The 69,338-nt window shown below is 29.8% G+C and overlaps 1 protein-coding gene and 1 long non-coding RNA gene across 2 annotated transcripts in view; one reads left to right on the forward strand and one right to left on the reverse strand.

Annotated features, from left to right (window-relative positions):
* Window positions 1–838, reverse strand: part of LOC123269435 — a 1,145-nt gene extending 307 nt beyond the window's left edge. Inside the window, exons 1-2 of the mRNA XM_044735139.1 lie at window positions 654–838; window positions 1–155 (exon numbers count right to left, since the gene is read on the reverse strand). The exon at window positions 1–155 is cut by the window's left edge and continues 307 nt beyond it. Of these exons, the coding sequence (XP_044591074.1) occupies window positions 1–155; window positions 654–659 (161 nt within the window). The 5' untranslated portion in view covers window positions 660–838. The remainder of the gene's footprint in view (window positions 156–653) is intronic.
* A 38,410-nt stretch (window positions 839–39,248) lies between these two features.
* Window positions 39,249–60,474, forward strand: LOC123268867. The gene is made up of 3 exons (XR_006510315.1): window positions 39,249–39,390; window positions 55,236–55,244; window positions 60,463–60,474. It is a non-coding gene; the product is annotated as an uncharacterized LOC123268867 (long non-coding RNA).
* Window positions 60,475–69,338: the final 8,864 nt, after the last annotated feature.

Here is a 69,338-nt window from a genome sequence, read left to right on the forward strand (position 1 = left end):
TACCGATCTCCCGGTTTGCTATTATACTCGTTCGAGTGCAATCGATTGTTTTGATGCAGCGAAAAGGATGGTCCTGATGGCCGCCAACCTCTCGGATTGTAGAACTCTCCTGACACGGTTCCAATCAACATCAACGTCCCAATCACCACCAGTAGCTTCATATCAGAGGCAGTCAAATTTATGAAAAAAAAAAAAAAATAAATAAATTAGACTTAAATTAAAAAAAATTTTTTTTTTATTAAAAATGGATTTTTTTTTAATTTTTTTGCTGTAAAAATTATAAATTTATCAAAATTATTAAATTTTATTAATTTTTTTTTTAATTTTTAATTTTCATAATCAGAAATTTTTAAAGAAAATTTTTCTTGTACAATTTTTTGCATTAAAAAAATTTTTTTTTTTTTAAATAAAAACAAAATTGTCTAAAAAAAGTTTTATTTCTCAATTTTCCGGTAAATTTTCACATTTCTGACATTTATAGAATTATTGGAGCAGAAAAATATTTTTTTTATACCCGACATTTTATTAATAAACCCGAAAAAATAAAAACTACTGAAATTGAAAGAACTTTTTTACTTTTTTGAAATTCTATAAGATTCAATTACTTGATAAATAAATAAATAGCGAAATAAATAAATGTAGTGCACACATACTTGCATTCTGAATACCGTCGACGTGCTCCAGTGAATAAAAACCCAGGTACTAAGTCTGAGAAAGCCTAATGGCCTTATATATATTATCTCAAACACATGTGACACGAAATTTCGGGTGGCATCCGGTGAATACAAATCACATTGGAGTAAGAGTAGAGCCACAACTCATGATTTCGATCGGACATAATATTTCCTTCGGCTGAAACTAAACAGCATATGTTTCACCTACATTACGCAATTATTACGAGTACAAGGTACATGTTCAAACGAACGTCTCGAATATTCGGTATTTGGTAATCATTATAATTATATATTCTTCTTCTTCTTTATTCTTATTCTTTGCCATTACCATTAGCAAATTAGAGGGAGCGCAAGAGGAAATTGGGAAATTTTTTGCGCCTGACCTCTGCTATTTTATTAGGCCATTCATTAGACATTTATTTTTTTCGAAACTTCTGTCCCAATTCAATATTATTTTTTTTTTATTTATTTTTTTCATCAATCACCTTTTAATTTAATTAATTACTAAAAATCAAATTAAAAATCACACTTTTTGTTCAATCAAATGTAAATGTATTTAAAAAGAAATTTTTATTTACCTAAAAGGATATAGGTCGAACCCTTTAGTTCAAAATACGGTCCAATAGAACGCGACTCTATCAATTTCGAAGAGAAAATTTCAAGATAAAATACCGACAGTCGGCTTAATAAAAAAAATTTATTTATTTTCTGTGGATAGATAGAGTTAACAGCTTCCTTACCGACTTTAGATTCTGTCCAGAGCTTTCGAGCTTTTTGTCTTAGCATAAAAAAACCCGATAGATGTCTCCACTGGCTTAATAATAATTAAGCTTCTTATTAATTAAGTCTTAATCGGTTTTTTATAAAAAATTAAGTGGATTCAAGAGAAGAATTTTTAAATCAAGTAAATTTTTTAAATTTGTTCAAAATTTTTCTTACTTAACAGGCGAGACCATCTTTTTCTCGGTTTGCTCTCACGGAGTTCAACAGAACTATCTCTGTTGCACTCCCAACAGCAGAGCAATTGCAGTTTCGATTGGTTTCACGAAACGAATAAAATTTTTGAAAAAAACGCTTTGTGGTGAAATAGTTTATTAAATTATCTATTATCTCTAAAAACGTTTTTTCAAAATTTCCATTCGCTTCGCTAAGCCGATTGAAACTGCAATCACTGGTCTCGGCTGTTAACAGCCGAAATTAAGACGAAATTTTTATTAAAAAAAAAGAAGAAAAAATTTTTCAATTAAAAATTTCTACAAGATTAAATTAAATCTTAAAATAATAAATAAATTTTTCCTGAAATTAAAGTAAAAAAAGAATTTTATAAGTTCAAAAAATTATTCAACATTAAATTCTGAAACTTAAAAAAAAATCTTTATATTTCTTACAATAAAAAAATATTTATAAATTGTTAATAATTTTTTTTCTATAAATGCTTCATTAAATACTAATAAATATTAATAAAATAATCTGCTAGAAAATTATTAAACAATTGATAAATCATCTAAAATAAAATATTAAAAAATTTTTTTATCAGTATAAATCTCACCCGAAATTTCTTTTTAAAATAATTTTCTTGATCCAAGATTTTTTCTCTGGAATCTCGTTAATTTTCTCCAGTATACTTTTTTTCGTTCGAACGCGCTCTCGTTTGCTCTTATTTGAGCTCGCTCCATCTCTATCGATGAACTTTTCTCCGAGTTATCCAATTAAATAACAAGATTTACTTTAGATTTTGGTAATCCAATTACAGTTTCTGATCGTTTCTGTTTATTATTTCTCCTTTTTTGTATATCGCGGTAACTTTTGAACTCGGTCCATACCCAAACCCACACACTGCTCATACAATGCCAGTAAATTTTATTTTTGATCCACCAACCAACCAACTTCATCTCATCTGTCGAAGCAATTACTCCGCGGATGATAAACGATCAATTAAAAATGATGGCCCCTGAAAGGAATAGCTCCAAAAATGAATTCTCCTGAGCGGATCTACGGCCAGGATTATGCACAGTAGTGGGAATTAATTAACTCGCGACAGTGGGAGTGGAAGCATTTTCGTGTTTAGGAGAAATTGCTCCCCGTCGTGACATTTTAACTTGCAGCAGTCCCATTCCATGCCGACGTTTTCACACCGGACTATAATGACGCTAATACTGGACTTGCGGTACTTTTGGGATGTCCTCGCTCGGAGGAATGCGTCCGTTCGGCTAAATGAATACGTCTCAGAGCTCGGGGAATCTAGAAAATCATTTAACTACGGATAATAATTATATAATATAACAAAACACCTCGACAAACTGTGTACGAGCTAGCAGACACAATGAATTTAAATTATTTGTTATCAGAGTACGCCAACTAGTTTCTACAGCTTCAAATGTTTGATTATTTAATGATAACTTTCGAGCATGTCGATGGAAATTAACTTAAAAAATATATTCTTCGTAAGTTTAACTGTTTTGAAGTTACGGGTTTTAAAATTGAATTTTGTAACAACACAGTAAAAAATTTTGCGTCATTGCGTCAAAAAATTTTGTGTTAAAAATTTTTGTGTTAAATATTTAACACTTTTTTGTGTAAATTTAACATTTCTTGTGTTAAATTAACACAGAAAAATGTTAAATTAACACAAAAAAGTGTTAAATATTTAACAAAAAAATTTTTAACACAAAATTTTTTGACGCAATGACGCAAAATTTTTTACTGTGAAGTTAAGTAACATTTTAGTATTCAAAATTTTCGGGATTGCGGTGGGTGGAAAATTTTAACAAAGTTTGTGGTGGATAACTTCAGATATTAATCAATCTTGCTTTGCAACTCTGCCAAATCAAGAAATAATATAAGTTTATAAATTTGGATGAAAAAAAAATTTTTGAAGACTTTTAATTGAATAAAATTTCAGACGAGAAAATTAAAATATTTTTTTGAATAATAAAAATTTGATTTTAAATGACAAATTTTTTTTTTGTCAGAAAAACTTTTAAAAATTATTAAGAAAAAAAATAAATGACTTCTTAATTAATGTAATTATTATTTTTAATTGGCTTCTGATAGCAATAATTATTTTTTTTTTATACATGTGATGCATTTAAAATTTTGTTCATATAAATTCTTGACTTAAGCAAGTACACTGAAAAAATAAAATTAATTTGATTCAAGAGAAAAATATTTGAACCAAGAAAATAATTTTAAAGAAGGTAATTGTCTTGAATCAAGACAAAAATTTATTAGTTCAAGAATTTTTCTACTCAAACCAAAAAGATTAAGTTCTTCAAAATTATATACTTGATTCAAGAACATTTTTTTTTCTGTGTAAAAATTTTAATGAAGATTAAAACCTTGAAAGATTTTGTCATTTGAGTAACATCTTCTCTATCAGGATTAATCTCAAATAAATCCATCAACTTCTCCATTTGTTGCACAGCATTAAATCTAATAGTTTAACATGCCGGTAATCTATAAAGTATTGAAATCCGCTGACAGTATATAACCACAGAGCGATAAAGGTATATGTTTCACTGGCGAATACAGAGAAACAGAGATCTGAAGCTCAGAAGCAGATTCGGATGCATTGGAAATTGGAATTGGTCTATTGGGGAGACCTCGAATGGGAATTCACGGGCAGCATCAAAGTGGAAAGTGGTTAGCCAACGGAAACGTCAGACATTGATGCTGCGGTCGCGTCTTTCACTTGCTAGCTTTACCCGCCAGCTCAGCGAAATTTTGATCCGGGAAAAGTAACCACTATTTTACAGCCGAGTATGCAAGTGAAAATAACCTTGATTAAATTAAACCGAGGCTAATAAATTCAGCTGTACTGCATATGTGCTTCCGTAAAGGCTAAGGATACTTTTGGGAGCCTCACAATTGGAGAGCTTCAGTATTAGACATTTCGCGGTCGAGAATGAAGTACCTGAATGTTGGGTGATATTTACATCCTTACCCTTTATACTTGTACTCAATTTCATCTGTGAGTATTTATTCCTGTGGTTTAATGTGAGCTAATCTGGTCATATGTGGGAGTAAAAAATAAATTTTCTATTTACTATATATTATTTTTTCTTTAAAATGTCTGTGTCAATTATGTCATGTAAGATAAAAAATTGGTTTCAAAATTGATTAGACTGAAAATCAATGTGAGATAAGCTTCTTAAAATATTTATTTTTTATTTTTTAAGTACTTTAATGATATTATTATGTGATAATATTTTATTTTATACATTTTTTTTTTAAATATAATACTTTTTTATTATTATTGCACTTCATGTATTCACCTTATAGCATTTTAATTATATTTTATATAAATTAAATAACTTTATTTGCTTAAATATTTAATTGTTCTTATAAAAAATAATTTATATTATTTTAAAGAGAAAATATTTGATAAAAACATCTAAAGATTAAATTTATCCTTAAAAAAAGAATTTTTTTTTTCTTCAAACTTATATCCTCAAACTTAACTGTCTTACAGCGAGACAATTTAGCGATCATGCGCCACCTGTCGGAATTTTCAGTACTAATTTTAATCAAAAATTTATTTATCGTCATATGTGACAATACAAGGCTCAATAAGGACACATAGAGTCTTATTAAGACATAACAAGCTAGATATGGTCTAATATGGACACATTTCTTATCACGACATTAAAAAAATAAATTAGTGAACATATTAGACCCTATCAGTCGCATAAAAAATTTTTCTTCGTGGACAATTATCGAAGAAGGTAGTTATTAGAAAAATTAGATATTGAAACCCTGGCTCATGTCTAAGAGGGAGGTGTAACGATTCCATCCTGCGTTTGGCTACCGCTCACTTCGGAGTCGCTCGAAATATTTACACTCGTGAGGATATTTGAATATTCCACTTAGGTTATTAGAACATCTAATGCTTCACACATCTAATACCGAGTGTATAACACAGAAGAGAAGTCTAATACTGATTGAGTGTATATTATTCTAAGCACAGGACCAACTAACGCACTTTGTTGCTCTGAAGAACATTGTACCGGTGTTGTAGCCGGTTAGTTTCTGTGTAATGTGTAATCACCGCAAACTGAAAATGTAGGTCGGTGCCGAATCTGTACATACATAATATAGAATACATCTACCTATACAAATACACAGATTTAAATTCACGGAATGTTATATGTGACAATCTCTGGGAAAGCCCAGACTTCACTCAACAATTCAGCGTGTTTGTAATCTATGTTTGCACATTAAATATTGAATTAACGGTCGCAAGTTTGACTCACCGGCGTTCGTCGCTCTAATTTATCATCGGCTAGTTGCCGGTATTGATGATCTGTTAATTAAATATAAATATAAATATTAATTTCTGCCGGTTAAAATTCTGCTTGCACTGCAAAATATTTTTTTTATTTGTAGCTATAAAATGATTTTATTTAATTTGATAAAAATTCAACCCGTAGATTGTTGAATGTCGATTGCCGATTGCGAAAACAATGATAAAATAAATTGTTTATTTTTTGTATCGTACGGGCTTTTATTTTTGTTGAATTGAATTGATAAAGTCAATTATTTTGAGATTATTGATTTATAAATAAAAATAAAAATAAAATAGATTGTAGTGTGTTTGATTCGAACCGGAGATTAATTGGGATTACGTATTCATGAGAGTTATTAGTGGGTGTGTGACATGTGTGAGAGTCCGAGGCTCGAGTTTAGAGCGAGTGGAATGTTTCCACGGGGGGGGGGGGGCAGCACTGGGTAAATCCCAGGGTTTCGCCTTTCACATGATGAACAGTGTTTATTCGTCATAATTAGTCCTGTTAACACATGGTACACTCGTGGATTGTAAGAGTAGAGTGGAGTAACTTCCTACGCCGAGGTGGTAAGTGATAATGATTATACGCTGTTAACAACCCTGGAAACTCTCAGTTCCCAGAGTACTGCTGATGCCATAAAATAGGGTCGTCCCTCCTTCGCTTCCTCGTCTCGTTTCGGCCACCAATGAAAGCCCAGATATTCTATTTTTATATTTCTTAGTCCTTTCACGTTCTCGAAAATTTAATATTTTTCATACGTTTATTATATTATCTAATTACCTGTAATGGAACTGATTTAACTGGGTATTACTTTTATCATTTAATTTAAGGTCCCAGATTAATTTAAATGAAACTTTGGGGTGTGAAAAAAAAAAAATAATAATAAAATAAAAAGTAGGTGAGAGATAAAATATAAAAAGCATTTTTTTCAGAAACTAGCCGGTATTTAAAAAAATTTATTTAATTACTTCTTTCAGCACTTTTAAATTGTTCTTTTGAGAGATGATCTCTTTAAACTTTTCTTTGTTTTAGTCTCTACTCGGTAAAGTGTTGGCATTACGCCTGGAAAATTAATACTAGGTTGTTTGCTGAAAAAAAAAAAGGTAAATAAAAGATGTAATAATAGTTGACTTTTTAGATAATTTTTTTTTCAAATAAATTCATCTTAAAAATTATGTATATTGTTAAGAGGATAAGAGAAATTTTGTAGCCAGTGTATTTATGTGATAAAATGAGTTTTTATGGTTAAATTTGATATCGTTGGAAAAGTCTTGACCTAGAGTTGTGCCTTTTCATGGTTTCGTATCATTCTCATCAATAGTCAATTTATTATGATACGTATTTAGACTGCATTCGAAAATTTTCTATCTCTAGATACAAAATGAAGAAATGACCTTGTATCTTGTGAACTATTGATATTTTTAAAGATATAAGCTCATCCTGATGTTACACTAATCAAGACCTTTCATTGGAGTACCCACATCAATTTTTCATATATTATATATATATGTATGTATGAAAAATATATCAAAATGCATGTGGGTACTCAAAAGAAAGCTCTTGATAAGTGTAACATCGAGATGAGCTTATATTTTTAAGAATGTCAATAATTAAGAAATGACCTTGTATCTCGCGAATTATTGACATTTTTAAGGATATAAGCTCATCCTGATGTTACACTCATCAAGACCTTTCATTTAAGTACCAACATCAAATTTTCATATATTTATATATATTACATATATGTATATATGAAAAATATATCAAAATGCATGTGGGTACTCAAATGAAAGCTCTTGATGAGTGTAACATCAGGATGAGTTTGTATTTTTAAAAATGTAAATAATTAAGAACTGACATTGCTATCTTGTCAACTATTGACATTTTTAAAGATATAAGCTCACCCCGACATTACACTCATCAAGACCTTTCATTTGAGTACCCACATAAATTTTTCATATATTTATATGTATCATATATATGTATATATGAAAAATATACCAAAATGCATGTGGGTACTCAAATAAAAGCTCTTGATGAGTGTTACATCGGGATGAGCTTATATCTTTGAAAACGTCAGTTAAAAAAGTACTGTGCAATTTAACAAAAGTCATTATTTAATAAAGCAAAATTTTATTTATTTATAGTTTACAAGTCACATAGTTTGCTAGTTTTTTATTAAATAAATTTATTTTAAACAAATTATTATTATTAATAATATTAATGAGAAAATTCAATATAATTAAAAAGCAGGAAATGAGTAATAAATAAAAAAAAATAAAAAATGAAGTCGTTTGGGGAAATCGAGATGGTTGTAATGTGGTAGAAAATATGTACGCACATAATTTTTTGTATCCCTCATATAGTTTTTCCTGATACGTGTTAGGAATGAGTAACAGAGCGTTAGAGGCCCGGGAGAGACGGGCGGAAAAACAGTCGGAGAAAAAGAGGAAACGAGAATATAGGATCTAGGATATAGGTTACTCAATCCGCCGGTAGTCTGAGTGCAGAAAGTCGTACGATAGCTCGTACTTACCTTCAGATCTTTATTTTATTTTATTATATTATATTTTTTTCGCCGTTCTATGTTTCTTTTCCTTTTCCTTTACTTTTCGTTTCTTTATTTTTGTTAGTTCATTTTTTATTCGCGCGGAATATCCCCTGGAGGGAGCGCAGAAAATATCATTTTATAACGTACCTTTGCTTCCCCCAGTGAGCCGTGACCTGGTCTACGTTATTTTCTCATTCTGATGGCTCTGCGTCTTCCTATATTTTACAGTCGACTGGAAAGTCTTTTGGTAAACACTTTACACATACACTGAGCGATTTCATTTTTTCCTTTTTCGCGTCTCTTTCGCCCGTGAAAAATGAGACCCCTGCAATGTATATACACTACCTAGGTAAGAATTGGAATTGTTTATGTTAAAAAGTTGCACCGACTTTACTCACTTGCTAAAATATTGAAATATTAAACGTATCAATTACCCAACTTTCTTCCATTTTAACTTTTTTCTTTGTTCGATATCATTTTTTCTTCCGAATAAAAATTTTTACTCTTGCTCTTAAAGTTATTGCGTCTATTTTTATTTTTTTTTTTAAATATAAATTACTGTCCCATCATAAAGTAAGTCAATATTTATTTAATCAAAAGTAAATTAATAATTTATGTTTACGATTTATAGTTGAAAAAAAAAAAAAAAAAAAAAAAAAAAAAAAAACAAACTAAAAGTAAGTTAAATAATTTGACTATTAAGCGAATTTAAGACAACTTGGTCTTCGTATCAGCAGAGTCAACAGAAAGAAAATAAAGTTAAGCAAAGCGAAGGAACGAAAAGTAAAGCCAAGAAACTAAAACGAGTTGGAATTGAAAATACCGGGATGAATAAAATAAAATAAAATAAATGTCGAATAAAAAAATCGGAATAATCTTTTAGTAATGATATTATCAGCGATCGGATTACATTTGATAAACGAGGTAAATGATACCAGAGTAATCAGAATAATGTCAGCCAGAGTCACAGAATAGACTGGAATCTTCTGAAAGCCGTACTGAAGCTTCATTGTGACTGTGCTTCTTTTACATGACAATCTCCGTACCAGCAGTCCATTACCCTTGAGAAACCGAATCAGATATTTCGTCTGGCGACTCTCTCTCTCTCTTTCTCATCTTAGTTAAATTAAAGATTACGCAATAAAATATAAATTCAACTTACCTGATTTTTCTTTAAGAATTTTTTTCTCATAAATTATTATTATTACTGGCAACCTTAGTCACTATGTGACCGCTGTGACTTGTGAACTATAAATAAATAAAATTTTGTTTTATTAAATAATGACTTTAGTTAAATTGCACTGTACTTTCTTAAATATTGACGTTTTTGAAGATATAAGCTCATATCCACAGATTCGGTAGAATCTGGCGCCAAGTTCCGTTCAAATCTGCTGTAAATGGAGCGCCAGATTACCGACTGTGTTTACGGTAAGCAGAACGGTATTTTGAGGTTGCAAAATTTTATTTAATTCTACGGTACTTTTTTTCCTAAATTGTATATTATAACAGTAATTCATACTTTATTTGACTGTTATTAATTAATTATATTCACTTATAACAGTTAATCTACTTGAAATTATTAAATTTAATCAGCACAAACTATAACAACGAAAAAATTTCGATCCTGACTTTTTTTCGATGGGCAAAGTGATCTGCCACAGACTAAATAATTCGAGAATGCATGGTAATCCTTCATTAGATGGGAAACTACAGTTAAAAAAAGATATTTCACAGCTTGCATCTACACCCGCCAGGGTGCGCTGGAATTATTTTTACATAAACTGTAGTTTCAAGGGGATAGTTTGCTATAAAAAATGCAACCAACGCGAGATTTAAGTTGGTACCAATTGTATATTTTTATTATAATTACAAAAAATACTAAAATCCGAACAAAAACAGTTTCACTGTAAAAAAATCGCGCCAAGTCCACGTTCATAAGACTATTAAGAAAAAAAAAATTTGTTTTTTTCTTTACAAAAATATATAAAATAAAAAAATTAAAAAATCTAAGCAACCGATATGATTGTTTATGATTTTCGGAAATTAAAAAAAATTTTGTTATAAATTTAAAAATTAAGAAAAAAATTTTGGAACGTACTTGGTGTGCGTCATTGTGTATTTCAATTTTTTTAAAGTCCTAGTAAATAGATTTTACGAATTTCATTAAAAGTAAAATATTTTGCAACCGCGCACACTAAATACGTTCCAAATTTTTTTTTTTAATTTTTAAATTTGTAACAAAATTTTTTTTAATTTCCGAAAATCATAAACAATCATATCGGTTACTTGGATTTTTTAATTTTTTAATTTTATATATTTTTGTAAAGAAAAAAACAAATTTTTTTTTCTTAATAGTCTTATGAACGTGGACTTGGCGCGATTTTTTTACAGTGAAACTGTTTTTGTTCGGATCGATGATACACTCATCAAGAGCTTTCATTTGAGTAGGGTAGGGCGGGGCTAGTTGATCACTTTTTGGTTCAACCTTCCATAACTTTAAGACGATGTATTGGATTTAATCAAGTCATATACTGTTAGGTTCGTAATTTAATCTTCTTTAAAAGGTCTAGCAACACAGAAACGATCCGAGTCCAAATTTTCAAGTTATACCCGGAAATACGCGAGCGCTCCAAATTGCTCAACTTGCCCCACTAGTGAGGCTAGTTGAGCATGGGTATGAGGCTAGTTGTGCAATGGCTAAAATAAACGCGATGACTGTATAGAATGATATGAAAACAAAATAAAATTGTAATTAACAAGCAAATATTTAATCAACTATAATTCTACATACGTATAATTATGATTATAATAATAGATAGATAGATAGATAAAAAATTTATTTGGCTCTGGAAGCTAAGCTCCCTCAAAGCCATCAATATTTAAATTACATTGGTTTACATAGGTTACAAGATTACTTAACTAATTAAAGGTTTACAATTAGATTTAATTTCAAATGTTATAAAATCCAAATAGATTATTTAATACAAACAAATAACTTAATTTAAAGTCATAATAATTCTACAAGAAAAAATATTTAAATAAGATCCAAAATAAAGATTGCAATTGTTAATTGTCATGTTCAAAAAAATGATTGAAGCAAGCATTTTTAAATTCAACCAAATTATCTACAGCCACAGTATCAGCTGGCAGTGCATTCCAAATACGTATGCCATGAATTAAGAATGAATTATCATTCATCACACAATTAGCCTGCGGTATACGAAGATAGTCTTGTCGGACATCACCTCTACGCAGTGCTACAGGCAAAAAGTCTAGTTTTGAGCCGAATAGCTGCCGATAATTTAGTCGAATTTCTTTATAAAACAGACAAGCAATGAAATAATCTCTTCTCGCTGCAAGCTTTAGCCTAGCTTTAGACTAACTGACAAAACGTTTTCTTTTTTTTTTGCGTAAAAAAAAAAAAACAGGTCTTTAGAATTTTTCTCCTACACTCGCTTAAAAATGCTATTTCGTGATCACGAAAGTATTCAAAGATGACTTAATGTTTGCCCTTTCGATTATATATGATTGTTTATTTTTAATTCTTAGCTTGCTAATAATTATAAACATAATAGTATTAATTATAATTATGTTATATATTTATTAATATAATATCAATATGCGTTATTTTAATTTTTACACATTATATTAAATCATCACACGACAAATCAATTGATAATTATTATTTTAGTGAAGAAAAATTTCATTTTTCAAAATTGAAAATCTAGTAGGGCTGGTTTAACACGCAGTCAGCGCCTTGCTCAACTAGCCCCGATTGAGGCAACAAAATAAAAGTTAGGTTATAAAAGAATGATAAGAATTAAAAATAAACAATCATATATAATCGAAAGGGCAAACATTAAGTCATCTTTGAATACTTTTGTGATCACGAAATAGCATTTTTAAGCGAGTGTAAGAGAAAAATTCTAAAGACCTGTTTTTTTTTACGCAAAAAAAAAAAGAAAACGTTTTGTCAGTCAGTCTAAACATCGGACAGCAGTTGACTTTCGCGCGATGTGTTCTTCTCGTGTAACCCTTTCTTTTCATCATTTACACTTTTGTTGTAAGTTGCTTAGTTTTCGAGATATTTCGATTGCACAACTTGCCCCTACGATCAACTAGCCCCGCCCTACCCTATCCACATGCATTTTGATATAATTGAGGATGGTTTTACTTGTATCACTGTAGAATGTTTTACAAGGGAGGGTGAGGAATTATTGTCTCTCCACTTTTTTCTCCGCAATATAATCTCTCAACCCCGTCATTATAACTCTCAACCACTTTTTCGTCCCCACCCCCCTGCATGTCGGGATTTTTTCTTTCATGCCTGACACACATGTGCTGCGACTGTGGCCGACTTACGCGTTATAATCAGTACCTGCATTTGCATTACGGTCTTAAATAGTATGGAGGTACTTCTATAATGACATTTTACCTCCATAACTATATGGGAAAACCACAGAAAACCCGACCGGTACAGAGGCTGGCAATGAAACGCACATATTCTTAGTTTATAATCATTGAAAAATATTGGTGCGCACCGGAATCGAACCCTGGTCCCACCCTTTCGAAATGCAGGTACTGAGCCGATTAGGCTATTGCCAACCTTGCATTTTGATATATTTTTCATATATACATAAATATAATACTAGCTATTACTCGCCCGCTCCGCTGGATGCTTTATAGGATTACATTTTTAGATCTAGACTTTAAATTTAATTAGAGTATTGTTTTGACTTGCTCAGATTCTTAATTCTATCGAATTGGCATGCATCTTTTATTCATACTAGAAATTTGAATAGCGCGCTACGCGCCTAAAACAACCAATAATGAATCGTGGCCCGTTTTTGCGAGTTTCGACCTTTGACTAACTTCAAGACTTTCATCTATTTACACGCTTTTTTATAATATAGGATAATTATTCTAGCTAATATTCATTGCAACTTTCAATGTGCAATTATTATAACATTCCCGTGTCTTTCTTATAAAAATGAATAATAATTGATTTGAAAAAAAAAAAAATTTTTAACCAGCATTGAAAGTTTCAGTTAATGAATTGCAGGCCTCATAAGTGAAGAAATCTGCCTAGTATATAAACATAACCAATAGAATTAAACAATTTATTTTAAACAAATGACAATCAAATCGAATAAATTTAGTTACAATAAAAATTCATTATTTCTAAGTCAAAAAAATATAGCTTCCGGATAAGTAATCACCAACATATCATATACTAAAACCTTCTCCAAAACACGCTGCATCTTATGGTATAAGTATTATTCCGATCGGTTCAGTAGTTTTCGCAGTATAACCGGACAAAAAAACCGGCTCTCTATTTATTAGTACACTGATAGAAAAACAATCTTGATTCAAGAAACTTTTTTTCTTCAAAACTTGAACTCTTGAAACTAGATATAGATATATTTCTTTCAAGAATTTTTGTCTCTTGGTTCAAGATAGGCGATAACATTGATTCAAGATGTTACTGCCTTGTGTTAAGAATGGCTTTTTTTTTTGTAAGTCATTTTTATGTATCAAAAACTCTATACTTCATACACTAATTATAAATGTATATTTGATGACAGTTCTGAGGGAGCCTAGGATTCAGAATCCAATAAAATTATTATCTATCTATCTGTCTATCATTAATTTACTTATTTCCAAGAAATAATTTTTTTTTTGCTATAACAATTAAAGACTATTTAGTTTTTGAAATATACTTTGATGAATTATTTTAAGTTTATTAAACGATAATGTTATTTTGATTGGAAAACTTAAATGTATGGATTGAAGATAATATAGCTCTTAAGCCAAGAAAATCTAAATCAAGACAAGAAATTCTTGAAGCAAAATAATCATTTGTCTTCCAAAATAAATTCTTAGATCAAGAAAATATCTCTTGAGTCAACATAAATTTTCTATCAGTGTATAGATATATAAATATAAGAAAAATTGATGTGGGTACTTAAATGAAAGGTCTCGATGAGTGTATCATCGGGATGAGCTTATATTTTTAAAAATTTAAATAGTTCACAAGATACAAGGTCATTTCTTAATTATGTATCTAGAGATAGAGTTTACTAAAGAAACCGATTTTATCATATGACTATCCTGGGCATAAAATTTTTCTAATAATATAGATTATATAAAAGAAAAACGTTTCTTTTATCTTTTGAAATAAATTAAATACTTACAATGAAAATAAAAAAAAAAAATTAAAAATTTATAAAGACAGAAATATATATGATGAAATAAATGGATTATGAAATTATTATTATATAAAAGATGGATTTACTTTCTAAAAGTTTAAAATTGTCCTCGTGCAATGGAGTGTCGACTCTTCTCGGGTGTTTTTGATTTGTTAGTTCCCACGAGAGTGTGCCAGTGGCCTCACTTTTTCCAAGCGATATAAAGTGCACACTGGTTATAGATATATATAAGTATGTACGATCGAGATTTTGAAAAAGTGTGAGTTAGTACCTAAGTGGAAGACGAGATGTTGATGTTGATGTGCTGTAGCCATATTTGTAGCATCGGTAAAATACAGGTACTCAAGAATACTTTGTATAGACTCAGAGAGAGAGAGAGAGAGAGAGAGAGAGAGAGAGAGAGAGAGAGGAGTCTGACGAGGGGTAGAAGAACAGAATGGGTGGGTGGGTAACCGCACATTATGTGATTTCTACAGGGAGCAAAGCTAACTTTGCGATTGAATTGTGAAGCGACAATGGCAATCTGCCAGGGTCCTCGTCGTCGCGCTCTTTGCGACGTTATTTCCTACCGATTTTCACGGTTACAAGCCTCGTATTCGCGAGACTAGTCCCTTTTCCGTTCTCTTTTTTCCTTTCTTCTTTTCTCCAATTCCCTGATCCTATTCTCGGTTCAACTCAACTTAACTTCCAGTTTTTCTCCAGTGATTTTACGTTCAAGAACTTTTTTCCAACTCTCCTGCGTACCAAATCTTCAATGAGATTTGTCGTAATTTAACTCAACTTATTTTTATCACGAGGTAAGAGTCTGCGTGGGCTAAATTACATGCATTTTAATTTATTATCAGACTTTTCAATTTATTGTCTTCTGCATTTATAAAATAAATAAACTTGACTCAAGAAAAAAATTCTTGAACCAAAAACATCATTTTTAGTAGACTCCCATGAAAAAAAAAAAAATATAAAAAAATATACTTCGAAATATATAAAAAAAAATATATTTTTAATAACTAACTTTTGGCCGATTTTCATATATATTTTAAATATATTTTAGATAGATTCAAAATATATCTTAAAATACATCAAAAATACATAGCTAAAAATATAAAAAAAATATATTTTGAATATGTCTAAAATATATTTGAAATATATAAAATATATATGAAAATCGGACAAAAGTTAGTTATTAAAAATATATTTATTATACATAATTTATATATATTTTTATATTTTTTATAGATTTTTAATATATTTAAAATATATTTTTGATGTATTTCGACATATATTTTTTTTATATTTTTTTTTTCATGGGGGTTTCATAAAAATCTAACCATTACTGACACTTTCTTTGATTTTGGTACTTATTAAATTAATAAAATGATTAATTTCAATAATGAATATATTATTTCTAATCTTTAAGACCTTTATTAGATCAAAAAAATTTATAATTTTTATTCCAAGTAGAACATTTTTTCCTGAAAGAAAAAAATGCCACTAATTGGGGTTAAAGGTGCCACTAATGGGGTCTTTTACCTTATTGCATTTGTCCTCATGGCGCCACTTTTAAAAAATTTAGCTATTTTCTGACTCAGTTTGTCGAGCTGAGTCAGAAAATGGAGTTTGTTCAAAAGTTTATACATGTATGTATTTATACAATATAACGTGGCTTGTTAGCATGATAGCGTTTTCAATTTATTTCGGATTCTTTTCAAACTCAGCATGCTTTATCTATCGATAGCGATCAAGATTAAGTTCGAAGATGAGCTCAATCGGGCGAGTAGTTTGGAAATGACAGGATTTTTAAATTTTCAAAATCGTAAAAATTTATGTTTTTACACTGAAAAAAAATTAACTTGATTCAAAAGGAAAATTCTTGAACCAAGAATATAATTTTGAAGATAATAATTGTCTTGAATCAAGACGAAAAATTTTCGAATCAAGTAAAATTTCCTTAAATCAAGAAAAATTTCTTTAAATCAAGAATTTTTATACTCAAATCAAGAATATTAAGTTCTTCAAAATTATACACTTGATTCAAGAACATTTTTTTTTCTGTGTACCACTTCAATTTGGTATAATTACTGAACTAGACTATATATTCAAATTTGGTAAATTGCATCGTAAAGATCGTTTATTAAGCTTTAATTTTCACTCCCTAGAAGTGGTAATAGCCTCAATATTACTCATTTTATAGTTCGTTTAAAGAAACAGTTTTTTAGTAGATTTCATAAAAATCTAACTATTGCATTTGTCCTCATAACGCAACTTTTAAAAAATTTTTTTAATTTAATTTATTCCGCAAACTTGATTAAAAAAAAAAAAAAACTTTTCAAAGCGGTATTCTTGTATCAAGAATTTTCAATTATTTTTTTACTTATTTTATTTACAGACAAATATAAATAATGCTGTGAAGCAGGAAAGAATAGGAGTTACGGTAATTATTACGTGAAGCGTTCCACATTCACGTAACAGAATATTGGTAGGAAAGGATTGAGAAAGGAATGTGGAGAGGATCATCTTAATGTGAGTTTATAGAATATGCGAGAAAAAATTATTAGATAGCTCGGACTGGGATTCGAACCCAGAACCTTCTGAAGACATGTCGGCTACTCTACCATTTGAGTTATCCGGTCTATACTAAATTTCCTTTCGCTTATTCTATATACATTAAGCCACACCGTCCATCTTACGGCAAGCATTTTTTTTTTTTTTACAAATATAAATAATGCTGTGAAGCGGGAAAGAATAGGAGTTACGGTAATTATTACGTGAAGCGTTCCAAATTTCCTCTTTAATCAAGTTAATTTTTTTGTCAACGTAAATTGACCGAAAAAATAAAAAAAAAATCATCTTTTAGTCTTTTGGATTGCATAAAAATTTAAACTCCGAATCCGCGCCGCAAAGCTGTTTAGATCCAAACATCAAACACATGCATATTAAATTTGACTAATCCAGTCGGTTTGATTGACCCCCTACGACAGAAGCTGGATGATGTCCTTGGTCCTCGAGGGCATCTGAGCTACAGAAACGCTGCCGTTAATTTTTAATCGAGAGCAATCTGGTACACCGAAGCTCAAGCCTTACTAGTTTATGCACTGACTGGCCAGATATTACCTATAATTCAGGGAATGCTCGTCTCTCGATCGGCGTCGAGCTTCTCGATTCATACCTCGGCTTTATATGAGATTGCATTTGTGTTTTGACAGACTGTTAATTAATAATACGCTATTGGTAGCATCAGCATTGATGAAAGATATCAGCTGCTATCAGTAGCACTTCATGCATTAAGCCTGTGTGGATTCATGGTATGTAACGAGTCTATATATAGTTTCTATTCGGTCTTTATTTGAGTCGGGGTTTTTCATTTCCTAAAAAATATTTTACGTAAAAAAGAATATATAAAAATTTTATATCTGCACAAGCATCTTTTTTGTCGAAAATTTTAATTTAATTTAATTTATTTGACTAGTAAAAAAAAAATAATAATAATAATGCAACTTAAAAAAATGTATTATTATTAAGAGAATAAAAAAATTTGTATATATGATAAAATCGGTTTTTTTTTTTTTAGTGAAATTTAGTGTCACTGTAAAGGTTTTGATTTGAATTTATGCCGTTTCAAAGTTTCATATCATTCTCACCAATATTCAATTTATTATGATAAGTATTTAGGCTGCATTCGAAAATACTCTAGATCTCTAGATACATAATTAAGAAATGACCTTGTATCTTGTAAATTATTGACATTTTTAAAGATATAAGCTCATCCCGATGTTACACTCATTGAGACCTTTCATTTGAATACCTACATCAATTTTTCATATATTAATATATATTATATGTATGAATATATGAAAAATATATCAAAATGCATGTGGGTACTCAAATGAAAGCTCTTGGTGAGTATAACTTCGGGATGAGCTTATATCTTTAAAAATGTCAATAATTAAGAACTGACATTGCTATCTTGCCAACTAATGACATTTTTAAAGATATAAGCTCACCACGATGTTACACTTATCGAGAGCTTTCATTTGAGTACCCACATCAATTTTTCATATATTTATATATATTAAATGTATGAATATATGAAAAATATATCAAAATGCATGTGGGTACTCAAATGAAAGCTTTTGGTGAGTATAACTTCGGGATGAGCTTATATCTTTAAAAATGTCAATAATTAAGAACTGACATTGCTATCTTGCCAACTAATGACATTTTTAAAGATATAAGCTCACCACGATGTTACACTTATCGAGACCTTTCATTTGAGTACCCACATCAATTTTTCATATATTTATATATATTATATATATGAATATATGAAAAATATATGAAAATGCATGTGGGTACTCAAATGAAAGCTCTTGATGAGTGTAACCTCGGGATGAGCTTATATCTTCAAAAACGTCAATAGTTAAGAAAGTACAGTGCAATTTAACAAAAATCATTATTTAATAAAGCGAAATTTTATTTATTTATAGTTTATTAGTTACGGCAGTCACATAGTGACTGCGAGGTTGCTAATTATTATTATTGGAAAAAAAATTAAGGCAAAAAATCATTAATAAGTTAGAAAAATAAAATTTTCGATAATAATAATAATAATAATAATAGTGGTCACAAATATAGCGTACTTTTCATTTCCAATTGACACATCAGGTGTAAAATATAATATAATATATGAAATATATGAAGTGTAAGTGAAAATGAAATTTACGTCTGTCAAAAAAGGCGACTGGTGTGCGTTGTGCAGACGACGCGTGGCGTGTGCCTGGCCTACTGTGAAGACTCAATGATAAGCGGGAGAAATTGCCAACCAAGCGTCTGCGAGCTGAACTAGTCGATACTTATTTTCCTGGTTCTGTCTACAGTCTATTTTCCCCTCATTCTAACTCTTATTCGTTCTCGGGGTTATTTTAGAGAAAAACTCCAATAGAGCGACTGGAATGATGAAACAATCTCGAATAGAAAGAGAGAATTCAACCTGAAATTTTTATCACGAATTTAATCTATTTGTCAGCAGATATCTATACATAGACGTAGAGCGGAAATAAGGTCCCGATAAAAATAAGCGGGGTGTTTTATAATCTAACTTTAAAATGTGTCAACATTGGTGGATCTGGATCTCAATTATTGGTGATTCTAATAGAGAGACTGGTAGTGTTCTCGTGGTAGCTTACGCGAATTATAATCTCCTGAAATATTCAGCAGACGTGAGACGAGAGGTGCGAGATGAGAGCGAGTTTCATGCCGATTAAATTGCTTACACTGAATAACTGAATTTATAACAATCAAATTCAATCGGTCTGTACTTCGGTTTTATTCCATTGAATTTTGTATTTTTGTTTTATTACATTAATTTGATTGATTAAATTATTTATTTTATTATTTTTATTATTTTTGAATGTTTAAAATAATTCCAGGGTAATTAAATCAGCTGATAATTAATTAAATTGTACCATTCTTGATATTTCGCTCAAAATTTAATAATTAATATTCAACTTCATACAGTCAAATTCAATGAAGAGTCTATTAAATTTTGATGAATTAATATTTAAATAAAATAAAATCATGAAAGAGGAAAATTTTAAATAAACTTTTAGATAAAGGTTCAATTTTATTAAATGAAAAATGTTCCTCAAGTTTTTCATAAATAAAACATGTAAGCCACTAAAATTTAACCTGACTTTTCATAAGTAAAACTATGTAAAGACAATTCGAACTCAATAAACCTTAAACTAATTAATAATTGACAATTACTATCATCGAGGAGATTACGAGGTTGAAAACGGGCGCCGTTACAGTTAAATAATAAAAGAGACCTCTGATTTTATATTCAATGAATAATTAACAAATCTTATTATTCCCTGGCACGTATTTTTAAATAGAAGACCCAGTGAAGGAACCAATTCAAATAGCAAGTTTCTGTTTTTGCTATTTCGGCTAGGAAAATTAAAGCACATTACAATGTGTACCTTTTATTCAGCGTTAAGGTGTGCAGATAGTATAAATATTTTACCGAAACACTCTTTTAGATCTCAAGCTCCGACTTTACTCATTTCGGAACAAAGATAAACATCAAATTAATTCACTTAAATTATTTTTAATAATTTTTAAAATAAATAATTAATTCAATTAATTTTTTTTCAGTGTAAAAATTCCACAAGATTAAATTTTACATAAATAAAATAAGGTATCAATTTTTTTTGTTTTGTTTGACCTATTTTTTGGAAAAAGAAATTCTTAAAATTTACAATTCAAAAAAACTGCAACCGCTGAAGAAAAAAAAATTTCTATTGCAAAACAAAAGTACAGCGAAGAAACAAAAAAAATAGATGAGTAATCACATGAGTATGGACGTGCGCGACGACCTTGGTTTCTTGCAACTCACCTGGTCTCATTACAATTTTAGCAGAACAACCGATTGTTTCAGCGGCGTGCGAGAACTGCAAACGGGCTCTTCTGGCTCATATATATATGTATATATGTATGCGAAGACTGAGGAAGGATATAGAGAAGTCTGCGTTTCAAACATTTACGATTTTGTTCGTGAACTTTTGGTCTCCTTCGGTCTACTCCCCATACTCATTCCAGAGTATATACATAGTAGACACATATAGAGCTCTTCTCTGCTCGGTCTAGCCTGGTCTCAATATATCGATTCGAGCGGCTCGGTACACGGCATTATAATCGCGGTTAAAATTCACAGACGAAAATTTCCTAACGATCGCCGTCCGAATTTTAAACTTTAAAATTCACCCTCAAGATAGAGCTTCAAAGGAACTAAATGGAACAAAAACGAGCAGAATGACGCGATGCGAATGACCTCGCATGACCGCCAACGCATTCCGCTTTTTTTTTATTTATTTAGTTTTTTCACTGGCCACTATTTTTGCTCCTTCTTCGTCTACTTCCGCTCTTGCTGGTACTTTTACGGCAGAGGCTGCAGGAGTCTACACTTGACCGTCTATGTCTATCTCTGGTGTTTGTTTTTCGTTACGCGAAATTGCGACCTGTTATTTCTCGAGGGCTCGGCAAACTCGGGTGAGCATTGACCATAATGCTTCACTGCACATACGTCTTCCCTTCACTCTGTTTCGGATATGTTTCTCAAGTTTGTCAATTTATTTCATCAATATTTATCGAGTTGGACTTTTTATAAACTTTTTACTTATCAATTTATCTATCCTGTTTTTTTTTTTTTTTTTTTTTTTAATCAGTTAAATTAAAAAAAATATTTTTTAATTAAAATACTCCGAAATAAAATTCTAATAAAAGTTTGCTTGGTAATTTTTTAAATGATATTTTTTTTTGTTAAAAGCAAAAATAATTTTTTTAAAAATTTTGTGAGCAATTAGGAACAAGCCAGGACTCTAATTTCAATTTTGACGATAAAAAAATTGTTTTAAAAATTTTTAAATGCCCAGAAATTTTATTAAAAAAAAAAAAAAAAATTTCGGTAAATTTTCTTAAAATATTTAAGAATATTTTACGATCTAATAGTTTAACCAAATAAATTATTGAAATAAAAACACTTCAAACATTCTCTTCTATTTCCGTAGAGACTTTCCAAGGGTGAATTTGAAGCACAAAGCTTAGGACAAAGCAAAAAGCTTCAAAGTTACACAAAGCTACCCTTTTTTCCATCCCAAAAAAAGAAAAATAAGAACAAACACAAACAAAAGCATAAAAGCACTTGCATTCAAAAAATTCCGAATATTCAAACAAGTTCATTCTAATCTAAAAAAATTTTAGATTTAATTACTGATTAATAGATAATTGATAAATTGTCGATAGGTAGACGATATAGTAGTCTTGTGAGTAGATGACTGACTGAAGATTTTTATTTGAGGTAATACAGTCAGAGGTTACAGTTTGAGGAAATGAGGAAAGGGTCGATAGCCGTGGTAACGTTATTTGTGCAAAATTATTGGTAGTTGAAAATTGGAGGCGTAAAGAAATAATTTGTAGGTAGAGAGAGTAAGTTAAAGAACAGCTGTTATGCACATGGTTGACAGAAAAATTTTCTCATAGATTAGAAAAAATATTCGTCGTCAGATGCAATAAAAAGATAATAAAAAAATAAACTCAAGGATACTCAATCCCAAAATTTACGATAGTATTTAAAATTTTAGACTGAAAGGTTTAGCTTTAAATGAGGTACAGCAAATTCTAAGGAGAAAACTATTTGAAGGAATATTCAATAGCTTAAAGAAAAGAAAATAGGCTTATGATTATAAGCGGCCTAAAATTATTTTCCAATGCTAAGGTTTTTCTAACAATAAAAGTTTTAATTAACAAATATACTTACAAATAAAATATGTTTAAAAATTAACAAATTATTTTTATTACTAGACAAAACAGATGTTTTTAGTTTCAACTCTCCTCGATATTTTACAATTAGAATTATAATTCGGTCTGTTTGTAAAACGTTAACATTTATAAATAGGTTAATTACGCGAAAACATTGGAAGTAAACAACTCTGGTGAAAATAATGACCTGAAATAACAGAGGCGTAATCGAATAATAATGAAGCTGGCTGTATCAACAGACAAACAATCGCCGGTTTCGAGGGGTATAATTGATGACAAAATAATACAATATTTATTAATTAACCCAATAGACAGATGACGTTTAACAGGTCATGGGCCCATATATATGTAATATATAATGATAATGACAGTTAAATCACAGCGCAGCACGACTACTATCATTATATCAAGCTAGACCAGTATATCGAGGCAATCGAAAATGAACGGCAACGACAGCCTGTATTCAGCTCCACTCCATAGAGAGTGCCATCGATCTGACACGCGGAAGCTTAATTAGGATGGATTAATCGTTGTCAGAGAATGTGACAAGTGGAGAGCAGAGTAGAGGTCTGGCAGCCGAAGAGAGGGGGTGAGCTAGGAGAGACGGGAGCCAGTTTAGCTGAAGGGCTCTTTAATTTGGATAGATGAATTAATAAGTGGGACCGGTTGTCATTTAGAGGACAGAGTGCTTCCACAAGTGGCTCGATACTCGATTCCGTGCATCTTGCATTCCACATTTACATCAACATCCACAGATACTGAGCATACGGCATATAGAGAGAGCTGGAGGAAGAGCAGCATTGTAACCATGCCCTCTACCTGGTCGGCAATGCATACAGACCCACACAAATGTGTATTGTGCACTTGCAGATGATACTAGACTGGAATTCACCGGTACAGACTGCTGAACACCACCGAGTATTACGTGTTGGAGCACAACTCCGCTCCGGGAAATGCACGTCGTGGAAATTGCCTGGCATTTAATTACCATGAGTAGACAGAACCACCGGAAAACGTGGCTCGGGTGGGGAACGAAGGAGCTACTTGGTTAACTATATGCTATATATATTCTGCTTAAACTTACTCTAACTACCTCCTGATTCATGCTATTGATATCGCATCCGATGTTTTACGGAGATACTACTCAATATTTGCTGATATGCTTGTTGGGACGGTCATACCAAGGCTTTTTGGGGAGAAAATTCTTTTTTTTTTTATTTAAATCTATCGGAAAATTCTTGAAATAAGATAGTTTTATTTTTTTTCTATAATCCATAGTCATATGATAAAATCGGTTTTTTAGTGAAATTTAGTGTCATTGCAAAGGTCTTGATTTGAATTTATGCCTTTTCAAGGTTTCATATCATTCTCACCGATAGTCAATTTATTATGATAAGTATTTAGGCTTCATTCGAAAATACTCTATCTCTAGACACATAATTAAGAAATGACCTTGTATCTTGTGAACCATTGACATTTTTAAAAACATAAGCTCACTCCAACATTACACTCATCGAGACCTTTCATTTGAGTACCCACATCAATTTTGCATATATTTATATATATTATATATATATATATATATATATATATATATATATATATATGGAAAATATATGAAAATGCATGTGGGTACTCAAATGAAAGCTTTTGATGAGTGTAACATCGGGATGAGCTTATATCTTTAAAAATGTCAATAATTAAGAAATGACCTTGTATCTTGTCAACTATTGACATTTTTAAAGATATAAGCTCACTCCGACATTACACTCATTGATACTTTTCATTTGAGTACCCACATCAATTTTTCATATATTTATATATATTATATATATGTATATATGAAAAATATATCAAAATGCATGTGGGTACTCAAATGAAAGCTCTTGACGAGTGTAACGTCAAGATGAGCTTTTTTTTTTTTTTTTTTTTTTTTTTTTTTGGGCGAGAGGAGGGAAATCTTCATAGACACCGGCTAGATGTTGGTGATGTTGGTTGCCGGTAGTGTGAGATTCTTACTCACTAAAACCCTCCCCTCTCTTGTACCTGATACTGCGGGACCGCGTTAGCATTACTTCGCAGCACCAGGCCCCCTCCACGCTGCTCCTGCAGCTTATTTCTCCGTTTCATCTTATTCCTCCGCTTCTTCTTTTTCTTCTTCTTCCTCCTCTTTTCTCTTCTCCAGCAGGACCTCTCTTACATATCCCGTCATTGCTGTCCAGTTGTCTGTCGACGTCAGCATCCAAGGGACGACGTCTTCGGGCCTTTGAGGCACTTCCTTCTCTTCCCGCCAGCGCAGTCGTATTTCAGACCAACGTTGGCAGTCGAAAAAGGTGTGCTCAGCAGTGTCAGCAACTCCCGGACAGTAAACACAGTAAGGATCGTTTCGGATCCCCATACGATGTAGGTAGGCATTGAACTGTCCATGACCAGTAAGGAACTGTGTGAAATAGTAGTCTACCCCCCCGCAGTCCCTCAGTACCCAGTCACGGATCTGCCCAATAAGTCTATACGTCCAACGCCCTGTCTCCCCGGTTTCCCAGCGCTCTTGCCAGAGCTCAAAGGTCTCCTCACGTTCGCGGGTTCTCACGTCTTTCATGAGTCCTTCGCCAACATCGGGATGAGCTTATATCTTTAATAACGTCAATAGTTAAGAAAGTACAGTGCAATTTAACAAAAGTCATTATTTAATAAAGCAAAATTTTATTTATTTATAGTTCACAAGTCCCTGCAGTCACATAGTGACTGCAAGGTTGTTAGTAAATATCTATTATGAATATTTTGGTACACAAAAAAAAATTTAATAGAATCAAGCAAATAATTTTGAAGAATTTTATCTTTTTAATTTAAGTAGAAAACTTCTTAAAAAATTTTTTTTAGTTCAAGAAAATTTTATTTGATCCAAGAATTTTTCTCTTTATTAAAATTAATTTTTTTTGAATTTACAAATGTTAAATTTATCTAAATATCATATCAATAATTTTTTATGTATTTAGTTCGTAATAAATTAAATGAAAAAAATTTTTCTGCTTGATTCTAATAAACAAATTTTCTTAATTTAATAATTTATTTAAGTGTATTAAAATAGATTTATCAATATTTAAATAGAATAATATTATTAAAAAATACAAAATTTAATTATTTTTTATTAAAGTGAATTTTTTTTTCTGAAAGAAAACTCCAAAAAAGAATTTCACCAAATTAACTCATTACTCCCTAAAAAAAGCCTCCTATCAGTAAAGTAAATTTATTAGCAGAACATAATGATTGATGATGAGTAAACTTGTTCGAAAGTATTTGTTCTTACATAGAAAGAAATAAAAGCTTGAGCGGGATCGGTAGAAAAGGGGCTTTGCGATGAAAAGAAACCGGCAATTGACACTATTCCAAGGGAATCGATAGCGTTCTGGAGAGTAGTAAGCACTGTACCTGTGTGGTCGCTCTGTGCTCGAGAATGGATTAAAAAGCTTTAAGCAATTACAAGGTGCCATTGCTTTGATGTAGAGATATGAAGAAGAAGCAAATGGGGGACAGTTTAAATGCAAATTAATACTTTTTTGAGTTCTCTCAATAGTTTACCATCGTGTCTAAGTGTCTAAGTGTGTCGTACGTGCTGGAGTGTACTGGTGGCCGTGGTTGTGGTCTTAGAGAAAACGGTTCGCCCCAATTACGAGTTCTCAAGTCATGCGGCACGGAGCTTCCGACAAGTGGCGTGACTCGTATACGCCCAAGATATAACCGAATAATAATAAAAGTGAACAAGACTTTTAAAAATGTAACATTTCTTACGCTCTTAATTTTTTATTCCCCAGCTCTAGTCTCTGTCTTATTTACGCCCTCCTTGTTTTACTTACTCTTTACTCACTCCACTCGCTAAAATACTAAAATGTAAACCAGACAAGATACTTTACTCAACTTTTAAAAGTGTGAATAAAATAGCTTGCTGTCGGGGCAACCATTTTTTCATGTCCAATTAGAGGCCTGAACAAGTGGGAATTTAAAATAATGCTCTCGGAGCTTTTATTATTACTTTATTTATCGTCATTCCGGTCACAAGCCTGCTGACCTTAAACTTTTGGCTTTGTCTATGTGTTAAAGCTTTACCCAGAAGTAAAATAGTATCAAGGTATTAAAACATTGCATGCTTTTAATGCGCTCTGTTCAGCTGTCACGAAATTGTGGGAATAAAACGCTCAACACTTTTCCTCAAGTTGTCCGTCTATTAATTTATTGCATTCAAGTACTGCTGGGTAATAAGAATAGTCTATTATTTTATTGTAATATATTTATTCCTATTTAATAGACACTTAATTATTTAAAATTTTCCATTTTTTATTAATATTTTATTTATAAAATTCTTGAGAAAATCCTCGGAAGAATTTTTTTATTTCAAATAGATCAAAAAATTTTTTAATCAAATAAAATTTCTTTAAAATAATAAATTTTGGTAATTATTTACAAGTGCACTGATAGAAGGATTTGTTTACAGTTAAAAATATTTGTTGATATTTAACAAATCATTTATTAGAGGCCACTTTTTAGCCCTTAACAAATATTTCTTAGTATTTAAAAAGATTTAATAAATGAATATCAGATTTATTAAATACAAACAAATCATTTTAAATACTAAGAAATATTTGTTTAATACTAAAAAGTGGTATTTAATAAATCATTTGTTAACTATTAACAAATATTTTTTAATATAAATAAATCCTTCTATCAGTGTGGGGTCAATCCCATTTTGAAATTTTTTTTTAAATTCAGCTTGTTTTTACGGCGCATTTATGATAAAAAATATCGTGAAAGAAAAAAATAAAGATTTCGATAGCTTTTTTGCCTTAAAAAGTTGGGAAAAATTTTGGATAAAATTTCTATTTTATCTTTTTTTGATATATTTTTTTAAAAGTACATAAAAAAACGAACAATTTAAAAAAAGAAATTGATCAATTTCATAAAAAAAAAAAAATTAATATGGGCTAGCATGGGTTGACCCCACTTGTAAATAATTACCGAAATTTTTTTAGTTCAAGAATTTTTCATCTTGATTATAAAGAAATTCTTTAAAATAATTTTTTTAGTTCAATTAATTTTCTCTTAAATTAATTAATCTTTCGATTAATTTTCTAAAAAAAAAAAATTTGATTAAAATTGCTGAACCAAATTAAAATATTTTACATTAGTCAAAAAATTCATTAATGTTATTTAATTATTTATGATTACAACTAAATAGAATTTCGAACTTTTTCTAAAAGAAAAACTTATTATTATCATTATTAAAATTATAAGAAATTTATTTTTTGAAGAGCTACCTTAAATAAAACAATTATTCCTTCCATGCAAAATAACAATCCAGCAAAAACAAATGGAGAGATTAATTTACACAATAGTTTTCCGTTATTATAATGCTCCGTTCTGTTGGTATCCTTGAATCCACTTGCCATTTATGAATTAATTCATATACCGGTAAAAGAACTAAACCAAACCTGTAAGATTGTAAATTGCTGGCAGTGAACAGCATGTTCGCCTGAGGCGCTTCCTAAAACTCCTTTTCCTTCTCTGTCTATTCTCTGTATTCCATTGCGTCATCGCAGTCCCGGCTGATATGAAGCCATCAGGAGAACAACCGGCCGACTTTAATCGCGAATTTCCATCTTCTTGCATACATATTTACCCAGCGATCTTAGATTAGTGATACTAGGGTAAGTGCAGGTTCATCATTCGCGGAAAATACGGTGTATATATAGATATATGTAATTTACGATGTACGATGTATGTTATGTAATACGCTGTTCGAGACACAACGCCATCCCTCGGTAAACTATTGTATGTAAATAGCTACATGGAGAGCGGTGTGTGACGAGGAACAAAGATTATACTAGTGCTTTGCTGCACACCAGTCAGAAGTTGCGATTTAAAGTACACGGAAAGGCATAAGGAAACACGAGCTTTGGCACACGGTTGTCGGAACACTATATAGTATACTCGCTGTTTAATTAACTCAAGCCACTGCACAACACTCCGCTGAATTTCGATGGCAAAATTTTTAAATCTTTAAGATTTTTTATTAATTTTTATTTTTCGCAAGAAGCTCAATTATTAGTCAAGGAAAAAATTCCTTAGAAATTAAAAAAATTTTAATATTTTTCATGTTTTTTAAATATTAATAGCAACCTTGCAGTCTTTCTGTGATTGCCGTGACTTGTAAATTATAAATAAATAATTACTTTTGTTGAATTGCACTGTACTTTTTTCACTATTGACATTTTTAAAAATATAAGCTCATCCCGTGGTTACACTCATCAAGAGCTTTCATTTGAGTACCCACATGCATTTTCATATATATATATATATATATATATATATATATATATATATATATATATATATATATATATGTATATAAAATATATATAAATATATGAAAAATTGATGTGGGTACTCAAATGATAGGTCTCAATGATTGTTATGTCGGGATGAGCTCATATCTTTAAAAATGTCAATAGTTCACAAGATACAAGGTCATTTCTTAATTATTGATATTTTTAAAGATATAAGCTCATCCCGATGTTACACTCATCAAGAGCTTTCATTTGAGTACCCGCATGCATTTCTATATATTTTTCATATATACATTTATATAAATATATAAAATATATGAAAAATTGATGTGGGTACTCAAATGAAAGATCTTGATGAGTGTAATGTCGGGGTAAGCTTATATCTTTAAAAATGTCATTAGTTGGCAAGATAGCAATGTCATTTCTGAATTATTGATATTTTTAAAGATATAAGCTCATTCCAGTGTTAAACTCATCAAGAGCTTTCATTTGAGTACCCACATGCATTTTGATATATTATATATTATGTACATATATATATAATATATATATAATATATATAAATATATGAAAAATTGATGTGGGTACTTAAATGAAAGGTTTCGATGGGTGTAATGTCAGAGTGAACTTATATCTTTAAAAATGTCAATAGTTCACAAGATACAAGGTAATTTCTTAATTATGCATCTAGAGATAGAGCATTTTCGAATGCAGCCTAATATCATCATAAATTTACTATTGGTGAGAATGATATGAAACCATGAAAAGGCACAACTCTAGGTCAAATTTAACCATGAAAATCCATTTTATCATATAAATACACTAGCAACAAAATTTTGCTTATTCTATTAATAATATAGATAATTTGAAACTTTTTTTAATAAGCTTCTTTTATTTTAATTTTGTACTTTTTTGTAATTTTAATCGTGAACAAATTATAAAGATATTTATTATAATTAGGCAGCACTTTTGCAACTTGTACCAGAGCTGTTATTTTGTAAATAAAAAATTTTTAAAGTTAAAATAAAATATTATTTAAATTAAAAAAGTTTATAATTGTTTTATTGCCTATAAAATTATACTGATAAAAGGATTTGTTAATTTTTAATTAATTATTAAGAAAGGATTTTTTACAGTTAAAAAATATTTATTAATATTAAAAAAAAATTTCTCTAAATAAATAAATTTATTAATAGTTAATAAATTTTTCTATCAGAATAAATTTGAAAAATAACTTATTTTGAGCCCTGTGAAGGGATTTTGTAATTTTTTATAAAAATTCAAAAAATATTTGCACTTTAAAGTTGGTATAATAAACTCGTTGTGAAAGTATGCAACACATATATAATCTACACTCGAACCTCAGGGTAGAAAAAGCATCATCGTAATCGTTGGTAAAATTTACAAGTTTATTGTAAAAGTAATGTAAAACCGAGGCGAGTAGTCTGAGTTAACCCGAGTTGCGTGACTTAAATCGAGTTTAACACTCATGAAATGGTAACCGCAATGCGCGAGGACATTAACATCGCTCTCGGAGCCGACATCGAGTTTTAATTTTTTGTCTATATAATAAACTGCAGTCGGGCATTCTCTACGCTCGTCAACCATTTTTTTTTCTCTCTGGATTCTTTATCCCGGGTAGAATAAAACTGAAATGGTCAGCGGGGAAAAATGGGGACGAAGGTGAGGGGCGAATACGGTATTTTAGTGTTGATTATTTAGAGCTTAAACGTCCGCACACATATACTTGATAATGGTATTAGTTGTATTGTATCGTATGAAGTAGAGATACTTCTTTGAATGGCACAACGCCCGTAACACAACATAGCCGTGGATTATTATAGAGTAGAGTGGGGTAATGCGAAAAAAATAATTAAAAGTTTATATGACGAGGCATCAGCGCCAGATAAAGCGGTGCATAGAGAGTAATAACAAAAGCGGCCGAGGGGAGCAAAAAATTCAGAGGAAAGGATACCAAATAAAGTTTCGCCGTGTTTATAATACACAATAGTTGAGGCTGGCAGGTATGATACTCTTATACGAGCGTACTGATACTAATACTAATACTAACACTGATACTCGTGCTCATAAGGCTACAAAGGCATTCCCGAGATAGACTATGGGTTATTATTATGTGGCAACTGGCAACCCTCTCTGGGTTCCGGCTCGTCAGGGTGCTCATACACCAACAACACACACAACCCCTTGAGGCTCAACAGGCCCCCATTCAAACCCTGTCAGCTGCTACGGAGAACTAATCTCTGACGCGTCTATTATTATGCTCGCCCGTTGTTTATTATAACATCAATCTAATAATTTTTTTCATAAACATTCAATCATTTTTATTTATTTTTTGGGCTTTGTTTATTGTTTTTGTTGCTAGAAATATCAATTTTTAATTCCGTGAATTTTAATAGAAAATTTATCTTAGAAATTTGGATGACTTTTAATTGATTAAATTATTTTTTTCTATTGAATAAAAATTAAAAAAAAATTTTTTTTATTAAATAAAAATAAAGAAATATTTTTTATCGAAATTTTTTAGATGTAAAATTTTTTTATTACATAATTCATATTATTTAAAATAAAAAAAAAAATTCTTAATGGACTTCATCGGAGATTGTTGTTTATTATAACATCAATCTAATACTTTTTTTCATAAATATCCAATCATTTTTATTTACTTATTTTTTGGGCTTTGTTTATTGTTTTTGTTGCTAGAAATATTATTTTTTAATTCGGTGAATTTTAATGGAAAATTTATCTTAGAAATTTGGATGACTTTTAGATTGATTAAATTATTTTTTTTTATTGAATAAAAATTAAAAAATAATTTTTTTTTTTATTGAATTTATTATCGAATTTTTTTAAATATAAAATTTTTTTATTACACAATTCATATGATTTAAAATAAAAAAAATAATTCTTAATGGACTTCAGCGGAGATTGTTGTTTATTATAACATCAATCTAATACTTTTTTTCATAAATATCCAATCATTTTTATTTATTTTTTGGGCTTTGTTTATTGTTTTTGTTGCTAGAAATATTATTTTTTAATGCGGTGAATTTTAATGGAAAATTTATCTTAGAAATTTGGATGACTTTTTAATTGATTAAATTATTTTTTTCTATTGAATTTTTTTAAGTATAAAATTTTTTTATTACATAATTCATATGATTTAAAATAATAAAAAAATAATTCTTAATGAATTTCAGCGGAAATCAATATTTATGCAATACTTACATTCAGTGATTTAACATTTTGACCGAGTTTTTGGATCGTAAATAAATGACCAAAATTTTTTTTTTTCATATTTAATTAAGAGGAATATTCAATTAATGCATGTTTTTGCATATCAATTCAATGAATAAGTCTGCCATACATGAATTAAAATCTTGTGACTGATTTATTTATCATAAATTAAGTATTAATAGAATACTCAAATAAAAATTCCGCATTAATACTTACCTGAATTTAAAAGACACTTGTTCATTCATTAGAAAAAATTTTAATTTCATTAAAATAGAATTTATAAAAATTTAAAGAGTAATATTTGGTTAGTATTTTTTTTAAATTATCGGAATGTTTAATAATAAATAAGATTAATTATTATTATAAATAAGTATATTACAAGTAAATAAGACTTTAAGTGAGATGAAATTTTATTCGAGGGCATCGCGTGTTTTTCGTTGTGAGTACGATCGTTCCGCGAAGTTATCGCGAGGCCAATTAATCACAACGGGATAAAGAATTAAAGAGTGTATTTTATCGGTGGTTTAGGATCTACTGAAAGAAAGTGAAGCGAGGCGAAGTGATAAACCGGGCTGAGACTAATTGGCCAAACAAAGTATATGGATAGATATATAAAAATAAAAATAAAAAAAAATATAAATTTACTATAAAAAGTAACTGGAGTTCCGTGGTGTCACGTCCTGTGTATCTCCACAGCTCGGCAAACTACCTTCACCTCTATTCGAAAAGTGAAAAATAATAATCGCGATGATAATAATAATAAATAAGGAAAATAGAGAAAATTCATGTGGGTAAAAAATGTAAAGCAACGAGTACGTGTGTCTTTGGGGACCAATTCCAGTCACGTTTTCACATTGATCGATTCAATTGTCGCCGCTATACTATTTGCCGACCACTCGAGTTTTCAGTTTCGAGTTTCTTCGAGCTTTTAGACTGCGTCTGTGTCTCCGAGGTCTGACTTGTCCGCGTCGTGACCACTTTTAGCCCCCTAAGTTTCGATACATGTCTAGTTGGCTTTTCATTCAATTTTTTAGAAAAAAAAAATAAATTGAAATAATAATAATAATAATAATAATAATAATAATAATAATAAATTTATTGGATTTTAATAGAAATAAATCAGTTGAGAAAATTCATTGAGGGATTAAATTAATACGAAGAGAAACCAATGAAGTTTAATCAGCGGTCCGTTGAGCTTTCAAAAATATAAACACGCATGAAATAATGACAATATAAATTGAAGCTTGTATTCTATACTTTACTTGTTTTTGGACTGATATCCAGTTACAGGTTTGTCCAATTGTAAACTTCAATATTCCACAAAACACCAGACGTTTTATCAATGTCTTTCTTTATTCTCCCTATTGCTATTATTATCATTATTATTATGATTATTATTATTATTATTATTGAGTTGTTTTTTACTGCCGCAGAAACAACTGAAAAAGATTTTTTTGTTTATATTCTTGAATACAACCAGTGAAATTCGTGATGAAGCGGTGAATTGAAATGCCTACGGGGAAAGAAAGAAAAGTGGGTACGCTCATGACTACATGAGAATCGATTTGTTTGAGAATTTCAATAGACAAACGGAAAATAGATTTTATCGGTGTACCACGCCGCGAATGTTCTGCTCAAAAAAGTGTAAAGTACAAAAATACTTTTATACCTTCATTTAATATATCGACTTTCTGCACTGACTATATTTACCACGCTCTTGTCTTTTCATATTATTTTTTCGCTTCCATTTATTTATTTATTTATTTATATATTTATATATTTATTCCACCTTCCATCAGATATAGAAAATAAAACCGCATTTGACATGAACGAATTCTCCGACCGATAAAGAGTCGTTCTCTTCCCTCCAATTCCTCTTCAAGCGTCTTCTATTTTAAATACTGTCAATATTTGCTAAAAGCTTATATCGAGACCTCAAATAATCGCTGTTACTCCAGATAAATCAACTGTATCCGTTTATCAATTAATCATTCTTTATTGATCACCTGCTTCTTTAAAGCCAAAAATTCTCCGCTCAAAAATTAACAGCTTCAATGACGTTCGAATATCTGATATCCTCTGTTGTGTCTATTTTTGGTTTTTTAAATTAATCTTTTAAACTTTTCCATTCATCTCACAGCAGTTTATTCTGTCTTCTGCCTGTTCAACCGATTGTCAATTAATTAAATAAGGAACCATTTTAAAGAATTTTTTCGCCTTCAAAAATTATTTTTTTAATTAATTTTATTAAAAATTTTAATTGAAAAAATATATTCTCAAATTTAGTTAAAAAATAATTTTTTTACAAACTAAAAATAATAAATTTACCCAAGACTGGACTCGAACCCTGTTCGGACTCGGTATAAAAAAAAAAGATTAATCACTTAGCCAACATAATAATTGCAGGTGCGTCCTAAATGAAAAATAAAAAAATTATTAGACTTTTTAATGAATATTACTTAAAACTTTAGAATAAAAATGTTAAATATAAAAAAAATGATTCGATTCAATCAAAACATTCATCTTTTTTGTAAAAATGTTTTTTAAGCAAGAATTATATTGCATAAATTTTTTTTCTGGATGTTTTTGATCATTGAATAAAAATATCGAGTAAAAAAAGGAACTTGCAAGTAAAGGATAATTATAAAAAAACGTAGCAAAGGTTTTGATAATCCCAAAGACATGAAAATTAGAGCGAGCCACTGTACTGAAGGTCTTGGTATTTTAATCAGACTCTTCGCCTTCTCGACCTCGATTTCTATTTAAGATACTGGAATTATTTTTGCTCTTATATTTTCCAGTATTATTTCTCTCTCACCGCAAATACTTTAATTTTAATCTCAGCTGGGTCACGGGAAATAAAAAATATCAACGAAAAAATATTTGAATGATTCGCAACACACAATCGATTTTTTCGGAAAAATTTGAAGTTCCATTTGGCTGCGGGACTTTTTCGACGCTTTGCCGGGGAAGTATGTGAGTTATAAAGTTGAGATCGAACGCAAGTTTTTTATGTTTTTACCGATATCTAAAAAAAAAAAATTGCTAAACTTTTGAATTTTTTAAGTTTTATTAAAACTTGCTACCATCTTTTGATTTTTTTTCTTTTTTATTTTAGCGACCAAAAAAATTTATATTCAAGTTATTTTATTGAGTTTATTACCGTTAATAAATAAATAAATAAATATGAATTTTTTTGTGAAGACTGGTGTCATATTTTAAGGTATATATATATATATAAATATCGAGTTTCGACATAAAACAACGGGTGTCAGTATCGGCAATAAATAACGAAAAACGACAGATTGAATTATGGCCGCACAATATTTTTTCGTTATACACAGATAAATATTTTTTCACCTCATCCTGTGAGTGATTAAGATCAAAAAAGACAAAAAACAAAATAATAATAATAATTTTATAAATCTCCAGGGTTTTACGCGTTAACAGCAAGACTCGAGTTATTAAAATGTGATAAAAAAAATCTATTACACAAAATACACATTGATAAAAGAATTGACGTGATTTAAGAGAAAAATTTTTGAACCAATAAAATAAATTTATTAAATTAATAACAAATATTACTAAAGACTAATGCGGTTGAATAATAATAAACAAGATAAATATATGCATGTGTAGTTATTATTAAATAAAATATAATAACAAATCGGAAAATGATGAAACTGCTCTTCGAAGCATATAACGTCTGCTGGAAAATAGTCGTATCGTGAGCTTCGGAATCCAAATTTTCCACGTGACTGCTCAGTGAACTACCTGAGTACGTCTGAGAAACAAAAATAAATAAAATAGAAAATCCACTGTATAATACTATACGATACGTAAAGAGGTGAACGAACAAGCAAGCAAACGAGCGAGATAGAAAGCAGTGGAAGATAAAAATAAAGGAAGGCGAGTAAGGAGCAAGTTTAACAAAGTTACGCCGTGGAATTCGTGACTTGAGCCTCAAAGCAGGATGGAAAAACAAATCAATTTTCTTGAATCAAACTTTTAAGCGCTAGTATGCGACTCAGCATTTTTAATTGTTCTGATTTTATTTTTTTTATTGTCGTTAACATTTTATTATTATAATTATCTATATTATTATGAGAATAAGACAAATTTTGTGTCCAAGATAGTAATATGATAAAATCGGTTTTTTAGTGAAATTTAGTGTCATTGTAAAGGTCTTGATTTGAATTTGTGCCTTTTCAAGGTTTCATATCATTCTTATCAATAGTAAATTTATTATGATAAGTATTTAGGCTGCATTATAAAATTCTGTATCTCTAGATACATATTTAAGAAATGACCTTGTATCTTGTGAACTATTGAAATTTATAAAGATATAAGCTCATCCCGACATTACACTCATCCAGATCTTTCATTTACGTACCCACATCAATTTTTCATATATTTATCAATATTATATATATGTATATATGAAATATATATCAAAACGCATGTGGGTACTCAAATGAAAGCTCTTAATGAGTGTAACATCGGGATGAGCTTATATCTTTAAAAATATCAATAATTAAGAACTGACATTGCTATCTTGTCAACTAATGATATTTTTAAAAATATAAGCTCACCCCGACATTACACTCATCGAGATCTTTCATTTGAGTACCCACATCAATTTTTCATATATTTATACATATTATATATATGTATATATGAAAAATATATCAAAATGCATGTGGGTACTCAAATGAAAGCTCTTGATGAGTATAACATCGGGATGAGCTTATATCTTTAAAAGCGTCAATAATTAAGAACTGACATTGCTATCTTGTCAACTAATGATATTTTTAAAGATATAAGCTCATCCCGATGTTGCACTCATCGAGACCTTTCATTTAAGTACCCACATCAATTTTTCATATATTTATATATTTATATGTTTATATGTATGTATATATGAAAAATATATAAAAATGCATGTGGGTACTCAAATGAAAGCTCTTGATGAGTATAACATCGGGATGAGCTTATATTTTTAAAAACGTCAATAGTTAAGAAAGTACAGTGCAATTTAACAAAAGTTATTATTGTTAATTTTTTTTTAATATATAAAGTTTTCCATAAAATAATATAAAGTTACATAACATTGTAACCCATAATTTATTAGATCAGATGCCAATGAGGATTTGTGTTTCACATTAAAGCCGAAGAAATTGGAGACATGAGACATAAGTCTAGAAGTATTGTACCTAAGAAGTCTTTTCACCGGGGAAAAAATTCCCCCTCTTTTTTCCCACCCAGAGGAATATAAAAATGCGATAAAATGTTATAAAACGAAGGCGAAAAATAAAATAAAATAAAAAAAAACTTGGTAATCTATACCATAGCATAGTTGAAGTGTACTGTTCACTATGTACTGCTACTGAGTGTACAGTAAAATGTAGTAGGCCATTGGAAGAGTACCGGGACTGTCGCTCGACTCTTAAGGCACCATAAATTTCACGGTGTGAATCCCGTGATATACTCTCGCTCTCCAAGACATATATCTTTACTGCACTTCCAAGAACAAGAACAAGAACACGAGGACCAAGAAGAAGAAGAAGAAGAAGGACCGAAAGAAAGAAACAGAGAGGAACAGAGTTCTTTCCCCCAAAAATCTGCATCCATTGCAGAACAGAATAGAATCTATACTCGGAAGGAAAAGTCTTAGTGCCGGGCTCACGAGTTGGGGAACTCTCGCTTTATCTTCTTTAGATAGAGAATGAAACTCAGCGAATAGACTGTAAGTATAACACATAGTACTTGCTACTGCCGGTTAAGCTGATGGTGTGAGAACAGCACTTTGCTTTAGTACTACTACTAAGACTTTACTTGGCGGTGGATGAACTAAGGACTGTGTTTAATGAAATTGCAGTGGTATGATCAGATGTAGAGCGGCTCTGAAAACTTGGAATGTCGCCCCGAGCGACTCAAGGGCGGTGAAAACGAGTTTCCGCGGCTCCAACACTGGAGTGACCGCGTGGTCGTAAGTCAAGTAGTAGAGCACGACGTTTGCTAAGACGCGGAGCGGCGATGTACTCACTACCAAGGAGCGGGAGCACTTGAGCAGTTTAGGGGCTAAGACCCCGGCGGAGGGGAACGGCCGGGAGTTGAGTGGATGGGCGGAAGCTAATTGTGAGGATGGCGAAGTCGTTTAGAGCTATTTCAGAATGTAGAAGAGCCTGTTCTACACCGGGAAAGACACTTGCCGGTGAATTGAACCGCGGTATTATGCTTCTGTGCTAACACTACCATTAAAGACCCCGCTTTCAGTCTCGGACTTTTTTTTTGGGATTAATTGTTGATTGTTATTAAGAAAGTGTTTGTTGGACGATTGAGGGTTTCATTTTTGTAGTTTTGCGGTCCAAGGACTAGTTATTGCTTGATGATTCATTTGATTTTTAAGAGGCACAACCTCACAGTAAAAAATTCTACGTCATTGCATCAAAAAATTTTGTGTTAAAAATTTTTATGTTAAATATTTAACACTTTTTTGTGTTGATTTAACAGAATCAATATTAAATTTACCCATAAAAGTGTTAAATATTTAACACAAAAATTTTTAACACTAAGTTTTTTGACGCAATGTAAAATTTTTTACTGTGCAGTATGAAATTTTCAAAAAATCGATTTTTTCATATTTCGATAGGTTATACCTTTAAAAATAACATATTAGAATTTCAAATCGATATCTCAATTAGTTTTTGAGTTACAGCCATTTAAAGAGTAGTCGCTCGGCAGGTAGAATAGGATCATTTTGTCTTTAAACGCGTTTTTCTCGAAACAGCATTTTTTGAATTTACTAGAAATGATCCGATCGGTACCAAATTTTTTTTTGCTTGTTCTGTAGATAGCTCTCCATACGATGACCCTCCAGTTTTTTTGATCTGATCAAAAATCGAATTTTGGCAGGCCAAAAACGACCAAAATTTTGAGAAAAAATTCAACTTTTTTATTAAAAACGCCGCCATTTTATTAATTTTTGATATTTTTTTTCGACCGTGAGTCATCGTACAGACAATATCTTCTAGTTTAACAAGAATTTTTTTTTTTTGGTTTTATCCACGGAGAAGGCCGGAATCACTCCAGCAGTGGAGGACCTTTTTTTTAGCGCCGTCGGAGATCGTGTGTAACTCGGAAAATATTTAATTTTTTTCTTGAAAAATTTTACTGTATATTCTTAAAATATGTATTAATATACCCCTAAAATTGTAAAATAATTCATACAGGAGTTTTTTTTATTTTAATTCCCAAAAATTTTATTTATAATAAATTTCAAATGAAATTTTGATTTTAAAAATATCGTAATTTTTTGATAACAGCGTCGGTAAGAATAGAAAACTTGATTGTTTATTATAAATTAGAAAATCTAAATTATTATGACCCCCAGACAATTTTTGATAAATCAAAAATAAGGGATATTCGGAATAAGATTTTCCAAACTCATTAAGAATTATTTATTTTTATTTTTTATTAAAAAGTCGCTAGGATCGATTTGTAGTACTTGGATGCAAAATAGTCTGTGGCCCAGATTTACTTACTCCATCATATACACTCTAGAGCTTTATTTAGTCAAGAGTATTTTCACTATTTTTAGAAACCCCAATTTCTCAAGCAATTGATTTTTTTTTACCACCAGATACAAGTTTTTTAAATTATCATCAATACTTTTGTCTCTTTCCTAATTCTATATTTGATTTGTGAGATTCTGATTTATTAAAATCCTTCAGATCAAAATAAATCGAAAGAAGTTTATTTAAATAGTAGAAATAAATAATTAGAGAGAAAAAATTTTTTTTTAGCTTTGGAGTAAAATTTGTTTGTAAAAAAATTTTTTTTAAGCTAAAAATTTTAAGAAAAAAAAATATTTTTTTAAGCTAAAAATTTTAAGAAAAAAAAATATTTTTTTCGCACAACCCTTCTGATTATCTAGATCGAATAACAATGACAATCAATGACAGTCATTGGTTTATTATTTCCCTTGTTGCGAACGGGCTGGAAGTTGACGTAAATGACAACCATTTGAGGTCTCGCTGGAATTAAATGGAACAAAATGAAAATAATAACAGCTATCATTTGGATTTATGTGCTTGGATAATATCTGTGGACAGTAGTCGGTAGGTGGGGGTGGTAGGTCGCAGACGGATGATAGTGACGTTATCACAGCATCATATACTCATAAAGGGATTGAATAATATAATTAAATTGAGAGGGTACACTCCGCGGTACTCGATTTGCAATCCAATTATTTGCATCGATGTCGTAGGTTTTGCCCGCTCGAAATATCGTGACGAGGAGCGCTGGCGTAAATGTTGCCATCATCTATATATGAATTTGTGTTTATAGATATATAAAGAGAGAGGTGGTATGTATTATGTCGCAGTCGCAGTATTCCCGTAATCCTGGATTCGAATCTCGTTTCGAAAACGTATCCCGGCGTGTTCTCGTTTGCAGATGGTGTGCCTGGACCACTCGCATCCGTTTACCCGTTAAATCCTCGCGAACTCGTAAATTACACACCAAAAACTCTTTCACTAATTTACTAAATCCTATTGAAAAAACAAACAAACTTTTTATGCTTCGATCTGCTTCAAGTGGGAATATTTTTCTACTATCAATTTAATTTCTAGTGAATTAAAGTCTTTTGATGGATTTATACAGACTAATTAAAAAATTAACCTGATTTTTGAGATCAACTTTAGGACCAAAAAAATTATTTTGAAGAATTTTTTATTTTTAATCTAGAAAAAAATTTTGAGTTAATAAAATTTTCTTGGCTTATGTAAATTTTACTTGTTTTAAAAATTTTTTTGCCCTCCGGGCGGAAAGTGACAACTTTCGTCCCGCTGCGCTAAACTAAGTTGCCGCTTTCCGCCTTCGTTGGACAAAAAAATAGTATACACTCCACGGGAAGTAAATAAGAAAGCCTCAGATCACATGTTTGTTGACCTCGGCTTCGCCTCGGCCAACAATTACATGTGATCTGAGACATTTCTTACTTTACTTCCCTAGGTGTGTAATATACTATTTCGGCTTAAAATAAGCTGGAAAATTCTTAGAGTAAAAAATTCTTTTTGAATTATGTGAATTTTACTTTATTAATAAATTTCTTTATTTTGATTAAAAAAAAAATTTTTGAACTGAGAAAATTTTTTTGAGTTTTAATAAATTTTACTTAATTAATAAATTTTTTAATTTAAATCTGTCTAAAAAATTCTTGAATTGAAAAATTTTTTGTGGCTAAAATAAATTTTAATAATCAATATAATTTTTTATCAAGAATCCTGCTAAAAATTCTTGAATTGAGAAATTTTTCTTAGCTAAAATAAATTTTAATTAATAAATAAATCCTTCATCTTAAATTAATCACAAAAATTTCTGAATTAAGATATTTTCCTTTTTTTAACCAAATTTTATTTGTTTCAAGCTAAACAAATTTTTCAAATTAATTCTCTCGATTAAAGAATCCTTTGAATAAACTAAATCTTACCTCCCATAAAAAAAAGTATATTTTAAATATATTAAAAATCTATAAAAAATATATAAATATATAAAAAATATGTATAGTAAATATATTTTTAATAACTAAGTTTTGGCCGATTTTCATATATATTTTAAATATATTCTAGATATATTCAAGATATATTTTAAAATACAAAAAAAAATATAGCTAAAAATATAAAAAAAATATATTTTTAATATATCGAAAATATGTTTGAAATATATAAAATATATATGAAAATCGGCCAAAAGTTAGTTATTAAAAATATATTTACTATACATAATTTATATATTTTCTATAGATTTTTAATATATTTTTTATATATTTCAAAATATATTTTTTTTTCATGAGGGACACCAATATAATTTTTTCTTATAAAAATTTATAAAAACAATATTTAAAATTCTTAAAAGCAAACTAAACAAAAAAAGTTTTATTTACCAGCAAGAATAAAATATTTGCTCGGAAGCAAGTGTAAATTAATTACCCTCTGTCTTATGAAAGAAATGGTCTGTTAAAAAGCGTGTGTGGAGCGGAGCAGGATTGTCGGGTGCCCCATACTCCTCTTAGGACACTCGGGGCTTACAAAGGTCGTGTTACGTCCCCGTGTAAAATATGTTAGAGGCGCTATCTTCTGGGCGATTGCCTAGAAAACTCACGCGAAAATATCGATCTGGGAGGGGGCATGAGGGTGGAGGATGTGTAATCAGATTAACGAAAGAGGGGCAAACAAGCCGCATGCTTATGAACGTGTTATACGATAGAGTGGAAATGTAAAACGGGTGTGCTTGTAGGGCCGGAGGAGTATTTGCTGTTTTTGTTATTATTATTATCATTATTGTTGTTGTTGTTTTGTCAAACGGAACGTGACTCACTGCCGACTTTACTGGTCACGATCTTCTATTTAAATACATACTGCTTCACCTGTTCTTTATCTCTTTTAATGCCGTGAGCTCACTATTTCACACACACACACACACACACACACACACACACACACACACACACACACACACACACACCCTCACACACACCCTCACACATGATGATGAATTTAGCCAGTGAATTTAAATCTACGCCAGAGTTTTTAATTTTTTTTTTTTTTTATCATTCTCTCTCACTGGTTGCTTTTTTTTAGATTTTTTCATCGCGCTGATGAATGCACTAGAGTTAATTTTGAATTAAATTCAAGGCAAGTAGGCTAGACTAGTACTATACTACTGCTACATACTGCCGCACTGGTGTTTATAACTCTATATACATATATGTGGACGTATATCTCTAATTTGCAACTATAATTTTGTGAAATAGTTGTTTCATTTGGGAACCCTCGTAGAGTTCCTTCCCATCCGAGTTTCAGCTCGAGTGTACCGAGTGTATTATATGTGCAACAACTCAAAAGCACTCGCGGTTATAGCGTTGATAGTTTTATCTCACCGTCTCTAGTTTCTGTGTCTCTGGTCCCCAGAACTCACACTCGCTACGACTAAAAGCTCTTTTATTTAAAAAACTTTTCGTACAAGCCGCTGATTCATTCGGACTCGGACTTCCGGGGGTCGCGAACACGCCGCGCCTTCCTAGATAGAATGTACGTACGTTCATGTATGTTGGTATGGGTTGTAGATGTAGGAATAACTCATAACATGTAATAATGAAGCGCTGGACATTTTTTACCTCGAAATATTACACGGCTCAATCTCGGTCCGATCTCACTCGTGTTTTATTACTGAATTTTAGTGCTTTTTGTAATTAAGTTTTTTTGTTGGGCTGGGGAGGCTGACTAAGAATTTTTTAGGAATGGTTGATCGATTTTTTTGATAAGACACTGGAAAAAAACTAGTTAATTCGGGGAAAATTTTATTTTTTTAATTTTACGCTGGAGAGTAACAAATTTTTCGACACAAATATTTGTGTTACTGACTGTTTTTATACAAACTAATGTTAATTCCACATTCTAGTGTGTTAAATCAACACATAAGGATGTGAAATTCTACATAAAAATTTTTACACTTTACACAATGGCGAAAAATTTTTTATTGTGTGGTTTTGGATATGATTTTTTAATTAATTTAAAAAAAATTACACAGGAAAAAATTTTGCGTCGTTGCGTCAAAAAACTTAGTGTTAAAAATTTTTCTGTTAAATATTTAATTAATAGAAAATTTTTTGACGCAATGACGTAAAATTTTTCACTGTGTAGGAATTTTATGAAGATAATTGAATGGCTTCACTGATGATGATTCAAATTGTTAAAATTGGTGTGATTTGCAGTGCTTTAAATCTATACCTAGTCTGATACTCATCCTAAAATTTCTCGCTTACTTTTATTTCATTTCATTTTTACTAATTGCAAATAGCCAATGACATTTCTCAAATTTTTTATTGTTTTCCATTGTTCCATTAGCCAAAATCTAAATATTGTTAAAATATCCATGTAGATCTGTTTATACTCTTCTATTTATGTATTTTTGTCATTCGGCCATTGCCTTGGCATTCAAATTAAATCTATACTAATAAATGGAGAGACGGTTTTTTTGTCCGCTTATACTGCAAAAACTACTGAACCGATCGGAATAATACTTATATCATAAGATGCAGCGTATTTCGGAGAAGGTTTTAGTATATGATATGGTGGTGATTACTTATTCGGAAGCTATATTTTTTTGACTTAGAAATAATGAATTTTTGTTGTAACTAAATTTATTCTATTCGATTGTCATTTGTTTAAAATAAATTTTTTAATTCTATTAGTTATGTTTATATACTAGGCAGATTTCTTCACTTATGAGACCTGCAATTTCTTTAACTGAAACTTTCAATGCTTATTACAAATTTTTTAACTTCCCGCTACGAAAATCGAAGATTTTCAAAAATCGGGAAGTTATTGTTTTCACCCCGTTTTACAAAAACCGAGTTTTCATCAGATCTCGACGTTTGAAGGTCACAGGAAGCTTCCCTGACTATCCCCGCAAGGTTGTCACGGTGTCTGTATGTGTGTGTGTGTGTGTGTGTGTGTGTGTGTGTGTGTGTGTGTGTGTGTGTGTGTGTGTGTGTGTGTGTGTGTGTGTGTGAAAGTATGTGAACCGCTTATAACTTTTGAACGGCTTGACCGATTTCATCGCGGTTGATGCCATTCAAAAGGACTTGACCAAACTTAGATTTTGAAAACTATTTGGACCGATTCAGATCAATAGATTTTGAGAAATCTTCAAAAAACTGAAAAAAAAAAAAATTTTTTCAAATGTGGTTTTTTGGAATAACTTTTAAACGGCTTGATGGTTCAATTCCAAAAACTAATCAGCTCTTAACCTTAAAAAACCACGTTGATCGCCACCAGTCCGGTCAAAATCGGTTGATTCGTTCGAGAGATATCGTGAACGAAATAAAACCGAAAAAAGTGTTTTTTCGGAATAACTCCGAAATTTTTAGCGCGATCAATTCAAAATTTAAGATTCTTTGTGAGGCTTGAAAAACTGCGTCGAATGCTGCCAACCGCGTGAAAATCGGTTTATTCATTCAAAAGTTATTGCGGTTTAAACATTCAAAAAATAGTGTCATCAAATCCCTATCAGACTTTTGAGCTCAAAAGCTCAAAAGCATAGGAAGACAATCTCTTTGAGCTTGGAGAGCTCAAAATAACCCATAAATTGTATTTTTGAGCTCGAAGAGCTCAAAAACGTCATTGGTGCAATTTTAAGCGCCTAAGTATGGAATTAGCGGGAAGTTGCAGGGATGGCCTTCAGGGTGAACCGTTTTCCTAATTTTTTTTTCGTATCAATTATTATTCATTTTTGTAAGAAAAACACGTGAATGTTATAATGATTGCACATTGAAAGTTAAAATGAATATTAGCTAGAATAATTGATAGAATTTGGAATTTGTGCAAGTCAAAACTATACTTTAATTAAATTTCAAGCTTAGATCTAAAAATGCAATTCTATAAAGCGCCCAGCGGAGTGGGCAAGTAACAGCTAGTAAATAAATAAATAAATTTTACTATTCAAATTTGAAAAATTTAATTCTTGATAAATAATATTTTTCAATGTAAAATTTTATTGATTTTAGAATAAAAAAAATTTTAATAAAGACTTTAAAGTTCCTTTCAAAATAATTTTGTTCTTAGATCAAGAATATTTTTCCGAATCAATTTTTTTCGGTACAATTTATAAAAAAAATTTACTCACTTAAAAGCTTTGGATAAAAAAGAAAGAAAAATTAAGAATATTTCCTAATATTTTAACCGTAAAAATAATTGGATTAGTAGCAAGTAACAAATATAACTAAAATAATAATCTAGTGTGTCCACCTCGAAGCCTTTCAGATGAGCAATTATCCGGTTTGTATACAAGCGGATATATTTAAGCTTTAGTCATCCGCGATCGCAAATGATGCAAATGCTTTGAATTAAAATTATCAAACGGCGGGCAACGCACATCGTCATTACTTGTTTTATTATATAGTGATTATTATTATAATATACCGACGCAATGTGAGCATTAAAGCCTGGCAGATACACACACAGAAGTAGCTATCACTTGTCGCGGGTAATCCACATAATGATCTGTTTATTATCCAGATGTAATGGTCGTGTAGATGCACAGTAATACCGATTTCAGTTCGTGAATATTAAATTAAAATTACAATTACGTAAATGTTGTTAATATTTGATACTGTACATTAAAGGTTTCCGTTAAATACGTTTAAATAGTTTAAGCTAAATAAACTTTTTAATTGGCTGCTGTTACAGTTTAATTTCATTATCAGATAATTATTTCTTGATGAGTAATGATGACTAATGATTGATGAAGGCTCATTATTAATTACTAATTATTACGAGTCATTATTCCAGGACGTTATTATATAAGAGATTGAACGCAAGTGACATCAAAGTTTAATAACGAGTTATTTTTTTATCACCAGTTACAGTGATTAATACTTTTTCCGCAATTCCGTGTCACGCAAAGCCACACCACTCTCGGTGGAGCGTAGCCTGATCTCCAGAAGTTCAGATACTGATAAAAACAACGCTAATCCTTGATAACGCCAAAACGTAACTCCTCGATATCTTTTCTCTGTTTTTAACGAGATTTATTTATTCACAATTTTAGGAGATATTCAATACGATAATTGGTTGTCATTCTTTATTTTTCAGACACGGGAATTACCAAAATTTTTATTAGAAAAAAATTTATTTAAGAAAAATATTCAATTTTTTAATCAAGTAAAATTTACTTTAAAAGAAAAAAAATTGTTAAGTTCAAAAATTAATTTTCTCCATTTAAAATAATTTTTTTTTTATTTAGTTTTTTCTTTTCAGCGCACCTGCTGTTAGTAAGATAATAAAATATTTATTATTAATTAAATTAATAAATGATATTTAAAAAAAATTTAATTTTATAATTGACAGTGACAATTATAATTAATAGTGACAATTTTTTTTTAATATTTTTTTTTTTTATTATTTCGATTTTTACTTGTATACCGTTCTTGGTTTTTACAAGGCTGGGTAGGTAGTAGCTGTCGCATTCCACGAGTGCGCCACCATCCTGTGTTTTTATACTGTCCTTGTTTTTATTCAACGCTTTTTTGAACCCCAGCACATCCTCTTTTCACTCCTGTATTTTCACTGCATAGTCAACCTTATTTTTCGCACATTTGTATACTCAACTCTTTTTTATTATCACGCGGCTGTGGACCGACTTGTGCTTTCTGTACTGTATTTACCCTATTCCTCACCCCTTTCTATCGGTTGTTGGAATAGTGGCGATGGGGAAACCACAGAGAAAACCCATGCCAGTACAGTTCGGCTACCGGAGCGACCCCCGACGGTTGGTGTTGGAACTATTCGAACAACCGTCGGGGCTCGAACCCTCGCCTCACGGCATGATGTGTGAGCGAACTAACGGGATAATGACTTAACCCGCTCGGCCATCATGCCACTCAATTTTTTTTTAATATTTAAAATAATATATACTTACAAATAATTACAAATTAACGAAGCTATTTTCATAGCTACAATGCCAGCTGTTACTCGCCCGCTCCGCTGGGCGCTTTATAGAATTGCATTTTTAGATCTAGACTTGAAATTTAATTAGAGTATTGTTTTGACTTGCACAGATTCCCAATTCTATCGAATTGGCATCCACCTTTTATCCATGTAATTATTCTAGCTAATATTCATTGCAACTTTCAATGTGCAATCATTATAACATTCCCGTGTCTTTCTTACAAAAATTAATAATAATTGATATGAAAACAAAATTTGTAATGAGCATTGAAAGTTTCAGTTAAAGAAATTGCAGGTCTCATAAGTGAAGAAATCTGCCTAGTATATAAACATAACCAATAGAATTAAAATATTTATTTTAAACAAATTAAAATCGAATAGAATAAATTTAGTTACAATAAAAATTCATTGTTTCTAAGTCAAAAAAATATAGCTTCCAGATCCACAGATTCGGTAGATTCTGGCGCCAAGTTCCGTTCAAATATGCTGTAAACGGAGCACCAGACTACCGACTGTGTTTACTGTAAGCAGAACGGTATTTTGAGGTTGCAAAATTTTATTTAATTCTACGGTACTTGTTTTTCCTAAATTGTATATTATAACAGTAATTCATACTTTATTTGACTGTTATTAATTAATTATATTCACTTATAACAATTAATCTACTTGAGATTATTAAATTTAATCAGCACAAACTATAGCAACGCAAAAATTTCGATCCTGACTTTTTTTTCGATGGGCTAAGTGATCTGCCACAGACTAAATAATTCGAGAATGCATAGTAATCCTTCATTAGATGGGAAACTACAGTTAAAAATAGATATTTCACAGCTTGCATCAACACCCGCCAGGGTGCGCTGGAATTATTTTTACGTAAACTGTAGTTTCAAGGGGATAGTTTGCTATAAAAAATGCAACCAACGCGAAATTTAATTAAGTTGGTACCAATTGTAAATTTTTATTATAATTACAAAAAATACTAAAATACGAACAAAAACAGTTTCACAGTAAAAAAATCGCGCCAAGTCCACGTTCATAAGACTATTAAGAAAAAAAAAATTTGTTTTTTTCTTTACAGAAATATATAAAATAAAAAAATTAAAAAATCCAAGTAACCGATATGATTGTTTATGATTTTCGGAAATTAAAAAAAATTTTGTTACAAATTTAAAAATTAAGAAAAAAATTTTGGAACGTACTTGGTGTGCGTCATTGTGTATTTCAATTTTTTTTAATTTTGCAACCGCGCACACTAAATACGTTCCAAACTTTTTTTTTAATTTTTAAATTTGTAACAAAATTTTTTTTAATTTCCGAAAATCATAAACAATCATATCGGTTACTTGGTGTAACGTTCTAGCGAATTTCGAAATTTATTTGACGGTTCTAAGAAATTATTTTTATTAAATAAAACCTCGATCATTCCGTTGCAAGAATTATTTAACGGAGTGACGAGGAGATAAAGAAATTCTGCGAACGCCATCGCGACTCGAATTCAAAACTCATGACGCTGCATGAGATTCGGGCCTCGATGGTGTTCACTAGGGTAACCTGAGATGCGGCGTTGCGACATTTAATTATTAAAATCTATTGTACTGGATGCAAATCCAGAGGAGTCTGCCCTGAGCAATCAAGCGACAATCATCTTGGGGCTCCGGACGTATGTCCGGTGCCATCTGGCCCAAATTATATAATTAATTAAACAATTTACTTTAATTTTATATAATCGTGTGTATTATTTTAAATATAATACCCTTAATAATTATTCTAAAAATTTATAGAGTATCGAAGAGCAGGGTGCGCCTGGAATCTATAGATCTCCTATAGACACCTGCCTGGTAAATTATAAAAATATGAGCTGGAAAATCCAGAACGTAACACTTGGATTTTTTAATTTTTTTATTTTATATATTTTTGTAAAGAAAAAAACAAATTTTTTTTTTCTTAATAGTCTTATGAACGTGGACTTGGCGCGATTTTTTTACAGTGAAACTGTTTTTGTTCGGATAAGTAATTACCACCATATCATCTACTAAAATATTCTCCAAAACACGCTGCATCTTATGGTATAAGTATTATTCCGATCGGTTCAGTAGTTTTCGCAGTATAACCGAAAAAAAAACCGGCTCTCCATTTATTAGTATAGATTTAGGAGATATTTAATACGATAATTGGTTGTCATTATTTATCTTTTAAACACGGGAATTACAAAAATTTTTATCAGAAAAAAATTTATTTAAGTAAGAAATTTAATTCTTCAATTAAGTAAAATATACTTTTAAAAGAAAAAAAATTGTTAAGTTCAAAAATTAATTTTCTTAATTTAAAATAATTTTTTTTTATTTAGTTTTTTCTTTGTAGCGTACCTGCTGGTAGTAAAATAATAAAATATTTATTATTAATTAAATTAATAAATTATATTTAAAAATAAATTTAATTTTATATTTGACAGTGACAATTATAATTAATAGTGATATTTTTTTCTTAATATTTAAACTAAAATATACTTATAAATAATGTTTAAATTAAAAATTTTTTATTAAACTGGACATTGTTTATTTTTACATGAATCTGTCGTAGATAAATTGATAAGCTTTATTATTGAAATCAATTGAAGAAAACTAAATTTATTAGTGTATAAATATTAAAACACGAGGGAATTAAAATTACTTTGGTCTAACGATTTGGAAATTTTGTCGGTGACTTTTACTCGATAATTAATATACCGTATAAATTAATGGAGGGGTTACTCCAATGATCATTACGTGGTAATTACCGTGTATGGGCTTCATTAAAGCTGCATTAAATCTAAACATCGTTGTGGACAATTAGAGTCGGAAATTTCAAACTTTAATTATTAAATATTAAAAATTCTTAAAGAAAATTTAAGCGTGAATAATTTAGCAACAAACTATTAAATACTCGGCAAACTTACTTCAAAATTTGCGTTGTAGAGATTCCTAACCGTCTTACACTTCAAAGTCTTCGCGCTCATCATTTTATATATTATAATACCTCTCATCACATGTTTCGAATTAACTCCTTAAATATTATATTACAACCCTTTGCCAGAAAGTTGGATTTCCTGGCGTATGGGATATGATGGCCGAGGCGTAGCCGTAAGTTCTGGTCGTGGGTTGTATACTATTTTTCTTGCTCTCCACCCGAAAGTACGCAACTCCGTGGAAGGGGTTTTGCAAAACCGAGGCAAAGCCGAGGTTTTGCCGGGCGCGAGGGGGGCGCCGCCCGACTTTTGCAAAGCCGAGGCTTTGCTGGTCGGGGCGGACATAAGAAAAAATGTAAAAATTAATAAATAAAAAAAAAAAAAAATAAGTTATTTTAAAGTTTACAAATAACTGTTATAATTAAGAGTGCACAGAACTTGGCACAAATATTTAAACTCGTTCTAATAACAGAATTTATTTTTTTGAGTTGATTAAAAATTAATTTTTTTATTAGTAATCGACGGCTAAGAAAGATTGAAATTAAATTATTAGAAGCTTGTAGAGTACATGTACCTATTGTTTTATAAACATTGCTTCACTAGCTGTCAAAATATAAAAGAAAACAAATAAAGTCCACAAAACTTTTATATTTTATTTTGCATAAACTTTTTATATAAATCATTTGTGTAGTGTTATTATTGAATAGTTCATTAATAATAATCTAGTTATAAATTATTTTTTATTTCTTTGACATTTTTTGGTTAGTTTATACGCTGACATGTTACATACAGACGATGTTGTGACTGTTAGACAGTTAAAACTCGCGCCAGGAAAATCCCATAATAAAATTGAGATGAAATGTATGTGAAACCAATCTATTCGTGATGTGATTGGTTGAAAATATTTATTCTCATTCTGATTGGTTGAAAATGAATATAATATACATAAACGACACATAAATATATCATGACAAGAAATATGAGGCGCGCGCTTGCGCGCGCAAATTCAATTCTAGTATGAAAAAAAACAAGGTTCAGTGCTGCCCGGCCAGAAAATATGCGTAGCGCGCATGTGCCAAAACAAGCCACAAATGTTGCTCTTTCTGGAGTAAAGTGCGTCCAGAAAGAGCGTACTTTCGGGTAGGAGAGCAAGAAAAAAAACTTTCTAAAGAAAAAAAAAATAGTTTAAAAATAAAAATGAGAATTGTCAAGAGTAAGGCCGGTTTAAAAGAGCTCCATTCGATTTGACGACGTACATTATCGAGTGTCCTGTTGAGCAAGTAAAGGTGAGTGACAGGTAACCTGACGGATGACAACCCTGTCCATATAAAAGAGCCTGGTCTCTTGGTCGTGCTCGTCTCGGTACAGTATCATTTTTACGAGGCCTCAATACTTCGGGAAATAACTCCGTAACGACCCCGTCGCTGGCACTCAAGTCGCCCCAAGACGCTCGTCACCTACCGTTTCTACATCTGACCTCGGGCGAAAAGATCCTCGCTACTGACAGCCTCATTTTTTCCCCTATTTCCCCGGCATATAACGACAAACTTTACTCTCAAGTACCGCTAAATTTTTATAAACAAGACTCACCCGAATAATGGTCATTGTCGTCGTAATTCCTCGGTAATTTTGCGGTACGGTGTAACTTTTAATTGTAGATGTTGTGTAACTATGAAAAATATTTTTAGTAATTTCTTGGGAGAAACATTTTTATTAAAAATATAAAAAATAAATGGATAGTATATAAAATATATTTTTGAACATTTTTACACGTGAGAATTTTTTAAATAACTTAATTAAATTCAATTATCTATATTATTAAAAGAATAAGAAAAATTTTGTGGCCAGTGTATTGATATGATAAAATGGGTTTTTATGGTTAAATTTGGTATCATTAGAAAGGTCTTGACCTGGAGTTGTGCCTTTTCAAGGTTTCATATCATTCTCACCAATAGTCAATTTATGATGATAAGTATTTAGGTTGCATTCGAAGATGCTCTATCTCTATATACATAATTAAGAAATGACCTTGTATCTTGTGAACTATTGACATTTTTAAAGATATAAGCTCATCCCGATGTTACACTCATCAAGACCTTTCATTTGAGTACCCACATCAATTTTTCATATATTTAATATATTATATATATCTATATATGAAAAATATATGAAAATGCATGTGGGTACTCAAATGAAAGCTCTTGATAAGTGTAACATCGGGATGAGTTTCTATCTTTAAAAATGTCAATAGTTAAAAAAGTACAGTGCAATTTAACAAAAGTCATTATTTAATAAACCAAAATTTTATTTATTTATAGTTCACAAGTCACGGCAGTCACATAGTGACTGCAAGGTTGCTAGTAATTAATATTTATAAAATATATAAATTGATAAAAAATATTTTTTATTTAATTCGTTAATTTAATTTTTAAAAATAATTTTCCTATTTACAGATTTTTGCTTTTTGACCAAATTTTTTTATCAGCCCAAAGTTCTTTTAATAATATATATTTTTTTTAATAGTTTTATTTTGATCTAAAATTCATAGACATTCTTTTGATATAAAATTTTGTTTTCAAAAAATATTTAAAAATCAAAACAGAAATAAAATATCATCATTGAAGTCGAGGTTTCATAGACAAGCATTAATAAAATATGAAAAAACTAAAAAGCTTAATAATAACAGTGTATTGTCATGACCGGAAATTATAAATCCACAAGTTGGTTCACCAAGTGCGATGTTTTGAATTTGATTAGCCAGAAATTGATGGCTTGTGCTCGTTAACCCGTAGCCGCTCCTCAGTCGATGCTTGTCCGGTGCGGCATACGCTCAAGGCATTTATATTTACGAGGGGGTGCGGCTGTACTAACTTTCACACCGGCATATCATCAACTCATGCATACAAACCAATATAAACTACACCGTGTATTAAACCCTTGTATTTGTATTTATATTTGTATTTGCATTTGTATTACATACAGTACCCCCTCCCCCTCTCCACGTATGCCTTGAACCCTAGTTACTTTATATCTTTTGGTGCTGTTTAATGTCGTTCAGCACAATACCAGTCTTAATCCGATTATCACAATTGATTTTTTCCTTCACGCAATGCGTGAGCGTTAAATATCTTTTAAAGAAATAACTGAAAGAGGATAAAGTAAAATAAAGTAATGCCGATAAGTCTAACGTTTTTGAGATAATTATATCAACGTCTCGACAAAATAAATTCTTGTGAAACTTTTTTTTTATTCTATTTTTTTTTTCGGTAACTTTCTTCAGCAATTATGTACAATAAGAATGAGAGTAAGAGCTGGAAAAGTTTTATTTTGTAAGTATAAAGTATACTCTGCTTTAAAAATAGTTGCTCAACTGTTAACTGTTCTTGGTAAATATTTTTTTAACTCTCTGGGCACGTAAATATTTACAGTTGAAATTAAATTAAATATTTTTTTTTTAAATATTTTTTTAATGACGCGTTGATAATCGCACCTCGTATTTTAATGATAAGAAAAAATATTTTATTATAGTGGCTAAATAATCGGATTATAAAGACCTAAATTAGTACGTGTTGTTTGTTTATAATTTATTCGAAATAATTTTTTTAGCTTATTAATGCTAAACTTATCAAATTTAATTACGTGATTTAATCTTTGATTTATTTTTATCTTTTTAATAAGACGCTATTATATTTTAGTTATTATTATATTTATAATTTTTATCTTTTATTTTGTACAAGCTATTAAATAAAGTTAGTATTGAAAATCCCCGACAGGTGGCGCATGGTCGCTGATTTCTCTCCTTAGAAGAAAGTTCAATTTTAAACTATTTAAAGTAATTTATTTTTTTATTAACTATTGAAATAAAATTAATGATTTCATTTAAATAGATTTGCACTTTATAAATATATAATAAATACTCTAATTAATTTTATAATTTATAGGGATAATTAAAAGCGAAAGAGGTGTAGAATAATTATCAGACTTTTCAAAGTGGTCATAGAGTTAGCAGCCGGAAATTACCTATCGGGCATGTTAATATTCCAATTCATCTAATAGATATATATATATATATATAGATATATATATATATATATATATATATATATATATATATATATATATATATATATATATATATATATATATTGTAGATTTAGAGTGTATGCATATAGTAGAAGGCAATATTTAGTAATTCCGTCCGATCGGGTGCATTAATACAGATTGTCCAGATCGTCCGCGAACGAGAGAGTATATATTCGGCGCGAAACCGCTTCTAAATTGATTCATCCTTGATCATTCGACCATGCGAGGTCTTTGGGAAATCTCGTATTCTGAATGAAGCACAAACTATCTGCCCAATCATCCGTCCAGACAAATTTCCATTTATATTCCATTCAATTAAATATTCAATTATAAATATTTTTATCAATAACACCCTTCATCATATCAGAATAATAATAAATAATTCATTAAATTATTTAAATTTCATAATAAAAAAATTATTTTTAGTCGTTTAATTAAAGCAATTTTTTTCTACAATTTTAAGATTTTTATATTTTAAATTTAACTCACCTTTATTCAATTGAATGACACCATTATATATTAATAAAATTTTTTTATTAAATTCCCTCGGATCTTAAAAGAAAAATGTCTTCATAAATGTTAATTAATAAAAAAAAAATTAATATTGTAAATTCTAAAATAAAACCTTTGTTTCACCTTTTCTCAAGAATAAATTAATTTATTATTACACAGAAAAAAGGTTTACTTGAGCCAAAAAAATATTGTTCTTCCTAATTATTTTGTTGAGCGAAAAAACAAATTTTTTTTTTACTCAAGAAATTTCACTTATTCCAACAAAATTAATTCTCTTGCTTTAAGAAATACGGATCTTGATTTAAGAAAATTTATTTAAGTCAAGAAAATCTTGTTGTTTTGAGAAAATTCAGCCTCTTAATCCAAAAAATTAAATATAAAGATAGAAGTAAATTTTCATTAATATTTTTATTGATTAACATGTCAAATAGCAAGATCAAATAATATTTCATCATTTTTTTTTCATTCAATATGTATAATTCCACACTAAAATAATACAAAATGGGTATCAAATATTCAAGAGAAAAATTTTCTCAGGGTGAGAAAATTTTTTTCTCAGCTGAAGTAGGTGGCGCTGCTTCCCTTACGAATCTAAAAATCTTGATCAAATATAAAAATTTATTGTATCAAGTATTTATAATAATTTGAATTAAGAAAAAATTACTTCTACCAAGAATAGAATTTCAAGAAAAATTTTAACTTCGGCCAACACAACTTCGGTTTTCCTTCAGGCACCCGACAATTTTTTTGAGCCAAGAATTTTGTTCTCCAGTCAAGAAATTTATCTTTCTGTGTGCAGTTTTGAATTGAAAAAAATTTATTATCTCTGAAAGGAATTTTTGTATCGAACTTTTGTAGGTAGCGCTTCGAAATATTTTTTAAAAAATTTTCTAAGATAAAAATTAGTAATGATAAGAGTTTTTTTAGAGTTGAGTAATATTTGACAAAAAAAAATTTCTATAGTCTTGTATCACAATATTGTAGTTAAATAGTGTAATATATATAAATATATGCCGATAACTTTTTAGTAAAAATACATCGCACGGTAATAGAACGATACTCGGTAAAATTAATAATTAAAAAATCCATTAATAATAATTACTACAATATAAAATCTTACCATTTTTAAGCTACTCTCTTTTATATTTTTTATAAAATAATTAAATTAATAAAATTTTTTTAATTAATAAATCTCGAAAAACGGGCTTGAATATTTGTTTGACTCGGAGTAATTCAATGAATCCACTCTCACACCTTGGCCAAGGACAGTGGTTGTTTTGGATGTGAGCCGCGTGGAAACACGGCGAGAAACTCTTCACCTATTCACCTCCCTGGGGGCTTAGGGGCGAGTAACTTCCAGTAACAACCACCCAACCAACCAACCAACCACCAGCAACAGTAGTAGTAACAGTAACAGCAACAGCAGCATAGGACCGTCTGTTGAGGCTCGACTAATGGCCAGTTAATTGCTGGAATGTAAATAAATATCTCCCAGCCGAGCTCGCGACTCTCCCTCCGGTCCGCGGGTCTATTTCAATGAAGATATACTGTCTTCAGACATGCATTGTTACTTGAACAAGCATCAAGCCGGGTGTACTAGCAGCGCACTACCAGTACGTCATCCACCTACACCCAGCTTCTGCACCTGTTCTTGTTTACCACTACTAAGTAAGCTTCCGATGGATTTGCCACTTTTTCATTTTTATTACGCTTTTTTATGACCCGCGGTATTTATCACCGGGCACAGTAACCAAACCTATTGCCGATAACTCAAAACTCCCGGAAATATATATTTTTTCCTTCTTTATTAGACACTTTTTGATTTGAAAAAAAAAGTGATCAATATTCGATCACTTTGGACACCGGAGCTGAGAAGCTTTTAGCTTGCATTGTCACCAGTCACCAGTACAGTGCTCTCGGGGCGCCTAAGTGGAGGATCTGCAAAGTACTCGAGAGCTACTTGCCCTACCCTCCGGGCTTTGAGCTTCGAGCATACTGGAAATGAGAAAAAATGACAGCCGAGTCTCTCGAAGGTCACTTCTATGCATTAGGGAAACTTACACTGCCTGGATATATATGTATATTGTATTCACTGGAGTGGCTGCCTCAGTCTCAGTAACTTTGAGAAATGATAAGACCCTCCTGAGTTTTACCTTCACTTTTACCGACTCCGGTCTTTGCTTTTTACACATTTTAACCATCAAAATTTTTTATCATCTCTAACTTTGTTTTATAATAAATTTATTTCCATTTCTCTAAAATAGCGGGTTATTTTCGTTTAATCCGAACGCTAAGCTCGGAACAAGGCTTTTCTTTTTCCCGGTTAGTGGTTCATTTTGTTTGCATTATAATTACCGGAAATATTCTGATAGTAAAGAAGCTAATAAACTAATAGATATAAAAATTATATTAAAAGGTGCAGTGTGGTGAGGAGAAAGTTTTAATTTATAATACACGGCCGATTAAGTTGTAATTTTTAGTCTGGAAAATAATAAGTTTTTATTATATTTTATTTTATTATTTTTATAATTTTAGGAGATATTCAATACGATAATTTTGGTTGTCATTCTTTATTTTTCAGACACGGTAATTACCAAAATTTTTATTAGAAAAAAATTTATTTAAGTAAAAAATTTAATTATTTAATCAAGTAAAATTTACTTTTAAAAGAAAAAAAATTGTTAAGTTCAAAAATTAATTTTCTTAATTTAAAATAATTTTTTTTTATTTAGTTTTTTCTTTTTAGCGCACCTGCTGGTAGTCAAATAATAAAATATTTATTATTAATTAAATTGAAAAATTATATTTAAAAAAAATTTTAATTTTATAATTAACAGTGACAATTTTTTTCTTAATATTTGAAATAATATATACTTATAAATAATTACAAATTAACGAAGCTATTTTCATAGCTACAATGCTAGCTGTTACTCGCCCGCTCCGCTGAGCGCTTTATAGAATTGCATTTTTAGATCTAGACTTGAAATTTAATTAGAGTATTGTTTTGACTTGCACAGATTCCCAATTCTATCGAATTGGCACGCACCTTTATCCATGTAATTATTCTAGCTAATATTCATTGTAACTTTCAATGTGCAATCATTATATCATTCCCGTGTCTTTTTTACAAAAATGAATAATAATTGATATGAAAAAAAAAAATTTGTAATGAGCATTGAAAGTTTCAGTTAAAGAAATTGCAGGTCTCATAAGTGAATAAATCTGCACGGAAAAAAAATTTCGTTCTGGTAACGTAACTGTAGAGTTACCACAACTATACACAGTTTACTGTTCGTTGTAGAGTTACAGTAACAAAATGTTATTTAGTTCTGATAACTCAATGTTGTTGAGCTCTCAGAGCTCTACGGGATTGTTCTCAGAGCCAAACGGTATAGTTGGGAGCGCTCTACGTTGCGCAGTAGTGGAGTGCGCTGACATATTTCATAACCTTCTAAAATGCCAAACATAATTATTTTGTTACTAATCTATATTATTAAAAATATATGAGGACAATTAAGTTCCCAATTCATTTATTTAAGGAAATAGGTTTTTTTTCGTCAAATTGTATTTCGTTAGAACAGTTTTGTATTTATGGTTTTACAAGGTTCATTTGCAGTGACTGTTAATCAAATTTATTAGTTGAATATATTGTGATAAGTGATAAGTTATCGGAATACATTAAAAAGACCCCATTTATCACAAAATAAAATTTGTTTTCGTTTATTTATCTTTTCTCGTGCATATACGGTAGTGATTTTATGTCCAATATTTATTGATATAATTAAGAAATATTATAATATATAATAATAATAATATTTCTATTATAATACTATTCTTATTTGCCATATACAATTATTGTTGGCAATATAAATTCATTCTGCCGCATGTATTTATTAAATTATCAATGGTAAATCGTAAAAAAAAATTATTAAGCAGACTTCCAAAAATTTTTTATAGTCTTAGAACGATCCTGTAGAGTTGTGAGAGGTAAATAACGTTAAGCTCTCAGAGCTTAACGATGTAGAGTTGCAGGAGCTAAACGGTATTGTTACTATAAGAATACGTTAACCTACTGGAACTTTTTACAACTACAGTCGACGCTCTCTGTATTGGACCTCTCTGTATTTGACCGCTCTCTGTATTTGACCACATTCTTCCTCTGTATTTGACGATTTTACACAGCTCTTATGGACAAGGACGAGTCAAATACAGAGAATGGTCCTGTACGGGCGAGTCAAATACAAAGAGCATTGACTGTAACTAACTACTATAGAGTTCTTATAGCAAAATTTTTTTCTCCGTGTGCCTAGTATGTAAACATAACCTAAAGAATTAAAAAATTTATTTTAAACAAATAAAAATTGAATAGAATAAATTTAGTTACAATAAAAATTCATTATTTCTAAGTCAAAAAAATATAGCTTCCGGATAAGTAATCATCACCATATCATATACTAAAACCTTCTCCGAAATACGCTGCATCTTATGGTATAAGTATTATTCCGATCGGTTCAGTAGTTTTCGCAGTATAACCGGACAAAAAAACCAGCTCTCTATTTATTAGTATAGATTTGAATGAACATTTATTTGATATTTTATTTAATATTAAATAAAATTAAAATAATAAATAATTTCAAAAGTTTATTTTAAATATCAGGCTGAAAGTAAGGAACCAAACTACCTGACTTTTCATAATAGTATTTATATTTTTTAATAAAATGTCCTAAAAATAAACTAAATATTCATCTTCAATGATCTAGATCTGTACTAATAAATCAAAAGACCTTTTTTAGACATGCCTTACCGAACAAAATTATTAAACAAGTAGACTATAATTAATCTAATAAAATCCATTGTTTTTCAGTTAATATTTCAAGTTTATAATATTTTCTCCATATTTTTTTGATAAAAAAATAACTTTTAATTACAAATAGTTTCTTTAGTAATTTTATTAAAGTAAATAAAACGTAATAATTATATTGTTGATTGGCTAATTTTATATTTGTTAAGTTCAATAAAATCTTAAATCTATTAGTAATGACTGATGATTTTTAAGTTGAGAATAGCTAGGAAGAAAAGAAGTGATTAATGGGAATGATTCGAATGATGATGGAGAAACTAGTGCAGCATGATCATCGACACTCCAGTGGAGTACTCTGGGTTTAGTGCGACAGTCTATAGTTTCTATAATCTATAGTTGGTATAGTCTATAGTCTATAGTCAGAACCCAATCTCTACAACCCTGTAAACCCGTTCATCGGCACAAACCCGAGGTGAATATCAACCGATCTCTCTCGCTGGCAATAAAAGTAGCATGTCGACCGAAGCGTGCGTAATTTGCATTCGCTGACGTCACGTCCTGTCGGCGCTCAAGGGAGTTGCTGGTTGGTGTGCTAGACAGTGAAAAATACAAATAATAATAATGATAATAATAACAGTAGCAGTGGAAGTTGAAGAAAAAAGTAACAAAAGATCAGAGAACCCAAGACAGGGTAAGAAAATTTAAATAGCTTCAAATTTTTTATTATTTTTTTCTTCGTTGAAATTTAGGGCTTTTATTTTATAATAAATCAACCGTAAATTATTTAATTAATATTTAATAAAATGTTGAGAAAATTTTAGGATAATTTAAAAAAAAATATTTATTAAAATTAAAATTAAAAAAAAATATTTATTTTTAAGAAATTAGAAAATTTTAGGATAATTTCTTTCAAAAAAAGGATTTATATTTAATAAATTATTTTTAAAAAAATTTTTAAATAATTTAAAACAAAAATATTTATTAAAATTAAAATTAAAAAAAAATATTAATATATTTAATAAATTATTTTTAAAATAATTTAGAAAATTTCAGGATAATTTTTTTCAAAATAATTTAGAAAATTTCAGGATAATTTTTTTCAAAAAAAATGTTTATATTTATTAAATAATTTTTTAAAAAATTTAGAAAATTTTGAGATAATTTAAAAAAAAATATTTATTAAAATTAAAAAAAAATATTCATGTTAATTAAATTATTTTTAAACAAATTTATAAAATTTTAGGATAATTTAAAAAAAAAAATATTTATATTTAATAAATTATTTTTAAAATAATTTAGAAAATTTCAGGATAATTTTTTTCAAAATAATTTAGAAAATTTCAGGATAATTTTTTTCAAAAAAAATGTTTATATTTATTAAATAATTTTTTAAAAAATTTAGAAAATTTTGAGATAATTTAAAAAAAAATATTTATTAAAATTAAAAAAAAATATTCATGTTAATTAAATTATTTTTAAACAAATTTATAAAATTTTAGGATAATTTAAAAAAAAAAATATTTATATTTAATAAATTATTTTTTAAGAGATTAGAAAATTTCAGAATCATTTTTTTCAAAAAAAGGATTTATATTTAATAAATTATTTTTAAATAAATAAAATTATTTTTATTTAATAAATTCTTTTATCAGCGTCTGCAATATTGTCTATGAAAAAGAGAAAAAAGTGTTTTAAAAGGAAATAGTTATCTTTGACACATTGTTTTGCGAAAAAGCTTTTTTATTATTATACATACTTGAGTCATTTTGACTTTACCGGTAAAAAGTTTTTGTCTCAGATAAGAAAATATGGCTGGCGACTGGATTGGATGGAATAACGTCGAGCTTAAATTTCCGGCTTACCTCGGGCTACCTCCATTTTAAAGTGAACCTCGAGACGGCGAGAGCGCCAGAGGAAGGAAAATAAGAGACCGCCGTATGGGAAATAGAAAAATAAAAAATATAAAAGAAGATAGAGGAAAGAATACATAAGCCGAGACAAAAGATGGTAAAAGTGATCCGATAAAAAAGGCGATGCATCAGCGGACATACGACCTACACTGCCGAACACTCTGGAAGCGGAATCGGTAATAAATAAATATTTGGCCTCAACTTCATTTGATATTTTAAAGCAGATCGCGCCATAGAATTTAGTGTGCAGTGCGTAGTAATGGGTATTAATTATTTAAATATGCATGGACGGCAAATTGATACACATGTATTTATCGCGTCGCCCTTTGCGCTCCGTAATTTGCTGTTTACTCATTACTCGTTAGATAGCCGTGAGACAAGCTTTAAATCATACTGCGTGTTCCATGGACTTAATAAATAGTTGTGTTATATTTGCGTATGCTAATATAAACTATACGTCAATTACCAGGGTTATTGACTAATTTTGCGACTGAGTAAATTGAACTAGTAATTATTCATTCATTTGCCGAGTGAGATTAAAGCTTTTTGCATTTTTTTGCTAGATTTTAAAAAATTATTTTAGAGGGTAGAAAAAAATGGAAATCGGAAAAAATAGACCTGGAAAAAATTTTAGTTATGAAAAATTAATATTATTTCATTAAAATTATTATAAAATATCACACCCAGAATTTTCCTGAAAAACAAGCACGCCCAGAATGATCGCTCCATCACTGAGAAAAAAAAGTACTACTCTTGAGAAAATTTTCTTGTCACAAAAATATATATTCTTGATAATTTTCAAGAATATATTTTCTTGTCTCAAGAATTGATCGAATGATTTTTTGTTTAATTCAAGTGAACCTATTCGTTTGTTAATCTATCAAAATTAATACCAATATTTTATTATCATGCTAGATATTGATATTGTTTGTCAAAAAACCAAAATTTATTTTAAACAATTCGTGAACCAAGAAATTTTTTTCTGGACAAAAATTGTTTTTTTTTCTCAGTGCATTTTTTGTTACAAAAAAAAAAATTTCCGGGTCTTTTTTTCCAGGATTCATATTTTTTTTTTTTTTTTTTAAAATATTTAGAGTTTAATAATTTTAATTCAAAGTACTTGCATCATTTGTGACTGTATAATTGCACATTTAAAAGGCTTTAAGGTAGGCACTACCTAAAAAAAAAAAAAATTTATTTGTGTCAAGTGGACAATTTTGAAAGACCTGATCTTCTTGTTTTGAGATAAAAATGATTAATTTTATATGATCAAAAAATTTTTAGTCTTAATACAAAAAACTTAGTCTTCAAAATTATTTCCTTGGTTTAAGAATTTTTTTCTTAATTCAAGTTAATTTTTTTTTATCAATGTAAAATATTTTTCTTGATTCAAATATTGTTTTTTTGACAATAAAATTAAAAAATAAAAAAATTTTTAAAGTTATCCTCGATCAAAATTAAAAAAAAAGTTAATTATGAATAATTAATAACTTACAACAGAGTCTTAAATATTAAAATGCAAACAAAATGTATCGAGCAACCATCAAACGTGATTATAGAACAGTATCGTGCTCATGTAAGTGTAAAACGTTTGTCCATTAAATTGGATTCATCGAGTCGGTTCACGTTTATATATATAGTATAGAGTGCTCTCGGGAACTTTATCCATCCCTATTTGTCTCTCACTCTATCATCGAGATGTTGAGCGGTGTATTTGCGCAGCCTCGTTATCCCTAGCCCGCGTAAATTAACGTACGTTGGTTCGACACGCGTAACTCGGTTGTTCACACAGGTGTGTGGTCTGAGTGTCGTCGGATGTGTGGCCAATTACTTGTTGCCATTCCCTTTTATCCTTCCTGATGCTCCGGTGAGCCCGTCAAATTAATGTCCCTGATCCTGCGCCTACAAAATCCGTCTTTTTTCTTTCCTATCTTATTCTCTGTAAATTTAAAACTTCAATTACAATCTAAAATACAAAATATAACAATAAAAATTTACAACGATCCAATTTACCGCGAGCATTACTCAGCACCGCTTGGCCTGTCTTTGAAGCGCTCTTCTCTTTGTTCCGATACCAATTGTCGATTGCAGGCTGTCACGTCAATCAAAATCAATGCGAAAAACGGAAAAATCCGGAGGCAAAGGATACACTACAGTGTGGGGTAGTTGTGTAAATTGTTTCCCTCACAGTTGTGTTACTAAAATAAAGAATTTACATGACATCCAAGAGGAGCATTCTGAATTTGTAAATTGAATTTTCGGTAGTGGGATCGCTATCGGTTGTAACTTTTAAATGACGGATAGACAACTCGCTAATTACCTGGCCTTCCATTTAGTTGTATCGACGTTTCCTTGGATAGGAGCGTCATTTAAATAATAGACTGACTCTGATAGCTGAAATATGTCTTTCTTTGTACCCGACAAAAGGAGCTTAAGAACATGTAGGAGAGAAAATATTCAAATTTTGGACAAAATACTGAAACGCTTTTTAACCAAGTAATTTTTGAATAAAAAATCATCAAACTTGGCAGAATTATGTTAATAATAGTCTTTCGTAAATTGATTCTTTTATTTTTAAATTTAATCATTGAAAAAAAATAACAAAATGATAAATAAATAGGTAGAGTTCGCGCGTAAGACTACCTTATCTCCGGGCCCATCACATATTCAAGTAAATAAACTTTACGATAAAGAAATTACTAATAAACTTACAACCAATATAATCTTCGAGATTGATTCATTTTTTTGGTTAATCTTTACTTTAGTTTAAATTACTTATAAGACAGAATTATTAAAATGCAGCTAGGTTTGGATAGAAAACTAATTATCAACAAAAGATTTCATTTACTATAGTAAATAAACTATAGTTTAATTTTTTTGAACAGTGTTTGGAGTATTGACAGTCAGCCTGATAACCTCCAGTGCATTTTTATGTGTTTTAAATAAACAATTTGATATATATATATATATATATATATATATATATATATATATATATATATATATATATATATATATATATATATATATATATATATATATATATATATATATATTCAATTGGAATTTTTTTCACTAGTCCAGACTGAATTACCGACAACAGACTATACTACATGCTCTTAAAGCTCCGAACAATTATTGATAGGTTCAAGGTAATAGCTTCAATTATATTAAGCTCTTTATTTGATATTTATTTCAATATCCGTGATTTTGACGGGTATATTGATTCAACGCGCTCACCGAAGGCGGGCGAAGTTTTATTAATATTTTAGTAAGCTTATTTTCGATCAATTTTAGTTTTTTCAAAAATATTCGGTCATAAGAAATTTGAAATAATTGCTTTGAATACTAGAGCCCATTAAATTTAAAGGGTTAAGTTCAAAAATAAATTTTTTTTCTTCATTTTTTTGAAAAGCTTATCTGTCATTGATTTTTAAATTAGTCAACTGCTAAACCAATTTTTGTCTGATAAAATATATAGATTGGTACATTTTTGGTAAAAATATAAAAATTAAAAAATTATTCCTTTATCTATTTATTTATTTCTTTATTTATCATTTTATACTAAGGGTTAGTTTATTTTTTTATATTATAACGAAAAAAATTTTAATTATTTTTACAATGTAAAAATTAAAAAAAATAATCTGAAGCTGTATTGTTTAAATATTTTACTTATTTAGACTGAAAAAAAAATTATTTTTATTTTTTATTTTTATTTATTTTTGAGTGCTTTTATAAGAATACATCTTTGATACACATTGTTTAAGTATTTTATTCTCAATTAGAGAAAATTAGATAGATAAATAGATAGAATAGAACTACTTATTTTAATATTAATTGATTCAGTTTCAATTTATTATTTATTGTAAATTTAGATTTCTATTTAACTGAGAAGATAACTTAAATTAATATTTTTCGGTAATATCATACAATTTTCTAATAATCTTAAAGCTTAAATGATGAACAACTATCATTATATCTTATAATGACTTCCTTAATATTAGCGTAAAAATAACTTATTTTATTAAAAAAAATGTTTGAAAAAATGAAGAATGATTCAAAAAAATTTTTTAAAATATAAAAAACAACTAAGTGTTTAAAGTTTAAATAATTGTAATAGTGATATTTATAGTTATCAATTTTTGAAACTGACAACCAAGCCACGAAGGTATAATGACAACTACGAGCTCTTCGAGTGGAAGTTTGTCCTCTGGGAAACATATCGACACACTCTGGAATTGAATATATATTTCAGTGGTGTAGCATGTCGGATCCATAATACATGCATATCCGACTATTACACCCACACACCGTAACTTCACTTACATACAAACATATATATCAACTCTTCTCTCGAGCTCGATTTGAAATGACGTCTACAGAATCATACTGTCGACGACTGGAGCAAGTGGGTGTGACAGAGAATGAGAGAGAGAGCACCACAAAGCCAACGGGGAAAGAGGGTACTTAAACGTCAATGACGTCGTATCCCAGCGAATCGAGGGAACAAAGGGTCAGCGTGCGGTGGATTACCGTCTGTCGATGTCACGGCAATTAAAAGACGCGGTATTAATTAGCTCAATAGTGTTCTCTATAGTAGCTTACCCAACATTCACCCTACTTCTATTCAAGTGTTTATCTTCCGGTAAAAATCTTTTTGTTTCTTATTTTTGCTGTCACGGTTTTGTTTGTGTTATCTTAACTGTAATGATGGAAATAAAATACTATTTACGATAATATTTAAATGCTTTTTATTAAATTTCTTCCTTCCAATAAATAAAACCAAAAATATATCATGTTTATTTCTTATAAAAAAAAACCTGAATAAATTTATAATTTTTAATATTTCAATAATAAATTCTTTTTTCACGTTCGCGTACGAGGATCTAGTGTCTTGGAATTTATCTTCAGAAATATTAAATACATTTATGGAGTAACTGCGTCAGGCGCCGCGGAATATTGCATACTCGATACAATATCTTTTCTCATCCCCGAGTAGAGACTGCGACCCTGCAGTACTGAGGAATTGTGACACCTTCCCTTTATCCTTCACTAGCTATCTATTTCCCGTATAAAATTTTTTTTATGGCCATGATAAAAAAATTATTTATCATTATTAAAAATATATAGTTTAATTAAATAAAAATTTGTTTTTATATCTTCAAAAAAGTCAAAAAATAATTTTTATTTTACAATTATATACTAAAAAAATTAACTCTCTGGTATCGAGAGAATTTAGCGATCATGCGCTACCTGTTGGAAATTTTTGGAACTAAATTTAGTAAAAAAATTGTATATCGAGAGTTATGACTATCAATAGTAAACTGAAGCATTAGATAAATAATAATTGATAATTTTTACATTAATTAAAGGAATTTTAACCTTATTCATTAAAAATCCTCCGAATTAAATCCATCGGAACAATGAGAATTAATGTACCAGTTACTGCAATCATCCTCTATGCCTTTTTAATTAGCGGCATAAATAACTTTATAACCATCATAATTTCCACAAAAAAAGAATGATAAAATGTTTATACAATGACAATAATAGTTCAATTAAATAAAAATTAGTTTTTACATCTTCAACAGAGTTAAAAAATAATTTTTATTTTACAAATATATACTAAAAAAGTTAACTCTTTGGTATCAAGAAAATTTAGCGACTATGCGCCACCTCTCGGAATTTTTCGGAACTAAATTTAGTAAAAAGTTATTTATCGAGAATTATGACTATAAACAGTAAATTGAAGCATCAGATAGATAAGAATTGATAATTTTGATAGAAATAATTTTTTAATTAAGGAAATTTGAACCTTATTTATGAAAAATCCTCCGAATTAAATCCAATAACAATAATTGTAGTAATAGTTCAATTAAATAAAAATTAGTTTTTACATCTTCAACAGAGTTAAAAAATAATTTTTATTTTACAATTATATACTAAAAAAGTTAACTCTCTGATATCGAGAGAATTTAGCGAGCATGCGCCACCTGTCGGAATTTTTTGGTACTAAATTTTAGTAAAAAAGTTATTTATTGAGAGTTATGACTATAAATAGTAAATTGAAGCATTAGTTAGATAATAATTGATAATTTTGACAAAAATAATTTTTTAATTGAGGAAATTTTAACCTTATTTATGAAAAATTCTCCGAATTAAATCCATCGAAACATTGAAAATTAATGTACCAGTTACCGCAATCATCCTCCATGCCTTTCTAATTAGCGACATAAATAACTTGATAACCATCATCCCATCAATATTCCCTCAAAAAAAGAACGATAAAATGTTCATGCAATGACAATAATAATAGTAAAATTTCAATTCGCCATATCGATGACTCGTAAATTCAATATCCGTGAAAATGAAATTATTCCGGTCTTTTCCAGCTCCTGTTTATGTGAACTCGCCAGTATCGAGTATGTGTCGACATAAACGCGCTGTTATACGCTCATGTATCACATCACCAACGGAGATGAGAGAAACATACTCGTATATATGTGAGACGTAGTATAAACCCCACAAACTCGTTAAATTCTATTGATTGTCGTTCCACCTGGTCTTACTGCACCACCCAGGCCTCTGTTTTCCTCTTTTCCCTCTGCGTAAACCGGCGGTTTACCACAGACGGATGAATTTAAAAATTGCTAAAGTCGGCGACAAAATCATTTATAAATGAATAAGAATCCAGCGGGAAATCAGGGCTCGAAAAAATGAAAAATAAATTATATAAAACATAATAATAAAGTTGAATTTCTTAAGAAAAATATAATAAAGTTAGGGGGATGGAATTTTTGTGCTTAGCAGAGCAGCCTGGGGCTCTCGAGTGAGCGAAGAATTAAGCGGAGCGAGTGGTGTGGCGGAAAAACTAAATAAATGTTAAACTACATGTAAAAAAAAAATAACTATAATAATAATAATGAAATAAAATTACTAAAAAATTT

Source organism: Cotesia glomerata, linkage group LG7, assembly GCF_020080835.1.
Source record: "Cotesia glomerata isolate CgM1 linkage group LG7, MPM_Cglom_v2.3, whole genome shotgun sequence".
Taxonomy (NCBI): domain Eukaryota; kingdom Metazoa; phylum Arthropoda; class Insecta; order Hymenoptera; family Braconidae; genus Cotesia; species Cotesia glomerata.